The sequence below is a fragment of the Elephantulus edwardii genome, unplaced genomic scaffold (assembly GCF_000299155.1).
Source record: "Elephantulus edwardii isolate Elephantulus edwardi_28Jun2011 unplaced genomic scaffold, EleEdw1.0 scaffold00195, whole genome shotgun sequence".
NCBI lineage: Eukaryota > Metazoa > Chordata > Mammalia > Macroscelidea > Macroscelididae > Elephantulus > Elephantulus edwardii.
The window spans coordinates 3,098,348-3,169,246 of record NW_006399945.1 but is presented as its reverse complement, the minus strand read 5'-3'; the positions used below and the strand labels follow the sequence as shown (position 1 = coordinate 3,169,246).

At 45.6% G+C, this 70,899-nt stretch overlaps 4 protein-coding genes across 4 annotated transcripts in view; 1 reads left to right on the top strand and 3 right to left on the bottom strand.

Annotated features, from left to right (window-relative positions):
- Positions 1-11,794, top strand: part of AGPAT6 (1-acylglycerol-3-phosphate O-acyltransferase 6) — a 64,560-nt gene extending 52,766 nt beyond the window's left edge. The window contains exons 11-13 of the mRNA XM_006896996.1: positions 3,939-4,067; positions 4,154-4,233; positions 11,686-11,794. Of these exons, the coding sequence (XP_006897058.1) occupies positions 3,939-4,067; positions 4,154-4,233; positions 11,686-11,794 (318 nt within the window). The remainder of the gene's footprint in view (positions 1-3,938; positions 4,068-4,153; positions 4,234-11,685) is intronic.
- Positions 11,795-42,346: 30,552 nt separating this feature from the next.
- On the bottom strand, positions 42,347-48,306 carry NKX6-3 (NK6 homeobox 3). The gene is made up of 3 exons (XM_006896995.1): positions 47,925-48,306; positions 45,405-45,574; positions 42,347-42,580 (listed from the first exon to the last, which is right to left on the bottom strand). The coding sequence occupies exons 1-3, from the start codon at positions 48,304-48,306 to the stop codon at positions 42,347-42,349; spliced, it is 786 nt and encodes a 261-aa protein (XP_006897057.1).
- Positions 48,307-54,513: 6,207 nt separating this feature from the next.
- On the bottom strand, positions 54,514-64,347 carry LOC102869801. The gene is made up of 3 exons (XM_006896994.1): positions 64,106-64,347; positions 63,393-63,476; positions 54,514-54,540 (listed from the first exon to the last, which is right to left on the bottom strand). Exons 1-3 carry the CDS (start codon positions 64,322-64,324, stop codon positions 54,514-54,516), a joined length of 330 nt encoding a protein of 109 aa, XP_006897056.1. The 5' UTR covers positions 64,325-64,347.
- Positions 64,348-70,737: 6,390 nt separating this feature from the next.
- The window catches only part of ANK1 (ankyrin 1, erythrocytic), a 131,392-nt gene continuing 131,230 nt past the window's right edge, over positions 70,738-70,899 (bottom strand). Inside the window, exon 39 of the mRNA XM_006897006.1 lies at positions 70,738-70,899. This exon is cut by the window's right edge and continues 148 nt beyond it. Coding sequence (XP_006897068.1) covers positions 70,738-70,899 — 162 coding nt within the window.

The window sequence follows — 70,899 nt, the reverse complement described above, 5'->3', positions numbered from 1 at the left end:
GTAGCACTAACACTGCACATGTCCTATCCTGCATTTGTGTTATTGGGAGTTGATGCTTTACTGTTTATGTTTATTAAAAACAAACAACTGTGTAGAATCCTATATTACTCTGTTGCAGCAGCATATAAAAGCTAGCCAGCATCTGTGTCACTTATAGGATTTACTAAAACAGATTATTTGGCTTCAGGTCTAAAGTTTCTGGTTCAGTAAATCTAAGAAGGGACCCAGGATTTGTGTCTCTAACATATCTCTGGGTAAATGTGTTCCTACTTAATGTATTCCCAGGTGGTGCTGATGCTGCTGTTGAAACCCATTGCTTTCACATTGTTTCTTGACCATCTTTGGAGCATGAACCTTAGGGAGAGTTTTGACTCCCTCTAAGAGAAATGCTTGTGAATCTTAGGTATAATATTATTTGACTCGGATTTTTTAAAGCTGATGTACAAACAGTGCTCAGGCCTTTCGTTCATAGGGTTGCTATGAGTCGTCTATGAATCGACGGCACCTAACCACCACCACCACAACAATTTACATTTATGCAGATGATACAACCTTACTTACTGAAACTGAGGACTTGAAATGCTTGCTGCAGAAAAGTACAGCTTTCAATATAGATTTCATTTCAACATCAAGAAGACAAAAATCTGCACCTCCGAACTGATAAGCAACATCATGATAGAGAAAGGAAGAAATTGTTAACTATTTCAACTTACTTGGATCCACAGTCAACACACTTAGTACTGACAGGAAACATATTGCACTGGGCAAGTCCTCTCTCAATGCCCTCTTCAAATTACTGAGGAATAGTGATGTTAGTTTGATGACTCTTGATTCAGTCCATGGTCTTTTCAGTCACTTGCTATGCATCTGAGAGCTGGACTAAGGATGACAGAAGAAGAATTGATGTCTTTGAGCTGTGGTGTTGCAGAAATGTGCTGAATATCTCACGGACTGCCAAAAGAATAAACAAATACATCTTGGAAAAAATTCAACCCGAGTGTTCCTTGGAAGCAAGGATGACAAAGTTCCATCTCATATTCTTTGGACGTGTTGCTAGGAGAGGCTATTCCTTGGAAAGGGACATCAGACTTGAATAGGTGGAGGATCAGCGAACGGGGAAGACTCAACAAGGTGGATTGACACAGTGACCACAGTAATGGGCTCAAGTGTGTCAGATGGTGAGGAGGACACAAGATGGTACGGGGTTCAGATCTCTTGTTAATAGCTTTGCTGTGAGTTGTACTCAGTGGCACCTAACAACAACAACATTAGTGATTAAGGAAATCCTACTATTGCAGTAGTTAAGGACTCATCTGCTAATCAAACAGTTAACAGTTTGAACCCAGCAGCTACTCCATGGGAGAAAGAGAGGCCATCTGCTTCCATGGAAATGACAGCACATAGGACACTTCTACTCTGCACTGTAGAATTGCTAGGAGTCTAGACTCAACAATAGGACTAGAATTCAACATGAAAGCTTGGTTTATCTGTGGTTAAACAGATAAGTATCTACTTAGCAGATAAGTATCTGCTACACAGGTACTTTTCTAAGTTTTGGAAGACCTTCATTTGTAACTAGACATGGAAAACCTTAGCAGTTCCTAAGTTCTTACATTTCCATGAAAATCAAGTCATGATCTACCATTTAGCAGGCCAGAGATTGAGGGGATGGTGCAGGATAGGGCACGGTTTCAATCTGTTCCTGTTGTGAGTCACTGTGAGTCGTGGTCCACTCGACAGCACCTCACAGCAACAGCGTCAGTTCTTCCCTCTTCACATCTCCCTGCCGTGGAACAGAATTTAAACAAAAGCCTTTCTTATTGCCACTGAAAATATAAAAATTTGTTCCTTCTTGTGATGTATGAAATACAGCTTTCTAATCATAATGCAGAAATGGAATGGGTAAAGTGACAGCAGCATCTGACCTCTGTTGACTTCACAAGGGGGAGAATCTCCATTCATGTCACCAGCACAAAGCTGAGTTCATTGAGGTCGGACATGCATCTGTGTTCCATGCTCCAGATGCTTTCTTCTATCAATTCCAGCACCAACCATTCTTCCCACAGCACTCAATTCTCTACTCCCTTGATAATCCTTTGCCAATGGCCACATAGAACTCACAGAAATCCTCATATAGGGGCTTGTTTAGGTTCAAGATTACTCTGGACACAGCTCTCCAGTCAGAGCAGTCTCTCTTCTCGAGCCTCCTTACAGTATCTCTTCTCTGGCCCTTGGCCTATCTCTTGCTCAGTCAGATGTACAAAGCTTACCCCCCCAACTCTTCCATTAAGCCTAGGCCCATAGGCACCTTCCTGTGGCTCTGTGAGTCAGCACATTAGCTACCTGATAAATGCCTGAAGACACCTGCTCTCCTTACAAAGACTGTACTTTCTTGCTCTGTGGACCAGGAACCTGAAGCTTTGTCTCATAGTAGATTCCTGTTTCTGCCACCTCTGTTGCAGTGGTCACTACCTCAGGCCCATCACTGCCTTACAGTTCTAGACCCTCTCCCCATTGGATCCAGGGGGTGCTGCCCTCAGGCTCTTTTTTTCTTGATGGTAGCAGAAAATTCCCATTTTCCCCTCTGCTATGGCTTCATTTAAACCTGACACTGTAACTAAACTGATCAAATCTTCACATTACCTTAGTGGCATTGTTCTACTCCAAATGTGCTATTCACTTTGCTTGCATTATTAGCAAGCTGTTCAATCCCCTTAATGGCAAAAAACAACTGAGATCTTTCTCCTGTTGTGCAGCTAGTGGATTTGAACCAAGTGATGGTAACAGATTTCCCACCCACCTCAGGCTCAAGTTGCTATTATCCCTACTGGGTTTTCTTTTTAATCTGTTCGAGTGACAGACCATTCATAATTTCTAGTGGCATCTTGGTGTCGGGAGATTAACTCTTAAAACTGTCTGCTTTTAATTTTCTGCTCTGTGGTCCCAAGTCTTCCCATTATAATTATATAGTCTGTCTAGGGTCTTGTCTGTTGTGCCCCTTCAGCATTCCATAGCAATTTCAAGACACTTGGTTCAGGAATCCTTCTGAAGGACTTATTTAGTTTTATAGCTTCTTACACAACTTCCCTTCTGCCTCATGTCTCTTACCCTTGCTTGGGTGTGACGTAAATGACTTTAATTGGTGTAAGGGAGACTAATTAGTGTGGTGGTACAACCACATAGCTCACGAAACACTTAACTTTTTGCCTCTGTGAACGTCATTGGGAAGTGAAAGTGATAAAGCTTAAATAGCAGAACACATGTAACTGAGACCTCTTGACACTCTGAGGTGCATGGCCATTAATTAATGATTTCTTGTTATGTACTGTCAAGTTGGAACCAACTCACAGGTGATCCTCCAGTGAGTTTTCAGAGGCAGTAAATCACATGGGAGGAGACTGTCCTTCCACCATGGATCAGCTGGTGGATTCAAACAAGTGCTTTACAGCTTCTTACCACTAAGTTACTAGAGTCATGGCCACTAAAAGGAGAGTCTTCTTGTAAAACTGACTTTGTAAAAGTTTAACTACAGAGGTCTATCTCGGACTTGGTTTAGGGCAACAGAAGGAATACTAAAAGTTGATAGTTAAGTAAATAAATGTGCTTATTGGGGTTATATACATGTTAAAATATTTATCAGAGAAATGCTGTGATGCAGGAGATGGCTTTTACAAGAGGGGTGGCTGCTTAAGATTTTCTTGAGAAAGGCTATTAGGAGAGTCCTCCTTCATGACCTACGGCACAAGTTTGATACTGTCAGGGGGAGGTTGCTGTAGGTCAGAACTTCCTGGAAGTAGTGTTTGCTTCAGGAGTGTTCCTGAGGGGTCTGACAGTGGCATTATCTAGCACTGCGACTGCTCCAGTTGACCCACTCTGAAACTTGACACCACACATTGTGAGAACTATCAACTTACCATTCGCTTTCCATTCTTCTCCAGTATGATCCTCAGTTTGGTGATGCCTTTTGGAACAGCAGCAAATATGGGATGGTGACTTACCTGCTGAGAATGATGACCAGCTGGGCCATTGTCTGCAGCGTTTGGTACCTGCCACCCATGACCAGAGAGGTAGGTGATCTAGTCGTACAGAGGTCTCCTTGTATTCTCCTATTACTTCGAGCCTGCATTGAGTGGTTTCATTCATTTTCATACAGACAGATGAAGATGCTGTCCAATTTGCAAATAGGGTGAAATCTGCCATTGCCAGGCAAGGAGGACTTGTGGACCTACTGTGGTAAGTTTAGAGCCACACTTCATCCACTAAGTTTAGGAGAACATAGGTTTCTGAAGCAAATGTTGGTTTATTGACTCCATTTGCCAGTAGTCTTCCTTCCCCTGGTGTGAAGAGTTAGACTTACCACTTCTAGATAGTAAGCAGTTTGATGCCTTTCTCCTACTTCTGTCTTAGTTGTCTCTGCTGCTTTGACCTGTTTCTCAGAGAAAATGGATTTGCACCACAGAGTTAATTCTGTGTGCCTCTAGGCAAGGCTATTCCTTGGAAAAGGACATCATACTTGAAAAGAAGAAAGGTCAGTGAAAGAGAAAAAGACCCTTCCATGAGATGGGTTGACCCAGTGACTGCAGCAGTGGGCTCAAATGTGTCAGAGATAGGGCAGGGTTCAGATCTGTTGTTCATAGGGTCATCATGTGTTGTACTCAATGTGACAACACCTAACAATAGTAACACCTCTTTACTCTTGTTCTTAGATGCCATCAGCAATTCCTATACCAACCTGTGTTGGCCACACTGTTCAGTCCTGTGCCATCCTCACAGTTGTTACTATATTTGAGCCCATTATTGCAACCACTGTATTAGTCTCTCATTAAAGGTCGTCCTCATTTTTCTTGACCCTTTCCTTTATCCAGGTAACTGTCCTGATAAGTCCAGTGTATGTGAGATGAAGTCTTGCTATCCTTGCTTCTGAGGAGCATTCATGGCTGTACTGCTCCCAAGACATTTGTTTATTCTTTTAGTTCTCCATGGCATATCAGCATTTTTCACCACCACCATAATTGAAAGCCGTCACTGCTTTAAATTGCTTTCACTGCTAAAGAAGCATCTGACAGTACTGTGGCTTGGATGACGAGGTACACCAGCGTCTGTTCTCATGGTGACAGCGCTGATTTTAACACTGTATCGTTGTTCATGACCAAACATTTTGCTAAGTGCGGTACATTGTTTGATAACCTCACTGTTGCTTTTATAGATGTTTATTGAAAAACCCAGTAAATTAAATTTTGGACAATTTCATTATTTATCATGATGTTGCTTATCGGTCCACTTAGGAGAATTTTACTTGATATTGGAGAGCAATCTATACTGAAGATTTGATCTTCACCAGTAAATACTTCAAGTCCTCTTCACTTTTCAGCAAGGGAGGTTTTATAGTTTGTATATTACAAATTGTTAAAGAACCTTCCTTCAGTCCTGATACCACATTCTTCATATAGTACAGCTTCATTTTTATTTGCTCAGCATACAGGTTAAATATCATGAAAGGATATAACCTTGATACATATTTTTCTTTATCTTAATCCACACTACAGAACAGTGTCATTGATTTCACATGCAAGCAAGATTCTGCTGAAGATCATCCAAAAACGATTAGAACAGCACATCAGCAGAGAACTGCCGGAAGTCCAGGCTGGGTTTAGAAGGGGTCGTGGTACTAGGGATATCGTTGCTGATGTTAGATGGATCTTGGCTGAAAGCAGGGAATACCAGAAGAATGTCTATCTGTGTTTCATTGATTATGCAAAGGCATTTGACTATGTGGATCATAACAAACTGTGGCTGACTCTGAGAAGAATGGGAATCCCAGAACATTTAATTGTGCTAATACGAAACCTATACTTGGACCAAGAGGGAATAGTCAGAACAGAGCAGGGTAACACTGCATGGTTCAAAATTGGGAAGGGTGTACGCCAGGGATGCATCCTGTCTCCATACCTTTTCAACATGTATGCAGAGCAGATTATCCGAGAGGCTGGGCTCTATGAGGAGAATTGTGGCATCAGGATTGGTGGAAGATCTATCAACAATCTCCGTTATGCAGATGACACAACCTTGCTTGCTGAAACTGAGGAGGACCTCATGCACTTCCTGCGAAGGGTCAAGGACTGCAGCTTTCAGTATGGACTAAGGCTCAACATCAAGAAGACAAAGATTCTCGCCACTAGACCAATTGGCAGCGTCAGGATGGATGATGAAGAGATTGAGAGTGTTCACAGCTTCACTTTGCTCGGCTCCACAGTTAACACTCTTGGTACCAGCAGTCAGGAAATCAAAAAGCGTATCGCGATGGGAAAGTCTGCTGTTAGGGACCTCTCAAACGTACTCAGGAGCAACAGTGTCTCTCTGGAGACTAAGGTGCGCCTGATACAGGTCATGGTATTTGCAGTCGCTTGTTATACATCAGAGAGTTGGACAATGACTAGGGAGGACAGAAGGAGAGTGGATGCTTTTGAGCTGTGGTGCTGGAGAAGGGTACTGAAGGTACCCTGGACTGCCAGGAAAACAAACAGATCCATCTTGGAGAGGATTAAACCAAGCTGCTCCTTGGAGGCAAGGATTCTGGGGCTTCGTCTGACATACTTTGGACATGTTGCCAGGAGGGAGGGGTCCTTGGAGAGGGACATCATGCTTGGGAGGGTGGAGGGACAGCGCAGGAGGGGAAGACCCTCTATGAGATGGATTGATTCGGTGACTGGGGTAATCGGGATGGGTGTGTCAGAGGCGGTGCGGTTGGCGCAGGATAGAGCAGGGTTTAGAGCTGTTGTGCATAGGGTCGCTATGAGTCGGAAACGACTCGATGGCACATAACAACAACAACAATCCACACTGTATCACTTTGTTCTGTTTAAGACACTTGAATAGTATACACTTTATGTAAGTACAAGTAAGTATTCTTGGATTCACATTATTTCACAGTATTACTTATGCTTTGTCAGGATTGACATAATCAAATGCTTTTCCATGGTCAAGACTACTGACATAATCAAATGCTTACTTGTAGTAAATATCTTTCTCATATAGTCTCTACTTTCAAACAGGATTCATTTGACATAAAGCAATGATAATGCTTATTCCATGTTCTCTTCTGAACCTGGCTTGAATTTCTGCCAGTTCCTTGTCAGTATGCTGCTGTAGGCACTTTTTAATTATCTTCAGCAAAATTTCACTTGCTTGTGAGATTAATATTGTTTCATAATTTCCACATTCAATTGTGTCACCTTTCTTCAGTCTAGGGACAAATATGACCACTAAAAAGTTGGTCATCCAGGCCACTGCCAAACTTCTTCACATAGACCAGGGAGCACATCCAGCATTGCGTCTGTTTGTTGAAGCAGAGGTCCTCTTAGGGTCACGAACATCTAACTTCATGCACAACCTCTGTTTGCCCTTGAATGTAGAACTTCAAACTGGTTTTGTATGACCAAGAAAGTGAAACAAGAACAGACCAGAATTTCTAGTTTGGTTGATTTGTCACAGTAACTAGAATGGGGAAAATGTTGTGTCAGAGCCCTGGGGGTTCGGAGGCAGGTGTGGTGTAGTGAGCCTTCCGGGTGACCTGGTGCAGGGGGTTGGATTGTTGCAGGACTGTGGGATGGTGCAGCACACATTCACAGTGGTGTCACCAGCCACCGAGTTTGAGCATGGCAGCTTGTTTTGGAAGCTCTGCTATTATTATGTAAATATGTACTTGCTTTGAAACCACTACTAACCCCTGCTTTAAAAGGGGTTTTTCATCACAAGCAGCTTCACTTGCTTGCATGCATCCTGTAAGTCTTTGAAAATGGTGTGGGCTTTTTTTTTTTAACTAAAGTAAGGTAAAGTAAGAGCCCTATGCACTTGTTGCAGCTAACCTACATATTCTCAAAGACACAATTAGGAATGCGTCTCTGTAATAAGTTAGGAACTGTCTATATCTTGATTGTTACTCCATCAATTTCTGAAATTTTGTTTTTCTCAAAAAAAATTTTTTTTAATTTATTTTTTTCCTAAAAAAATGTCTACTTTCAGTGCAGCTTAGACTTCTTCCTTCAAAACCATCAGTTTGTGATCAAATGTGCTGCCTCCTGCAGTGGGTGAACATTGACCAATTCTTTTGTACATTAACACTGTGTTCCTTCCATCCATCGTTTTCTGATGCTTTCTCCATTGTTCAGTATTTTGCCCATAGAATCCTTCAGTATTGCATCTTAAAAGTTTGAGGTTTCCCCTCCATTTTTTTTAGTTGGAAAAATGCTTAGCATATTCTTACCTTTGGAGGAGCTAACTTCAGGTCTCTGTACAGTACATTTAACACGTTTTGTCTTCTCAAGTTGTACTTTGAATCTCTGTTCAGCTCCTTTACATCACCATTTCTTCTCTTTGCGTAGGTTCTCTACATTGTAGAGCAGGTTTCAGAGTGTCTTCTGACACCCACCCATTTTGGTCTTTCCTTTTCCCACTACTTTCTCCTTTTATCATGTATGATATTGCTCACAACTTGCCTGGCCTTTGGCCATTCATGTTCACTACCATCCATTTGTTGCCTCTGGATTCAGGAGAGATGTACTCCGCACAGTCCTTTGGCTTTCATGAACTATTTTCTTCAGCTTCACTTTGAAGTTCCATATTAGCACTTAATGATGATCTGTTCCACAGTCTGTCCTTGGCCTCATTCTTATTGATGATATTGAGGTTCTTTGGTGTCCACAGATACAGACTTCTGTGTATTCCATCTGCTGAAGTTCAAATATATAGTTAGTTGTCTTTTGTTGTGAAAAAAGTTGTTCCAGTGCACAGTTCTGTCATGATGTCTTCCAGCATCATTTCTGTCATCAAGGTCATATTTTCTAGCTACCGCCCAATCCTCCGGGGAGCTCTGATGTCCATAGGGGATCGTGCTGCTAACCCAAAGGCAGCCCCTTTCTGGCATCCACCGGCAGCTTCACAGGAGAAAGATGGGCAGTCTCCTCCCGTGCAACTTACAGGCCCCTCAACCAACGCAGGTATTAGTCAGCTCTGTGGCAGCTCAGTGATGAAAACACATAGTTCCTAACGAAAAGGTTCATGATTCAAACCCAACAGTTGCTCCCTGGGAGAAAAATGGTAGTTCGCTTTCAGAAAGATTTACCACCTTATAAGTCCTACTAGACAACTCTGCTCTCTGTGAAGTGACTGAGTTGAAATGAAATTGGTGACAATGGTTGAGCTTAGAGGGTGCTTAGAGTAGGCAGGCAGCACTATCCTGTTTGGGGTTTGTTTGTTTTGTTTTTTTTTGTTTTTTGGGGGTGTGTGTGTTATTAAAATAATCCCATTTTATCTTCACCAGATAAGAAAATTGTAGAAAGGTAATTTTGAGTGCCTCCAAAGGTAGTAAGAATCAGGGGCTTTCATATACTTAGAAGCAGGAATAGCATCCACTTCCTCAACAACTTGCCTCTGGAAACTATTTGTTTTGATAAATGATGATAGTTATAGAAAGGCTTCACGCCTTTTGATCATAGGGTCGCTATGAGTTGTGCCCTACTTGACGGCAGTCAATGTGTATATATATATTTTTTTTTTATTTTGTTTGATTTTATACTGGTTTACATACAAAATTTAAAGTTCATGTACGTTGTTTTTCATACTGGACCTTTTCCTTTCCTTTACCAGTCCCTCTCTCCACCCATCAACTTGTGCAACCCTATGTTTAAGCGCCCTTGCTCCCCTCCTTGAATCCTCATGCACACTCTACAATAATGGTCCTGTATAGTATTTGTCTTTATGACATTGAGTTTGTTCACTTAGCATGGTGCTCTCCTGGTTATATTTTCAGTTCTTTTCCAGCACTGTGGATAAGATTGTGTTCTGCTGCTATTTAGAAAGTTTTCAGTGACCTTTTTTCCTCCCCAGAAATAATCAGGTCCTTCTTCCTAGTCTGTCTTACTATTGCAGTGTTGCTGAAACATGTCCACCATGGCTGACCTTACTGATTGATACTTGAAATCCACTGATTGATACTGGAAATCTTGGTGGCACTGGTTCTAGGCTCACAGTTACACGCAAGTTAATACAATATGACAACCTGACAGATTATTTCCACCAACGCAGCCAATTCTGTGTACCCTTTTGTAGTTTCTGCCAGCCTATTTGGGCACCCATGCAATCCCAGTCTCCTTGGATAAGGATGACTTCATGGTGATCTGGAAACCTCTTGTGTGCTGTCAAGTCAGTAGTGACCCATAGCTGACCCTCTGGTGGGTTTTCAGAGAATGTAAATTGCACAGAGGAGATTACCAACCTCCTGTAGAACAACTGGTGAATTTGAACTATGTTCCTTTGGAATTGCAGCATGACTTCTTTGCACTAGGCCACCAGAGCACCCTGAAAACCTTATAGATGTACTAGATTTTCTTTGACCAGTGTATTTGTTAAAACCAAACCATCTTTAGGAAGGAACCTAAAATTCTCAGAGGTTAAGTAACTTTTACGAAGTCATAAAATAAGCCCTAGAGCTAGATTTTTAACCAGATTTGTCAGCTTCTAGAGCTTGAATGGTTCATGTTCTCCGTCACTAATAGTGAACAGGGAGAAGTATGGTGAGTTTTAAAAGATGTAGCAAAAAGGCTAAAGGTAAGAATGAATTTTCTTTAGTCATTGAAAGTCTTGATAAATCTGGAGGTTAGCAGGCAAGGATTTGGTGAGCAAAGTGGGTAAGAATGGGGCTATGAAGAAATAGATCTAACCATACAGGATTTTTATAGGAATTTGGGAGGTGCTGAGGTTAGATGGAGCCATCCAGGTGTTTTCAGTGTTGGTTCCATCAGATACTGTAACATCTGGCTCTGAGTGAAACACAGTTAGATGATCTAATGTTAGATAAAAGGTTAGCAGTTCTAACTGCCTAGATATGCCTCAGGAAACTCTGCTTTGCCTATGGGGCCTAGTTCTTAGGCTTGAAATACTTGGGAGTTTGTTGACTCAGTGGCACACACTTGGTTGGTACATAAGTATGGAAGAAAGAAGAACTTGGGTTTGTCTGTGTTTCTTATTTGCATGGATTTGGAGGTTTTTCACTGGGTTATACTCCACTGAATTTTCTCATTACTCCTTTAAAGCCAGTGTGGAGGGGTGAAAATAAATCCAATGAATCTCAGTATATTTTAGAGCCTGATTCACCCTCCTGATGCCAGAATACTTTTTTTCCTTTGTGAGGTAAAGATAAATGTGACAGTAAAAAGAATTTTAAAATTCTTGGTAGGCTAAATCAATTCTAAAATATTTTTAAGTATGAATAGTGAATTCTCCTTTTCCCCTTAATCTTGCTTGGTTTTTCCTTTTCTTTTTAATGTTTTATTTACAAGTATCAAACTGACCTCAGGACAAAAGTGGAAGTCTTGAGGTAGAAAGGGTTGGCTCCCAGAATGCAGGGCCCATCCCAGGTCATCCTGAAGGAGCCTTGGAGTACTTTTGTTTTTGACAAGTTTGTCTTGTTTTGTGAGTAGCTGCCAATACAATGGTATGCGATTCAAATTCACCTGCTATTCCATGGGAGAAAGATGGATGGTCTCCTCCCATGTGATTTACTGCTCTGAAAGCCCAGTGGAGGGTCGGTTCTGGGTCAGCTCCATCTCTGTGGCCTATAACAACAACAACATGATAGGGCCGGGGTAGGGATTCTTTTTGCTCTGACATCCAGCCTTTCTGTTACAGGGATGGTGGTCTGAAGAGGGAGAAGGTGAAGGATACATTCAAAGAGGAGCAGCAGAAGTTGTATAGCAAGATGATTGTTGGTAATCACGAGGACAGGAGTCGTTCCTGAGTCTTCGCCTTGTGCTGGCTAGAGCCACCACGCTCAAATCATGACCTGTGAGCCAGCTGGAGTTGCTGCTGCCACCACCACCACCACTGCCCCCATGCTGCGTCCTTTCCAGACTTCAGGGCTCCTCGAAGAGCGCCAGGATCCCTGGACACCAGGGCAGCGCAGCCTGCCCTCCAGCTGTGTGAAGTGAGTGCTGCTGGATGTGACAGCCAGGGAAGAAATGCCTTTTTATTTCTTTTACAATTAAGTCCATTGAAGGAATGCCATTAAAGTCAACTCTCCACCCGAGCATGTTGTGAAGGACTGAGTGTTTAGGAAGAATCAGCAACATTCGGTGAGGGACGTTTGAATGTCAGTCTGTCACAGTGGCCCACGTCCCAGGCCGCTTTGCTGGGGAAGAACCTGCTCACTCTTGAGGAGCGGCTGTACTGAGGTACCGTGACTTGCTTCAGCCTTAACATTGCCCCACACTGTGGAGTTCCCCAGGTTTGGTAGAGAGGAACCTAGTCTTCAGGGGCTTTTGGCAAAATGAAGTTTTCTGCTCTTGTGTTACTACCCATGGGAAGTCACCAAAGGGGGTGGGAAGAAGCTAGCTGTCCTCTACTGGCTGTGGTAAGACCCAGGACTCATATTCTCATCAAAATCCAGTGCTGACTCTGAACTCCCTGTGTGACTCACTCTTTGTTAATGTGTGCCTCGGTTTCCCCATCTGTAACATAGATCAGAAGGGGAGGGATGGTGATACCTACCTCACAGGGTTGTTGTGGGGATTAAAGTGCTACTATAAGTGAAGGACAAGTAATGCTCAGTGTTCTAAGTACAGGTCGGTGATATGTGGGCAGGACGAGGTTTGCTCAGAGCTGCTGCACAGGCCTTTGGATTTGTTTTTGTGAGTAAATAAAATTTTCTTGAATGGTGAATGAATTGAGGGATTTTTCCCTTCTCTTTTTCTTCCCTAGACATAGCCTTATGTAACATGCTTCTTAACACATTTGCAATTGATATACTTGAAGATAATGCTGGGACTAGCTTTTGGAAACCTGGACAGTGACTAAGGGTGGTAGAAGGAGAATCAATGCCTCTGTGGTGCTAGAGAAGAGTATTGAATATACCAGGACTACCAACCAGGAGAACAAACAGGTTCATCCTGGAGAGGGTGAGACCAGGCTGCTCCTTGGAGGGAAGGATTCTGAAGCTTTGTCTGACACACTTTGGACATGTTGCAAGGTGGGACCAGTCCTTGGAGAGGGGCATAATTCTTGGAAGGGTGGAGGGACAGTGCAGGAGAGGAAGACCCTCAATGAGATGTCAGAGATAAAGAGATTGGCACAGGATAGAGCAGAGTTTAGGGCTGTTGTGCATAGGGTCACTGTGAGGTGCAAGTGACTCAACGGCAACATAAGATGCATGTGCAGCTCTCATTCCCAAATGCTTGGAGTCAGGTTAGAATTCCCATTGTCGATCGAGGAGTGGATTCCTCCACAGTGGGAGCTGGGGCCTAAAGTGTATAATCGGGTGGTTTTGGGGGAAGTGCTGTTTAATTTAGTTGGAAATAATGAGAGATGGCAGGATCTTTCTAGATGACAGGAGATGGTGAGAGAAATAGGTAACTACAAAGAGGGCAAGGGTGAAGTGAAGCTAATGAATTGTCCAACTTGATTAGTTAAAGCAACATCCAGGGCATCTGTAGTCCCCTTTTAACTGCCTCCCATTTCCTCTTACCAATGCTAACCAGTGAAAAAGTCCACCATCTAACTTTCTCAACATTATTATTACTTTGGTAACAGCCTCTTCTGAACTGTTTTATAAATGTTCAAGAAAAAGTTATTTTCAACCTTTATAGGAGATTGTTTAAAAGCTATCAAATGATTTTTTTAAAATGGGCCTTAAATTTGAAGTTAGCTTTAAAAAAAACCCCAAATTTCAACTTCTATTAATTAGTACTTTTATTTCATACCTTAGAAGTTACACACCCCTTCACTTTTTCACGATCTTTTACTAAAAAGACCAAGCACTAATTGTCGCACTTTTTTTTAATAAAAAAGGAATGTGAATTACACTAACAAAAATACATTCTCAGGTTTTTATTTAGTGTTGTGGATAAGCATTTACAAAGCATCATACTGCACCCTCCTTTCTAGTGGAAGATCCTGCAGGCCCCAAAATATCCCTAAGTAAGGACGTTTGGTTTGGCTAGGGCTAACGAAGTTGGTCTCTGGTGGTAAGAACTCATGGTACTATGGAATAACTATGAAACAAAATGGTCCAGAGTGCAAAATACATGCAAGCTGGGACTCCCGAGGGGTGAGGAGGATCTTGCAATAAAACCGAGTGATGTTAATTGGTGGTGTGATTGCTAGTCAGCCTCTCATCATCCTGCCAGTCTTGCCTGTTTGCTCTTACTTTTCTGTGTCTGTTTCCTGATCTGTAATCTTACCTTTGAAACTTGTGGTTTTTAAACTCAATTCAATTTTGATTTCTTTTCAAATACGCTTTATTTTTAAATGCATGCTTTGGTGAAAGGCTGAAGTTCAATTGGTGTTAGCCCAATTTTGATTTCTTAAAGTCACCTGGGCCCAGAAGCATGAGAAGGCCATTTTCCGTCCATTTGTTTGCTCCACAGCATTGCAGCTAATGAGCCTAAGCCCATGAGAGGGTAGCCCAAGAAAGGAGAGCCCTGGAGGATTTTAGATAACTGGAGATTCAGATTCACCCTTCTCTTCAGCTAGATGCCTTTGGTTGTGAACTTAGGCAAACACTTTTCCTGTCTAGCAAACAGGAGATTTTCCAGCTAGTTTAGAGCAGGAGCTTCCCGATAGAACTAGTAAAATTCCCGACTCGGGAAGCTCAATAGTAGGCTGTCGACCAGGCTCTTGCTTGATGGAGCACTTTGAGATGACATCTTTGTGACATAATAGAACCAACTTTGGAGCTTAATTCTTTACTGTCTCAGATCCCATTTCTTCACTGTTACTCTTCAGCAGTGATTAGGTCTGGGGTGTGGGGGATGGTGGGTGTGGTCCACAGAGCCCAAGTGACTATTCCAAGAGGGTGAGGCGCTCCTCAGACACCATCTTGTCACACACTTTCACAGCAGCGCCCTATTGATGGTGGGCACTCCCTGACCTTTGGGAATCTGGATCTACAAAGCCTGTTATTTCCTCCCTGCACTGACCACTCAATTTTCTATAGGACAGGGCTTCCTGTTGTCCCCTGATGCATGAAATACACCACTGTATCTCAGGTCCCATCCCTCTGCTCTGTGTCCCGGTGGTCCCATGCTGTGTGGCCTGGGCTGGAGGTGCTGGAAGGGCAGCTGCACGCACACTGACTCTTGGACAGGTTAAGAGACGACCATCCAACCATCTATCTTGCACTGCACTAACACCCCTTCTCCCCCCTAGTCAATATGTCTCTCTCCGATGGGAAAGTTAATAAATTTTGCTCTAGATTAAAAGTATTGATCATTTCATTTGTAAACGATAAATAAAAAGGGGGAACTTTTCATTGCACCAGGACTAGCGTCTGGTGTATTTTGCTGGTGAAATTGCGCTAGCTGTTGCGGGGGGTGGGCTTCTCATATGCATTCCGGGCGGCCAGCTGCATTGATTTCCTATTAGTCTCCCAGCACCACCCAGTAACACATCATTTCAGTACCTGCTATTAATGGTCTTTTGATAAATAATCACTTGTAAGTCAATAAATTTTTATTAAACAGTGTGGCTCTTTGATTTATTAAAATCCGACCGTGTTTGTCTGGGAGAAAAGGGATGCTGAATTGAAGTGGAGGTTTTCATACATCTTCCTGACGCTGAGCAGTCACCGCACACTCCAGAGAAAAACAATTGCATTTTAACAGAAACAAAACAGCCGAGTTTGGAACTTGGGCTCAGGGAAACTTTATCTCCGTCAGTCTGAATCTCACTCCACGGGGAGCAGCTTCCAAACCTGAGCGCGCCGTGTCAACAACTTTGTTTGCTTCAGAAAGTGGTGAGATACCTGGACTGCCCATCCCCACATTTGCCTTCTTAAATAGCACGCATGCTCTGCTGGTGCCACAGGCAGGGCCACTGGCCAGCCCCCACCCAAACTAAAATGTGTCCCCGGAGCAGGAACCCTTTACTAACATAGGAACAGACTTCAAGAGTCAAGGAGAATAGTTTGACTATAGGACCATAAGATGTTCTTCCTGTTTCAATCTCCACCAAATCTATACCTTGTAGCATCTGTATTAGATGTTGGCTTTGGTTTATATTTTGTAATGTAGAGATTTGACTGGATTATATTTCAAAGAGCACTGGTAGCTTAATGGTAAGGAATTGCACTGCCTACCCTAAGGAACATGGTTCGAGTCCATCAGATGCTCCACAAGAGAAAGGTGAGCAATCTCCCATGCAGTTTACTGCCTCTGAAAACCTGCTAGGAAATTAGCTATGAGTCAGACCTGACTCATGGTACACAACAACATATTTAAAAGTCAGTAACTCAGGATCAGAAATCTGTGTGTGTGGATTTCATTGGCATCAAATGTTCTGGAGATGGTTTGACATCCTTTGTTGAGACTACTTCGATCCCAGGCCATTATTTATAGAGTAGCCCACCTGCTGAATTGACCCAGTATCCTTAGTCCAGTGAAAAGTGGGGAAGAAATCTAACGGGTAAAATGGTTTTTTTCTTGTAACTCCTTAGTCCAGCCCTTCCTAGGCTACCACTACCAATTGATTTCTTTTTCCATTCACTATTTAGTGAGATGGCTGCTAACATGGAAGGGTTTTTGGAAGAAAGGTTGTTGATGTTTGTTGTTATACGCTGTCCAGTCGACTCTGACTCACAGTGACTCTGTGCACAATAGCTGTTATCCCTGGCCTGGCCTGAGCCAGTCTCACTGATTCCAACCCACTTAATCCCATCGCCCCAGTTACTGTGTCAATCCATCTCATCTGGGGTCTTCCTCTTTTCCAAGCATTAAGTCCTTCTTCAAGGACTGGCAACACGCCCAACATATGTGAGACAGAGTTTCAAAATCCTTTCCTCCAAGGAGCAACTTAGATTCATCCTCTCCAGGACAGACCTGTTTGTTCTTCTGAGGTTGTTAAAAAGAAAAAAGTTCAGCTGAGCATGTTCATGTTTTTCAACTTGGCTGCCAGGTTTTCTGTTATTTGCTTGATTTTTGTTTAGGATTTTTCAGTGGTGAAATTGCTGCATTCCAGGCCCTTTGAAGTGAATTGGGAACCTTGAAAGGTCCAAAGGGGCTTTAGTAGAGAACAGACAGGTGCTGCTGATCCACAGAGCAGGTGCGTTATCAGCGGGATAGAGTGCAGGAGCGCGCCCCCTCCTGTCCTTTGTGCAGGAAGTCGGGAAAGAGAACCCAGCTTCTGGTCAAAGGACCCTCGGGTCTGTGCGGGAGACTTGACCTCCTCCCCACCCTGGCTTCAGTGGGGATGTGCCTGGGTCAAAGAGCATGGGTACAGCCACCCGGAACATGAGCTGCCTTTAAATACATTTGGCATCTTACAAGTGCAAAATGCAAGTCCACTTTCAAGGTAAAACCAGTGCATTTCCCAGACTGTCTCCCATGGGGACTTCCCACCAGGCTCTGGCTGGTTCTTGCCCAGGCCCTGCTCTTTCTGCTGTTATGAAGAGAGAGGGTTTTGGTGAGGAAGCTCCAAGTTGATTTCTCATCTTTCATGAGTTTTACTTCTAGGCCAGTTCTGTGATGGCGTCTATAAGGAGTTAAACTGCCAGCCAAGGAGATACTTCTCACCCCCACCCAAAGTGCTTTACAACTTCAGAAAACCCACTGGAGGGTCAGTGAAGGCTCGATTCTGACCCAATGGCTGGGAGTGAATGGGGAAGGGGAGTTTCTTTGCAGCGTCTATAGTACTTGCTGGTGGGAGTGAGTAGGATTAGGTTGGCAGCAGAGAGCGTTAAGGCACCAAGGAGTCACTGGGAATCGTTCCCCCATCACCCAGCAGGTGCCTGCACAACCTGTTGCTATGGAGGAAGCAGGGGTGTGGTGGAGCCTGGGAGGCTCTGTTTCCCCTTGGCAGTAAAGGAGGAGATCTGCCTGGAGGATATGATCATCCTAGAGGTAGCTGCGACAGCAGCATGTTCCCTTCCTAGCAACCTCAGGGGCCCCGAGTGCATTTTGAGTAGCGTATATACCTGTTTCTCTCTCTCATTGGCGTCCGTCCAAACCAACTCATTGCAGGCCCTCCAGTGGGTTTTCGGAGGCTATAAATTACATGGAGGAGATCGTCCATCTTTCTTCCTCAGAGTGGCTAGTGGATTCAAACCATCGGAGGCTCCACCTTTGGGATGGCAGCCCAGCTCCCTGCCCACTCGCCCACCAGAGCTCCCATGTGTATCTAGCCCGGTTCTTAACAGCAGGAAATGGATCAAGAGGAGGTTAGCTGGTCCCCGCTCATCTGATTGCACTGAGCATTTTAGATGAAGAGGGGTTTTGAGCCCCTTTTGCTCCCTGTCTGCTTCCTGGCTTTGGACAAAGCCCTTCCTCCCTGGGAACTTGAGGTGTGGGGCCTGGGTTCAGCCTCTTCAGGGGAGGCTGGGGGAGCCACCAGCACCTTGTTGGGCCCCCGCTCTCCTCCTGCGGCTGCAGTGGGGCTGGGCAGGGGCCGCTTCCGCGCGGATTGATCGGCCAGCTGTGATTTGTCATCTCTCCAAGGCAGGCGCTGTTTTCTCTGGCTTCAGGAGGCCCCTTCGACACCTGCTTTATTTTTCTTCCTGCGCTGACATGACGGGAGACAGGTGTTAAACTACTTAATCACTTTAAAATTGTTTTAATTTTCTGTTTTTTATTGATCTCTCCAGCACCAATTAATCAGCTCACTGGACCAGGCAGTTAGTACATTAAAAATTGTCAAGGAAGCCGTGCATCTTGCAAAATGTCTAAAAAATATTCGGCTAGCAAATTTCGTTTTTATTTGGCATGCAACAGTCCTTGGCCCACAGAACTCCCACCAAAAAGGACTCCTGGCTTGGGGGTGGGGGTGGGGATCTGTGTGTTGGGGAGTATCTGGGATAAATGGGACCTCTGAATAGAGGACTTTTCTGTGAGGGAAATGGAAACAGGTCCCCCTTTAAATCACCACCTTTGGTTCTCTGAGTCATTCTCAGCCTTCATCTCCTTTTTTCCAACAGTGTTGGGAATTTTTGCCCTGGTTCCTGGTGTCCTGACTCTCTTCAAGCAGGATCTACCAAATCTGTAACTGCCTTGTGTGGCTGGGCCCTGAGCCCACAGCCAGACTTCCTGTCTCAGGGAGGTCTGAACTTGGATGTGTCTTTCTGACAATGCCAAGGCCATCCTGTCCTTCTGACAATGCCAAGGCCATCGCTTCTAGGGTGGGTGCCCCTACTAGACTTTAGAAAGCCTCTGTCTGTGGGCAGGTGACCAGGTGTCACACTGCCTCATCCCTGGCACTCCTGTGATGAGTCTCAAGCCCTCCCATGGAATGTTCCAGGCACTCACTGTCCACAGTCACCTGGGGCCGGGCTGCAAACCCTTGCCATCTGCCTTTCATTTCCCCTCTTGGAAATAACTTATTAACTGCTTAGCTGTGCTTTCTAAGTGAAATTAAATACAGAAGAACCAGAGGTTTCTGTATCATTCCTTGGAGGTAGAAATTTGCTTTTCTGTTTTTGTATTTCTGTCTGATATTTCTGTCAATTTCCAAAAGTAAGCCTCTGATTTTTGCTGCAGCTAAAATAGTTAATAATAATTTAATAATAACTATCTAGCAGCCTGTCTGCATGGTTTGGGTGTCTTCTTCCCTAGTGGGTGTCTTGCTTTCAGAAACACCTCTCACTCATTTTATTTTCCTTTCTTCCCTCTGCCCCCAACTACCAGTACGTCTTTCTTCATCATAAGAACCTTAGTGACTCAGTGGTCAAGCGTTGGGCAGCCAACAGAAAGATTAGTAATTTGAACCCTCCAGCCCCATCCAGCAGGATGATGAGGCAGTCAGCTTCTCTAAAGTCTATAAAGATGACCATGATCAAGGGTCCTCCGAAAGCTTAGTTGGTAGAATGGAGGGCCATAGGGGTGGCATTGAGATATCCTTAGGTTGCTGGTTCAAATCTAGCTTGAAGGACAATTTTGGAAATTGGTGGTTGCAGATACCTTCCTCTTAAAAAGGCAATTCTAATTAATCTAAGTAGTTCAAATATGGAGGTTGCTTCCAGCAAGTAAGAAATTATCTTTCATAGTTCAACTCTATCTTACAAGGTCAGAATGTATTCGATGGCATTGGGTTTTGGATTTCCCTATCCTGAGCCAGCGTTCACACAGTTACTCCTCTCCAAGACCTTTAGAATCAAGGGCTCTGGTCCCAAGGGGAGCTTTCCACAAAGAAAAGTTGGAGAGGAGTAAAATCCTCTGAAATCACCTTGGAAGCATGCTGGCGGGACAGGCTGAAGGGACCTGCATTCTGGCCAGTGGCCGCAGGGACTTATCTTCCGCCCCCAACCCAGTCCCACCCGCCCTGTATTAATTGGTATATGATTGGGTTAGGACATATAATCTGGTATTGATTTTCTCTCTGGACGCCACAGCTTTATTTGCTCACAGCTGCCTTGTGTGTAATTGGTGCTTTGCTCTGGAAACAACAGATCTTATCGGCCTGTTTGGCTTCTTTTCCTGGGTCACGCAGGCACGCACACACCCTCACAGGCCGAGGTAGACGGCCCAGACGTGCCCCTCCTGGCCCCTCCCCAGGAGGCATTCCTGGGGTGGGTAAGGGGAATGACCACAGGGCTTTCTCAGAGTTCCTGTCTTTGCACTTGACCTGGGTGTGTGTGTGTGGAGGTGGGGTAAAGGGGTGATGATTGTCAAAAACACTGGCTTTGGAGCCAGATTGAGGTTCAAATCCTACTTCTTCCGTGTATAAGACCTATTTCATTTTTATGCACCTCAGTATCTCTTTTCTGAGAAAAATGCACAATACTTACTTGGCTTAGTGAATAAAGAGTTGGCACTTGCCAACCCCAAAGCTCCTTGAGAGAAAGATGGACAATCTCATCCTATGTTATTTATTGCCTCTGAAAACCCACTGGAGGATGAGCTGTGAGTTCTGATTCAGTGGCACCTAACAACTGCCTGTTTTGTTTGTTGTTACAAATAAACAACATAGTTGTTAGGTGCCATTGAGCAGAATACAATTCTTTCTGCCCCCCCTTCTTTTATTTATTCACATATATTGTTGCACATAAAATATTGCACATTTTCTTCCCCATTCTGTTCCCCTCCCTCAGCCTAACCCACAATGTATCTCTTGTTTCAGATTGTTCTTACACATATAATGCCTGATCATATAGTCCTTTTGGACAGTTCTTCTCATCTGTTCTAATACATCATTCATTGTCTATCTACTCTTTTCCCACTCTGTTCCCAGCTTCCCCATGTCTGTCCTATTTTATAATAGTGATGGTATGCAATATTTGTCCTTTTGTGACTGAGATATTTCACACAGCATCATGTCCTCATGTTGTAAAAGGTTTTATTATTTCATTGTTTTTCAGTGCTGCATGGTATGGCATTGTAAGAATGTGCCATAATTTTTCTATTCATTCATTTGTTGATGGGCACTTGGGTTTTTTTTCTATCTCTTTGCTATTGTGAATAACACAACAATGAGCGTGGGTATGCGTATATGTGTTTGGGTGGCAGCTCTTGAGGGTATATCCCCAGTAGTGAATTGTTGGGTCAAATGGTATGACTATTTCCAACTTTTTGAGAAAGTGCCAGACCACCTTTCATAGTTTTGTGCCATTTTACTTCCACCAGCAGTGAATAAGGGTTCCAATCTCCACAACCTCACCAGCATTTGTTTGTTTGCTACCTTGTTGAACTTTGCTATTGTTGCTGGAACAAGTGCAATTCTTAGAAACACACACACACACACACACACACACACACACACACACACACAAACCCAATTCCAAAACTTCGAACTCACTGTTGGAGAGTGAATTGTGGCGCTCTGGTGAATGATTTGGCCTGTGCAGCTACAGACCGTGGATATGAGAGGCTCACAGACATGCCCCTGGGAAAGGAAGAGGGGCCTTCTACCAGCTGCTTGGTCCATGTGAAGACAGGAAGGATGCATGTCTTTTAAAAGGCCCAGAGTTTACTGGGAATGTTTGCCCTGCAGGCATTGCTGTCACCAGTCACTTTTTTCTGAGGCTGGGGACTTATTTCTCTGTTCCCTCCCCTGGGGAGCCACCTGAGAGGCCACACCCCCCCCCCAGGTCTTTCCAGGACCCTCACCTTGCCCTTATGACCCCTGCATGGATTTTTTTTCCCCTTCTGTGGTTGTGGTCCTGTGTTTGGGCTGGTCTGCCCAGGACGACAGAAAGGCCAGAGGTAAACACTAATTTCCTATTGACACAGCATTAATTCTCTTGCTTGGACAGGTGAATGTGCTTTCACTCACTTTAGCAAGATAAATTATGTTTGTTTGCTTGCTAAGAGAGGTTTAATGAGGGGGCTTTTCAACAAATGCTGGGGAGACTGACAAACTGCAGTCTGGGGGGAAATTGGCCTCTGCCCACCTCTCCCAATGTCATTGCTCCTGTCCAGGCTCTGGTGCCTCCCCCTTTTTTTAAAAATTGAAATTTTAATAAAAGTTTATAGAGACTTTGGATTTCCATTCATTCATTGTTGCACATTTTCCTCTCTGTCCACTTCTACCCCCAGTTGGTTTTTCTCTTTGAAAAGAAAAAAAAATTATTATTATACAATCCCCTCCCCGTTTTGAATATACCAGGTGAAAGAGTTAGTAGTTAAAGAATGTGAGCTACGCCCCAGGGAAGATGGACCTCCTGGAGAGCAGCCAGCCTCCCTGCCTGTCCTGTCAGCGCCCTTGCTGCCTTTGCACTCCGCCCCCCACACCCTGCTCCATTTGCACCCAAGGTTGTCCATGTAGAATCAGTCTTTGGTGCAAAATATCAGAGGCGACCAGGCCGGACTTCTGAGGTGGGGCTGACGGCAGAGGAGCTGGACACTGAGCACGGAGACAACCAAGACTGCCATGATCTTAGATTAGGAGGTGTGGGCCTGTAAACAGCAGGCTAACAGGAATGGATTAGAGCAGCTCTGGTCTGATTCTGTAGGACCCAGACAGTATAAATAGGGCAGGAAAGAGCCACAGTACTTGAGTCAGGAGAGCAGAATCATTGGCCCTGACTGTGTCTACTAACGCTATTTCAAACCTGGATTTGGTACCTTCAGGGTCTCACAAGAATTTTCTTCCACCGTGTAGGCCTTCCATGCTAATGGGGCCTCAGTCAGCAGATCCTCCTAAAATCAGAGTATGCTGAACTGAGCCCGGCATGCCCTCAGCCGGGTTTGGAGCAAGGTTCAGAATCAATGCACATTTCTCTAGGGCAGGCCATCGAGTTAGAGCTGACTCAGAGCTGGCGCCCCGGCAGCTTTTTGGAGACTGTAAATCACACAGGAGGAAATTGTCCAACGTTCTCCCATGATGCCACTGGTGGATTCGAACTACCAGATAGGCATGTGTTTTGAGTTAGCAGTGCAACTCCCTATGGACAACCCCAAGCTGTAATTCATAAACAACCCACAGTACGTTACAGAACATACGTAGTTTTATTGTGCTTTTATCTTACTGCACTTTCCAGGTACCAACTGTTTTGTTTCGGTTTTTCAAATTAAAAGTTTATGTCAATCCTACATCAAGTACGACTGTCAGTGTTATTTTTCCGACAGCTTGTATTCACTTTGTGTCTCTGTTACATGTTGGTAATTTGTGAAGTAGTTAAAACTTTTTCATAATGCTCTGTCTCATACTGCTTTGGGCATGTTTTCCAGGAGGGACCAGTCCTTGGAGGAGGACATCATGCGTGGAAGGGTGGAGGCTTAGTGCAGGAGAGGGAGACCCTGGATGAGAAGGATTGACACAGTGACTGGGGTAATGGTCATGGGTGTGTCAGAGACAGTGAGACTGACTCAGGGTAGACAGAGTTCAGAGTTATTGTGCATAGGGTTGCTGTGAGTCACAGTTGACTGGACGACACAGAACAACAACAACAACGTACACTGACCACAGTGTAAACATCACTTTAACAGGCTCTGGGAAAGCAAGATTCATGTGACCTGCTTTATTGTAACATTTACTTTATCGTGGTGGCCTGGAGCAGAACCTGAAATATCTCCAAGGTGTGCTTCTGAGAGTCCCCTGTGAGTGGGCCATAGACCCTCTGCTTGGCTGTTCATACCTTGGCATGTGGCTGAAAGCAGAGCTGTCCTAGGTAAAGCTGAATTATAAGTCCATATTTCTGTCTCTTCTAGAACACGGAACCAGTGACCTAGCAATTCCAGTAGAGCAGGACCTGTCAAATAAAATTTTAAATCCCAAGAGTCTAATGAGGTTTCATTATATCAGATCCTCCCACAAGGATCCCTGCTGATGTAGGAGACAGTAGGAAACCAGAAGGGCCCTGTCATCTTTCTCAGGAAAACAGCCCGAGTCCCTGAGGTTTTGCTTCCACACCCGTCACCTTCCTTGACTATTCAGATCTGTGCACTGGGGGAAGGAGTGAGCCACTCAGAATTCAATTTAGGTCATTGTGAGCAAATCCAGACTGGGCAGGGATCACAACACTTACAGGTTTAAATGAATTGGGCTTTTAAAATGTGCCTAATTCCAAAGCCCTGGAGTTATTTGGGATAGTTCACAGGGAGTTGTTTTGTTAACCCAAATACCGTGTCTCTCTGGCAGTTTGAATTCTCCAATAACTCACCGAAGCAAGACAGACAGTCTCTTTCCATGCAATTCACGGCCTCAAAACCTAATGGAAAAAAAACAAAAACCAAACAACCCAATGGAAGGTGAGCTATGAATTGGTTCTTAGTCAATGGCAATGAAGAAAGGGGGGAAAAGAAAAATATTTTCAATAGTACCCGTTTAAAATTTTTTATTTATTTTGTTGTCAAGAAAATATACAACAAAATAAACACCAACAGTTTTTATCTGTAAAATTAGTGACATTGACCATGCTATTTAAGTGCAATTCTCACTTTTTCTTTTTCTGAGTTTTCCTCTTCCATGAAAATAAAAATCGCTGCCCCCTAAATATCCTATCTGATCTTTGACGTTGATGCCACCAGTTTGATCTCATATACCCACCAATCCCCACTGCTCCTGAGCTGATTCCGATTCACAGTGACCCTGTAGGACAAAGTGCATAGAATTTCCAAGGCAGCACGTCTTTACAGAGGCACACTCTCATGTGTTTCTTCTGAAACGCTGGGGAGTTTGATTGGATCACTGATCTTTTGATTAGGAGCTGAATTCTTTAACTACTCTGTCACCAGGGCTCCTAAGTCCACGTGTTGTGGCTTTAAAGTGCTGTCCAGTTGACTACAGCAACCCTATGAACAATGGATCTGAACCTTGCTGTATTCTTGTGCCATCCTCGTCATCCCTGACATACTCCCACTGCTACGGTAACTGTGTCAGTTCATCCTGTTGATGAGCTTCCTCTCTTTCACTGACTCTACCTTTCCAGGAATGGCATCTTTCTCCAAGGACTGCCTCCTTCTAACAACATGTTCACAGTATGTGAGATGAAATTCCACTGTCTTTGCCTCTAATGAGCATTCTGGTTGAACTTTCTGCAAAACATACTTGTTTGTTCTTTGGCAATCCACAGGATACTCTTCTCCAACACCACAACGCAAAGGCACCTATTTGTCTTCTGTCATCCTTATTCATTGTTTAACTTCTAGATGCATAGGAAGTAATTTTGTATACTGCATTGAAACAGAAGAGGGAGTGAACAGTTTAAAAGCAATGTATGATTGGATATTATGGTTGTGATAAGAGTCCAGAATGAAGATTGCATAGTGGAGTGTACTCGGGATGGGTGTGTGTGTGGATTGTATACCAATGAAGGAACTTTTCTTTTACTTTTCAAAGAGAAGCACAAAGTGGTGGTGGGGGGGGGGCAGGGAGAAAAATGCAACAATTAATGAATGGAAATCCAAAATCTCTGTAAACGTTCATAAAATTAAATTTATAAAAAGAAAAAAAAAAGACTATGGTTTGAGCTCTAGTGAGTAAAGAATTGCACTTCCAACTTAAAGCTATGTAGTTTGAATTAAAGAGCTGGTCTAGGGGGGAAGGGCAATCTCCTCCTGTGACATTTACTCCAGAAGGGCAGTCTTACTCCTGTGAAATTTACTGCCTCTGAAAACCCACTGGAGAGTCAGCTATGCGTCGGTTTTGACTTGACAGCACACAAACCCAACATGGCTTGAATCAGATGCACCTTAGTCTTCAAACTAACATCATTATTCCGTAGCACCTTGGAAAGTCATTGACAGTACAATGCAATATTTCTTTTTATTTTTTTTTCTAAAGTTGTTACCAAGAGTGCCATGGTCTTTGCAATTACTTGCTATGTGTCAGAAAGGTGGACAATGACTAAGGATGACAGAAGAAGAATTGATGCCTTTGTGTTATGGTGCTAGAGAAGAGTATTGAGCATAGTGTGAACCTCTAGGAGAACAAATAGGTCTGTTTTAGAGATAGTGAAACCAAGTTTCTCCTTGGAGGCAAGGATTTTGTCCTTTTTCTTTTTCTTGTTGTGTACCATCGAGTCGGATCCGACTGGCACAGGAGGAGATTGCCCCTCCCTCTCCAGTGGAGCATCTGGTGGATTTGAACCATGTTCCTTCAGGATTGCAGTACAGCTCCTTGCCAATACATAACCAGAGCTCCCTTGGAGGCAAGGATTGTAAAGCTCTGTCTCACATAATTTGAGCATGTGGCCAGGAGGGACCAATCCTTGGAGAAGGACATCATGCTTGGAGGAGTGGAGGGACAGAGCAGGAGAGGAAGACCCCTGATGAGATGGATTGACATGGTAACTGGGGCAATGTGATTAGGTGTATTGGCGTCAGTGAGACTGTCTCAGGGTAGGGCAGGGTTCAGAGCTGTTGTACATAGACTTAGGTGACTCTACAGCAGGGTAGGGCAGGGTTCAGAGCTGTTGTACATAGACTTAGGTGACTCTACAGCACATACAACAACAACAACAATGACAACAACAACAACAACCAAGAGTGTTGATTGTGGATCCAAGAAAGATGAAAATGTTTACAGCTTCAATCTCTTCTCCATCTGTCATGTTGCCTAGCCTAGTGGTAAGCATTTTTGTTCTCTTGATGTTGATAAAGATGGAATCCATATTAATGGCTTTGACCTTCTGCAGCTTCTCAAATTACTTGTTCAACACACGGATTGGATATGTGGAGGTAGTGAGAGGAGTATGGAGAATGGATATGGCTCTGATGCACACCTTCCTTGATTTTAAACCATGCAGTGTTCTCTTGTACTGTTCTTGTTATTGTTGTTATGTGCTGTCAAGTTGACTATGACTCATAAGGACCCTATGGACAATAGCTCTGAACCCTGCTCTATCCTGAGCTAGTCGCACTGTCTCTGACACATCTACCCTCATTATCCCAGTTATCATGTCAATCCATCTCATCTGGAGTCTTCCTCTCCTGTGCTGTCCCTTGACCCTTCCAAACATGATATCCTCCTCCAAAAACTGTTCCAGTCTGACTACATGCCCAAAGTATGTAAGACGGAGTCTCAAAATCCTTGCTTCAAAGGTGCAGCTTGGTTTCACCTTCTCCAGGACAGACCTGTTAGTTCTCTTGGCATTCTGTATGGTATGTTCAATACTTTTCTCCAGCACCACATCAAAGGCATTGATTGTCCAGCTCTCTGATGCACATCAAATAATTGCGAAGACCATGGGCTAGATCAGGCACACATGATTTTCTAGATTCATATCCTTCCTTACTCTTTAGTACTCTAGAGAGGTCCCTGACAGCAGATTTTCCTAAAGCAATTCATTTTTTAATTTTCTGACTGCTGGTGCCAAGAGTGTTGATTACTGAACCAAGCAAGCTGAAATTGTTGACAATCTCAATCTCTTCTCCATTTATCATGATGCTGCCAATTGGCTCTGTGGTGAGAATCTTTGTTTTCTTGATATTGGGTTTCAATCCATATGGAAAACTATAGTTCTTATCAGGATTTTGCTTGCATATGATATTAGTGATATTGTTCAATAATTTCCACAGTCTCTTGGATCACATTTTTTTAGAATGGGAATAAATATGGATTTCTTCCAGTCAGTTGGCCAGGTGGTTGTCCTTCAGATTTCTTGGTATAGCTTTGTTGAAATAACTCAATTGGTATTCCATCAATTCCTAGGGCTAATTGCTCTAGCTATAGATTTCACATGAACACAATTAAGTGTTCAGGGATTCCTATTCTTCTCAATATTAGCCACAATTTCTTATGAGCCACATAGCCAAATGCATTTGTATAGTCAATAAAACAAATAAACATCCTTCTGGTATTCTCTGCTTTCAGCAAAGATCCATCTGACACCAACATGATATTCCTGGTGCAATGGCCTCTTCTAAAACCAATTTGGATTCTGGAAAGTCTCTGTTGATTTACAGCCAGTTTTTTTATAATATTCAGTGAGATTTTATTTGCCTGTGATATTGATATTATTCAATAATTTCCACATTATTTGCTGGATTACATTTTTTGGGGGGAAGGGGAACAAATATGGGTTTCTTCCAATCCTCTGACCTGTTTTCCAAAGTTTTTGAAAAAATTATGAGCATGTCCAGGGCAATAGCTGTTTGTTGAAAGATGTAAATTGATACCACCATTAATTCCTGGGGCCTTATTTTTTTGCCAGTGCCTTCAGAGCAGCTTCCTTCATTACCATTATTCTTGATCATATGATACTTCTTAAAATGGTTCTGTGTCAATCAATTAATTGTAATACAGTGACTTTCTGTATTCACTGTATATTCTTTTGATGGTTCCTGGATCATTAAAGATTTTGCCCATAGAAAATTTGTTGTTGTTATGTGCCATCGAGTCGTTTGCGACTCATAGCGACCCTATGTACAAGAGCCCTAAACGCCATTCTATCCTGTGCCAACCTCACGGTCTTATACACATTCATTCCCACCACTCCACTCACAGAATTGATCCATCTCATTGAGGGTCTTCCTTTCCTGTGCCGCCCCTCCACTCTCCCAAACATGATGCCCCTCTCGAAGGACCAGTCCCTCCTTGCAACATGCCCAAAGTATGTCAGATGAAGCCCCAGAATCCTTGACTCCAGGGAACATTCTGGCTTCACCCTCTCGAGGACAAACCTATTTGTTCTCCTAGCAGTTCATGGTATATTCAACGCTCTTCTCCACAACAATAGAAATTAAACTTTTGTGACATTGCACTAAAGCATACTCATTTGGCATACATTTGATTGGATGACTTCGGCTGACCCTCTTGCATCTGCTGTGGGATTGTAAAATGGTACAACCACTCTGGAAGGCAGTTTGGCATTTCCTCAAAAAGCTGAACATAGAAATTCCATATGACCCAGCTATTCCACTCCTTGGAATATACCCCAAGAAAATGAGAACTGAGGCTCAAACAGAAACCTATACACCAATGTTCGTAGCAGCATTAAACACCATCGCAAGAACATGGAAACAGTCCAGATGTTCTCCACAAATGAATGGATTGAGAAGTTGTGGTACATTCATACAATGGAATACTACTCAGCACGCAGGAGCAATGATTTTGTAATTACTACCTAACTTGGGAGGAACTGGAGAACCTTATGCTGAGTGAACTAACTCAGTCCCATAAGGACAAATACTGTATTAAGACCATTATTGTATAACGTCTATGAGGATCCAAGGTGGGGAGGGGAGCAGAGGGGGGGGAAGAGGAGGGTTGGGCTTAATCATGGGGTCACATGATTTGATGGGTGGAGGGAGGGCTGGTTAAAGGAAAGGGGAAAGATTAAGTATGAAAAACAACGTATACAAACTTTGTAGGTAAACCAATATAGATAAAAATTTTATTTTTTTAAAAAAAGAAATAAGGAAAGCACCTGGAACAGAGTATAGCATGTAATGAATTCTTAAGAAACAGCAGGGAGTAAAGTAGCAGCAGGCACAGTGGTAATGTGGCCATTTCTTCAGCCATGTGGTGAGAAGAGAATGTACGGGCCTGGAGTAGAGTAGAAATGATGCTGAGCATACACACATCATGATTATGTGTCAGTTTCTCAGCTCCTGGGAAATGAGGCCACTAAGTGATAAGTTTTCTCGAGATTAACAATGAGGGTGAGTAGAGCATGGAAAAGTGCATATCTCACTGAGAAGGTGCTGTGAGTCTTCCCTGCACCCTGGGATTCCCATCTAAGAGGGAAGGTTTACAAAGCAAATGATACCTGGACACTGTGCCCTGCAGACACAGTGACAGAGCATCCGCCTGCCTCACTCCCCTGACCTCTGTGTCTCTGATAAGGGAAGATCCTTTCAGCCACACACTTATACTTGATCATCCCATGCCCAAGTTCAGAAAACACATTGAAATGACAGGAACGAACAATGATTACCCAAAAGCAGAATTTGGATGTATCTGGTTGTTCATCTGAGCATCATCGGAGAGAGAATTGTTCTAAGCAAAGTAATTTCCCCAAAGAAATACTGCTGAGACATTATATTGTTTAGGCTGCTTTAAGCAGAAGATAAAGAACATGGTTTAATCTTTCTGATTGCTCTGGGCCGTTGTTAGGAATAGGAACCATAGTAATATCCTCAAGGTGTCTGAAATAAATTGGGTTTTGAATCCTTTTATCAAATGCTCGCAGGGACTATACCTTCTCTTCTTGCTTATTGCTGCCAGAAGCTGCTGCCTCTGCTCACGGGCTCCTCCTAGTCCCGTCTTGCACTTGAGTTGGTTGGCTCCAAGCCTCAGCTGGGAGACAGATGTGGGCCCTAGGGCAATCCTTTCTTCACCTCAGAAGTTGGTTTTGTTTTGCTAGAAACCAGGTTCCAACTCTGTGTTTTATGATCATGGGCATAAGAAATCAAATCTAACCCACCACCATGGAGGTCTCAATTTCTGGCAATCCCAAAAGGCTCAGAGTAGAAATGGCTCCTTAGGACATTTTTAAAATTTTTTTAAATTCGCTTCCTCAACCACTTGCCTCTAGAAACTCTATGAACTTTGAGAAATGATGATAGTTAAGAAAGGCTTCAGGTCTTTTTTTCATACACTCTAAGTCGTGCTTGACTCGACGGCAATCAACAACAACAACAATCTTAATACAAGAATATTGCTGCACTTCTGTTACTCAGGGCAACTAGGTGGTTCAAACCATGAACCTTTAGGTTAATGTTGTTGTAACTGGTTGCCATCTAGCTGGTTACTACTCAAGCAACACGATGAACAACAGATCTGAGCTCTGTCCTATCCTGCCACATCCTCAGCATCTCTAATGGACTCAAGCTCGTCATAAAAGTATCAGTCCATCTCCTTGAGGGCCTTCCTTTATTTCTCGGAATCTTCTCCTTTCTCAGTAGGATGTCTTTTCCCAAGGTCTGCACCCTCCTGAGAATATACCAAGAGTGTATAAGACAACTTTGACCATCCTTGCCTCTAAGGAACACTCTGGTTGCACTTCCTGCAAAACAGACTTGTTTGTTCTTTTAGCAGTCCATAGGATATTCAGTACTCTTCTCCAACACCACAACTTAAAGGTATCAGTTACTCAATCATCCTTAATCATTGACCAGCTTTCACATGCATAGGCAGTAATTTGCTCGGATCAGGCACATCTTCCTCTTTAAATTGACACCTTCATTCTTCAGCATTTTGAAGAGGTCCTTAACAGTAGATTTCCCCAATGCAATACATATTTTGATTTCTTCTTTTTCTTTGTGTTTTTTTTTAACATCAGTCAATTGGTATATTTCTTTAGTTAATATCTTTTGATTTCTTGACTGCTATTACTATGGGTGTTGATTATGGATCCAGGTAAGATGAAATCCTTGAAAACTTCAGTCTTTCTCTGTTTGTCACAATGTTGCTTATAGGCCCAGTAATGAGGAGTTTTGTCTTCTTGATGTTGACATGTAATTCATATTGATGGTTGCAGCCCTTGATTTTCTGCAGCAACCATTTCAAGTGACAAGTATTTCATCACACTGGGAAATGTGGATAGTAAAACAATAGAGGAAGACCCTCAACAAGAATTGACATAGTGACTATAACAATGGGCTCACCTACAACCAGGAGAGGATAAAATAGATGAATGGGACCTGCTAAGAATAAAATCTCTACACACATCAAAAAACTTCTCCAACAGGATAAAAAGCAAAGCCACAGACTGGGGAAAATATTTTGGAGCTCTGGTGGCCTAGTGATAAGAAATTGTACTGCAGTCACGAAGGCAGGCAGTTTGAATCCACCAGCTGCTCCAAGGGAGAAGGATGGACAATCTCCTCCTGTGAGATTAACTGCCTCTGAAAACCTGCCAGAGGGTTGGTTCTGACTTGATGATACCCAACAACAACAGTGACATGTCTGATAAGGGACTTATATCTACAACTTATAGATTATTCTAGCACCTCAACAAGATAAAGGTAAACAGTCCAATTGAAAAATGGTCACAGGATACTTTACGAAAGAACACTTTACGAAAGAAGGCATTCAAACAACAAACAAAAACATGAAGAGATGTTCAAAATCCCTAGCTCAAAGAGAAATGCAAATCAAAACAACTGTGAGATATCATCTCATGCCAGTAACAATAGCAAAGTTCAACAGAGCAACAAACAACAAATGCTGGCAAGGTTGTGGAGAGACTGGAACCCTTATTAACTGTTGGTGGTAGTGTAAAACAGTGCAACCACTGTTGAAGGCAGTATGACACTTTCTCAAAAAGTTGGAAATAGAAATTCCTTTTGACCTAGCAATTCCACTACTGGGAATATACTCTAAAGAAACCAGAACTGCCACCCAAACAGATGTATGCACACTTATGTTTATTGCTGCATTGTTCACAACAGCAAAGAGACGGAAGCAATCCAAATACTCATCAACAAATGAATAGGGAACTCTGGTGGCCCAGTGGCAAGAAGCTGCACTGCAATCCCGAAGGCATATGGTTCGAATCCACCAGATTTTCCTCTGGATAAGGAGGGGCAATCTCCCTTGGGACAGTCAGATCTAATTTGATGGTACACAATAAGAAAAAAAGAAAAAACAAAACAAATAAAAACAAATGAATGGATGGAGAAGTTGTAGTATATTCACACAATGGAATATTATACAGCACTGAAAAACAAGGAACTCATAAAATATCATACAAAATGGGTGACACTGGAAGACATTATAGCTGAGTGAAATATCTCAGTCACAAAAAGACTAATATTGCATAATAACACTGATATAAAAGAGGAATGACATGGTGGTTGGGGGAAAACTAAGAGAAGAGGGGATAAATAACGTACATGACATTGGAACAGATGAGGGAAAGAACTGAGGGAAAGGAATATATGATTAGGCATTATTTACATGACAAAAGTCCAAAACAAGAGGTGCATAGCAAAGTGGACTAGAGGGGGAAGGAATTTGGGCAACAATGAATGTTTTTTCCTTAATGACATATTTCTTTTCTTTTTTTTATTTTACAGTAGCTTATTTACAAAATTCTAATACATTCTTTTCGGAACAGATTCTTTCATTTTCCCTCACCCCCTCATCCATCAAATTGTACAACCTCATGATTAATCCTCCCCTCCCTCTGCACATCTTCATCCTCTGCCTCCAACCTCTCCCACCCCTCCTGGATCCTCATACTCATTCTACAATAATGTTTTTATACAATATTTATCCTTGTGGGATTGAGTTAGTTCACTCAGCATAATGCTCTCCAGTGCCTCTCAAGTTAGGTGATAATTTACAAAATCATTGTTTCTGAGTGCTGTATAGTATTCCATTGTGTGAATGTACCATAATTCCTCAATCCAATGAATTATGTTTTTAAAGAGAAAAGCAAACTGAGGGGGGATAGGGAGGAAAATGTGCAACAATGAATGAATAGAAATCCAAATTTTCATTAAAATGACAATTTTTTTGGTTTTTAAAAAATTATTAATTTCTATGAAAATTTACAGAGACTTTGGATTTCCATTCATTCATTGTTGCACTTTTCTCCCCTCCCAACCCTCTCCCTCAGTACACTCCCCTCTTGGAAAAGTAAGAGAAAAATTCTTTCATTGTTTTACAAACCCTCCCCCAGGTCCACTCCACTATGCAGCCTTCACTCTGGACTCCTGTCATGACAAAAATACCTAATCACATATCCCTTTTAAACAGTTTTCTCCCTCATCTGTTTCAATGCAGTATACATTATTGAACCCATCTTTCTCAGTCTTCCCCCAACCCCAAGGTCAGTCCTGTTTTACAAAAGTGGCACCATGCAGTATTTGTCCTTTTGTAACTGAGATATTTCACTCAGCATAATGTCCTTCAGGTCACCCATTTTGAATAATATTGCATGAGTTCCTTGTTTTCCAATGCAGCATAGTATTCCATTGTGTGAGTATATCACAGCTTCTCTATCCATTCGTTTGTTGATGGGCACTTAGGTTGTTTCCAACTCCTTGCTATTGTGAACAAAACCCGCAATAAACATGGGTGTGCGTATATCTGCTTGGGTGTCAGTTATGATCTCTTTGGGGTATATTCCCAGTAATGGAATTTCTGGGTCAAATGGTGTTTCTATTTGCAACTTTTTGAGAAAACACCATACTGCCTTCCACAGTGGTTATACCATTTTACACTCCCACTAACAGTGAATAAGGGTTCCAGTTTTTCCACAACCTCGCCAGCATTTGTTGCTTGCTGTTCTGTTAAATTTTGCTATTCTGACTGGGGTGAGAGGATATCTCATCGTTGTTTTGATTTGCATCTCCCTTACAGCTAGGGATTTTAAACATTTCTTCATGTGTTTGTTAGTCATCTGAATGTCTTCTCCTGTGAAGTGTCTGTTCATATCCTGTGCCCATTTTTCAATTGGATTATTTACCTTTATCTTGTTGTGGTGACAATAAAAATTTAAAAACAAAACAAAACAATGGGCTCAAGTGTATCAGAGATTGTGAGTTTGGCATAGGATAGAGCAAAATTCAGATCTATTGTTCATAGAATCACTATGAGTTGTAATTGATTCAATGGCACCTAACAGCAACTACAACATACACATTTGCACAGCGTACTCCTGACTTTCTCCTGTTATTCAGTGCATACCAAACAGCTGGGAGCTTGCCAACATGCACACTCTTGGTGGAGCAGATTTGAGAGAGGCCCGAATTTCTGCATTTCTAATACATTCGCAGGGAAGGCCACTGCTTCTGGTTCTCACGATTGCTTGACTAACGAGACTTTGAGAGTGGGATATACAAACCCTGGGGCCCTGGGTGGTGCAAAGCATAAATGTGCTTAACTGCTACCTGAAAGTTTGGAGGCTGGAGTTTACCCAGAGTTGGCTTATAAGAAAGGCCTGGTGATTTACCTGGAAAGCCATTCATTGGAAACCCAGTGGAGCTCAGCTCTGCTCTGACCCACGTGGGGTCACCCTGAGTTGGAATCAGGTCTATGGCAACTGGATATGTGAATGTTTTCATGGCTGGCAAGTGATGTAGCTCAGGTGTGGGATTTAGAATGCTATAACAATGACACCCTGGATCACGCTGTCTGAAGACAAACTAACATTTCTCGGAGAGCCCTATTTATATGCTCGGTCCTACTCCAGAATCTGTGGGGAATAAACTAATTTGCTCACATGAGGAGTCTAACCACAATCTCCCTTGGACGTGAACTTGTAGAAGAGTTGTTGTATCCCATTGGAACTGACTCCTGGTTAAATCTCCAGCTGGTTTTCTGAGAAGGTAAATTTCATGGGAGGAGATTGCCTTTCTTCCTTCCAAGAAGCAGCTGGTGGATTTGAGTCATGTGCCTTTGGGATGGCAGTGCAGCTCCTTTCCATTAGGCCACCAGAACTCCCCTCCCACACTCTCCCCTGGGTGTGAACATTTAGAAGAATAGGTGGATGCAGTTTTGGAGCTGCTTGTCTCATTTTAGAATGCCTGAACTTTTGGCCTGGCTCTGCCATTTATTCACTCACTCATTCACTCATTCACTCACTCACTCACTCACTCACTCACTCACTCACTCACTCACTCTCTATCTCATTGCCATCCAGTTGGAACCTGCTCACAGCTGCCCCTCCAGCAGATTTTCAGAGGCCATAAACCACAGTGGAGGAGGTTGCCCATCTCTCTCCCATGGAGCTGCTGGTGGATTTGAACTAGCCATCTTTAGGTTAGCAGTGCAACTCCCTACTGACTACACCATCAGAGCTCCCAGAGAAATTTTCTAGCCACATGCATTTGAGGAAGAATGAAAAAATGTGAGTGTACTAATATTTATAATAATACTACTGCTATTCTAAGCATTTACTATTATTTCATCTAATTTCACATTCTCATAGTACTATTGATTAGCCTTGTTTTATAGATTAAGAGACTAGACTTTTAGAGACTAAATAACTTGACTTTAATAACCAGCTATGTTTTGGTGGGGTGAGGATCAAGATTTAGGACTATTGTTCTCTAAAGCTTTCTATGAACAACATAACTGATGTTTAGTGTTTTTGTGCCAGGAACACACTTCAGTTCTTAATCTTTTCAGAGACCCTCCAAGGTATATGTAAATATTCCCATTTTATAGATGACTAAACCAAGGCTCAGAGGTTAAAACAGTATCTAGAAAGGAACTGCCAGAAGTTTAAGCAGAATTTAAAAGAGACCGTGGCACCAGCGATATCATTGCTGATGTTAGATGGATCCTGGTTGAAAGTAAAGAATACTGGAAGAATGTCTGTTTGTGCTCAATTGACTATACAAAGGCATTTGACTGTGTGGACCATAACAAGTTGTGATGACATTGAGAAGAATGGGAGTCCCAGAGCACTTGATTGTGCTCATGCATAACCTATACCTGGACCAGGAAACTGTTGTGTGAACAGAGCAGAGGAACACTTTGTGGTTTAAAATTCAGAAGTGAGTACATCACGGTTGTATTCTCTTTCTATACCTATTCAATCTTTATGTTGAGCAAATTATCTGAGAAGTTGGATGCTGTGAAGAGGAGTACGGCATCAGGATTGGAGGGAGACTCATCAATAACCTGCATTATGCAGATGACACAACCTTGCTTGCTGAAAGTGAAGAGGACTTGAAGCACTTGTGTAGAAGATCAAGGAATGCAGATTTCAGTATGGATTGTGTCTCAATATCAAGAAACCAAGATTCTTACCATTGGACATATAGACAGCATCATGATGGACAGGAGATTGATACTGTCAACAGCTTTGTCTTGCTTGGATTCACAATTAATATCCTTGGACCAGCAGTCAGGAAATAAGGAAATTTATTGTACTGGGGAAGTCTGCAGTTAGGGACCTCTTCAAATTATTGAGCAGTAGTGAGTCTTGAACATATCATGGACTGCCAAGAAAACAAATGTCTTGGAGAGGGTGAAACCCAGTCTCTCCTTGGAGGCTAGGATTTTGAAGCTCTGCCTCACTTACTGTGGGCTCGTAAGGATGCTTTGAAGGATGGATGGACAGCAGAGGAGTGGAAGACCCCAGATGGTATGGATTGATACAGTAACTGGGGCGATGGGGGTTGGTGTGTCAGAATTAGTGAGACTGGCTCAGGACAGGCAGGGTTCAGATCTACTGTAGATAGGGTAGCTATATACCTCAGGTGACTCAATGGCACATAACAACAATAACATACTGTGACAGGTTTGGAAGCAGGAGTGACATCCACTTCCTAAACAACATGCCTCTGGAAACTCTACAAACTTTAATAAATGTCGATTGTTGTTAGATGTATATTAGTTATATAGTTGTAGAGGGACTTCAGGCCTTTTGTTCTTAGGGTTGCTATGAGTCGTGCTCAACTCGAAGGCAATCAGCAACAATTCAACAACAAGCAAGCCAATTTAAAATATTTTTTAAAAAGGTCCATCAAAAAGAAATACACCATGGGGTAAGGGGAGAACAAAGAAAAGTAGAGAAAGGGAAAAACCCAATCTGCCTGTTTGCTAGAACTACTGGGCTTCCTGTTAGAGCAGTGACCACTGGACTTAATGACTATCCCCGAACTCTGAAAGATTCCTGATGTGGTGGAAGAAGAGTTTCAAGGAGTTAAGTATTGCCAAACATTTTTGTTTGTTTTAGTTAGCCAAAAGTTTTGCTAAAACTTTTAGTTAGCAAAAAGTTTTGTTTGTTTTAGTTAGTTAGGGACACATGTCCCTTTTATGTACTGTCTTAGTTGTCTAGTGCTGCTGTAACAGAGGCTACAGGGGGCTGGTGTTAAAGATCGGAAATGTATTTTCTCACTGTTTAAGAGACCAGGCGTCAGAACCCAGGGCAGCAGGCGAGGAAGGCTCTCTCAGTGGACTCTGGGAGGTGGGTCCCTGGCTCAGAGTCTGCAGTCCTGCTGTACCTCAGTTCCGCAGAGGTTCTGCTCCTCGCGTGTGCTTTTGCCTTTTTCTATTTGTCCTCACTTGTCTCTGTGTCTATGTTGCTCCTTAAATCACTCAGAAGTGGTTATATTTAGGATACATGCTGCACTAAGGTGGCATCATTAACAAAGAAAACCCTATTCCCAAATGTGATTGCATCCACAGGTGTAGCAGTTCCATCTCATTGCTGCCAAGTCAGAATTGACTCATTGACCCTCCATTTGGTTTCCAAGGCTGTAAATCCCATGAGAGGAGACTGCCCATCTTTCTCTCAAGGAGCCACTGGTGAGGCAGGTTGGATTAGCAGCACAACTCCCTATGGACTATGTCAGCATGTTCCAAGGGAACACTACTCAATCCATAGCAAAGCAGGCATAGGAATGGGAACCCGTGGTTTAGGAGGTGCCTAGGTGGTGTAGAGGCTAAAGTGCTCACTGCTAACCGAAAGATTAGTCATTCAAATCCACCAGCTGCTCTGCAAAACCAGGAAGGGCAGTCTACTTCCTTAAAGCTTGATTACCTTGGCGATCCTGTGGGGCCTGTTGGATTGCGATCAGAATCAACTGGACAGTAGTAGATTTGGGTTTGGGTTTTATGCGTCAGGAGTTCTTTATAATGGATCCTGAAACAAGGTAGACTTGTGTTCTTCCCAGTGACACATACACATACACCCGACACAAGGCTAGTTTTATTCTGATTACCCTCAGGGGCTGGGCCATTCACTTTCAACTTGTCTTCTCTGTCAACTCTGGCCTCTGAACAGGCTTGCACAATAATTGGTGAGACAGGAGGCCCGTGCCTCTACCTCACTTGGCCCAAGTGCTCAGGCCACACAGAGGAGGCAGCAGTGGAGTTAAAGAACCATTGGGAAACCTAAGTCTTGGCCAGAGGTACCAGTGGCCACTGTCCCAGAACTTGGGAATTGGAGGAAACTTTGTTTAGCTCAGCAAATGTCTCCTGGGAGAAACTTTCTCCAGCCTTGATTTAATACTGATCCAAATGGTGTGAATAGGATATACAAGAATTATAGCCATAATAGAGTGGTTAAGATTATAATATACTTAAGGGAGAAATAAGTGAGCACATTTTTGGTTTTGGACTGGCTTTTCCCTCCTCACCCCCTTCATTGCTTTCCACCTAGATTATATTTGCAACTGCCTTGCTGTAGGCTCCAGGCTGCCTTCCAAGGCTTGGGAAATACTGGGCATCGCTCTGAGCCCCCTGATCTCCGTGGCCTGTGCTGAGTCCTCAGCTCTTCCCAGATTGTGTCCTGCCTCCAGCAACACTGCACCAGTGGCAGGCCTCTCGATATGATCTGTGACTGACCCACACCCAGTGTGGCCAGGAGTGTTTGCAGGTTGTACTCTTAGAAGCTGCTTTTCCATTTTCTTGGCGTTTCAAATTCACCGCCGGTTGCTCCTGGAGAAGAAGATAGGCAATCTCCTCCTACGCAATTCACAGCTTCTGAAAATCCAGTGGAAGGTCAGAGAAGAGTTGGTTCCAACTTGAAAGCAATGAGCTGATGTTTTTTGTGACAGGAAAGACTCAGGCCCTGAGTATAGACATGGTCACATATTGAGGCTCACTGTTGAAAGAATTTTACATTTCCTTGTCATACAACCCTCTGTCCTCTGTATGTTGAGGACCATTACGAAAGGCTGAAGCTTCAGTTTCTAAGAGTCTTCCTCCCACCCTTGTTTCCCCTCTGGACTGGGACCACTGGTCCAACTCTGCCCTATAGGCCCAAGGGATGAGCTGAAGAACTTGTTGGGTCAGGCAAAGGGTCAGGCTGATGTTGACAGCTCCTCGAGGCCTTGTGTTTGCTAAAGTTGGAAGGCTTCCCTAAAGCACTAGATATTCAAGCCTTATTTTTGTGAAAGATTTTTCAAGATGTCTTGTGGGCCAGAAAAGCAGAAGTAAGGACCTTGGAATCGGCTTTGGGTTTGCCTTTTTCCATTTCCTGTGGTTTGGCTTAGGGGCTTCTGTATCTCAGTTTTCTCATCTATTAATTGAGAATATTGCCTACTTCCTAGGGTTACTGGGGAGAGCTCTGGAAGCTTCATCCATAGGGAATTGTACTGAAAACCCAGAGCCAGTGCCTCTCTTGACAGTTTGACTCCACTAACATCTTCTTGGAAGAGGAAGATACCATGTCCTCTCAGGTACCATCTCATTCCATTTGCAGGCTTGGAAATCCAATGGAGAGTCAGCTAGGAACAAGTTCCAACTCGATAGTATTGAGTAAGTTGAGAGTATGAATTCTGGGAGGTCGTGGACTCATTAAAACTTTCTTAGGTTTTCCAGCAGCTTCCACAATACCTGGCATATTCCAGGAGAGATTCCAAATGGATAGTATCGTGCAGACAATTTCAATAGAGAAATTGTTGTTATATACAATCAATTCGGAACTGACCCATAGCTGACCCTTCAGAAGGTTTTCTGAGACATTAAATCCACAGAAGATTTCCCATTTTCCTCCCAAGAATAGGGAAAGAGAAAGCTTTAAAATATAAAAGGAACTATTTCAATGTCTTCTCAAGGGTCCAGTTCTCCAAATCTTCTTCTGAGATTGGCTGAGTCTCCACTGTGACCCTCAGACAAGGATTCATCCACTACCCTTGCCACTGATGCCATTTCCTGGACTTCCTGGCGACCAGATGCTCTTCAGCCTGTCCCGCTGGCTATGGAGAAAGCAGGGCAGACAGACCTGGGGCAGCTCAGGGCCTGCAGCACACGAAGGCCAGTGTGGACGCCAGCAAGTGACTAGATTCTCAGAGCACCACCCCTTTACCTCGCCCCCTGAGCCTTCGACCCTTTGGGGCAAAACTCTCACAGTTGAACCGCAATCCTCATTTCCAGGTCCCCACAACCATTTTCCTAGGACTCATTCCTTTCACAGAAACACATAAGCCATGGGAAGATTTCTGGGACTTTTATTTTTGCTCTATATTTGCTTAAAGCCAGTGAAGATGGGGAAATGCTTGGTCCCTTTTGGGCTGTGTTTCTTCATGGCCAGCCCCCCACCCACCTCCCTTAACCGTGGCCCCACCCACCTGCCAATAGCTCAGAGATACTAGTTTCAGAGAAAAAAACACTACCGTTTTTGGGCGATGCCCTCCTGCAGCCCCAGACCAGGGAGCGCCAGGCTACGGAGTGATCTAAGGAAAGAAGGCCCTTGGCTCTGTCATTCTTGCACCCTCTGCCCTGCCCCTGAGTTCTTTCCAGCCCTGTCTCTCTCCACTCCTGGACACCCTGCTTTCCTAGATGGTTCTGTGCTTGTACTGGTGCTGAGGGTGTCTGTCAGGCGCCCACACAAGCCTCTAGGATGTTGTTCTCCTCTTTCCTAGCCTGTGGGAACTTATTCCAGGCGATCCTTTTAGGTGAAAGTGGAGAAAAGAGACCACGAGCCCATCCAGATAAATTCTCAAGTTTGGTATCTGGAGTGTTTCTCAATTGGAACCCATTTGTCCTCCCTAAAGGAGCTCCGTTGGCGTAGTGGGTTACCTCCTGGGCTGATAACCTTCCTGCAGGAGAAACATTTCTAGCTGATGGAGGGCCACGTGAACAGGAATTGAGTTGACAGCCGTGGATCTGGCTGATTTCTCCCTGTTCCCTAAGTTTCCTATCTGGGCTATACTGTTGGGCTCTGGAATCTCAAGCAGGATTTCACCTGGGCATAGGTCTGAGGAGCGTATCTGGACATGCCACCCCGATCTTTTCTCCTTCACCAGAACCTGGCCATTTTAGGTTGTATTTAAGAACCCTGCAGAATTGGCACGCAAGGCCTCTGCCCACAGGAGGAGGATAGTAAAGAAAGTTCCTGTGCCCACAAGTCTCAAGAGGTGCTCTATGCTGCCCGCTCCCCTCAGCCAGTCCAGCCTGTTCCCCTTTGTTATTTTCCCCCCCACCTCCTCCAGTTGGTCAGAAGCCGCTGCACTCGGCATCTTCTCCCCCAGCAGCGCTGAGAAGCGAGGGAGCGAGGCCTCCATGGCGACGGGCCGCGGCTGGGAAGGGGATGGCGAGGACGGGGCGCAGGGGCGGCGCTGGGAGCGCGCGGCCCGGCTCAGACGCTGTGCGCGCCCAGGCTGAGCACCGAGAAGGCGGCCCGGTGCTTCCGGAGCAGCAGCCGGATCTTCTCGTCGTCCGAGTCGGGGTCCAGCGGCTTGTTGTACTCGTCGTCCTCGTTCTCCGAGGCCACGCGGTCCGCGCCCACGCCACCCGGAGCCCTAGGCGTGGAGGACGAAGGCTCCAGGGCGCTCTTCTTCCGCCACTTGGTCCTCCGGTTCTGGAACCACACCTGGGGCGACAGAGTGTCATGTGGGCCCCCTGCACCTGGTAGGTGGACTCAGAGCACCCGCAGCACCCGTCCCCATTCCCCCCAGGAGGACGACTCCACGTGGTGGCAACTAGAGTTACTGCGGTTGTAAAATAAATGGCTAAATGGTGGAATACACTGCAGTAGTCACATCACTGGGGAGGGGGAGGGCAGGGCCACAAAAAGAAATGTGATTACAGCAGCCATTTCAGCTGGAGTGTCTCCTCACGGTGGGGCATCGACCTTCCTCTTTGCTATCTGGAGCTCTGAGGTGGAAGATGCTGGAATGCCCAGAATGGAAAGGTTTAGTCCAGGTTAGAGCACATCAGGAAATTCTGGAATTCATCTGGTTTAGAGACTGGGACTTGGTTATTTCCCCCCACCCCAAACCCGAAGGCATGCGGTTCGAATCCACCAGCTGCTCCACCGGAGAAAGATGGGCCATTTCTTCCCATACAATTTACTGCCTCTGAAAACCTGCTGGAAGGTCAGCTATGGGCCGTTTCATAACAGCAACAATTGTAAAATTAACAAATGCCTATTTGTTGAGATAGTTGAAAAGTAGACAAAAGCACTTAAAGAAATAAAGCATGTTACAGTATCCCCTTTTGCCATTTAATCAGTTTTCACTGCAGCTGAATTACCATCAGAGGACTTGCTGGAGATGTGAAGGCTTGAAATGGATCCCAGACCTGGGATCAAAAACCCTTTTCTGGTACTTCTCACACCCTTAAAATTGTCCCTGTTTCATAGAATGAGGCAGAACTGGCTTAGGTGAAAACTGTCTTCTTTGGTGTTCCACTCCAAATTTCCCCAGAGACTTCTAGCTTCAGAGTTGGGAAAAGTTACCCCAGGAAGTCTTGGGAGGTGAAAGCCAGTTTACTAAAGCCTATTTATATTTATCAAGTCTCGGTCTTTTCAATGGCTTCCTGTGCTTCTGAAAGTTGGATAACGGATAAGAATGACAGAAGAGTTATTAATGCCTTTGAATAGTGTGGTTAGTGAAAAGTACTGAATACACCATGAACTGCTAAAAGAATGAACAAGTCTGTCTTGGAGCGAGTGCAAACCGCGTTCTCCTTAGAGGCAAGGATGGTGGAGCTTCATTGCATACACTTTGGGCATGATGCCCAGAAGATTCAGTCCTTGGATAACGGCATCGTGCCGGGAAAGGTGGGGGGGGGTCAGTGAAAGAGAGGAAGACCCTCAGCAAGATAGATTGACACAGAGACCATAAGAATGGGTCCGGGCACATCCAAGTTTGTGAGGATGGAGCAAGACAGAACAAGTTTCAGACAGTAAGGAGATATGCTGCCAGTCTAAAGGCACGCCATTCAAATCCACCAACTGCTTCGTGGGAGAAAGATGGGCAGTGTCTTTCTGCGTGGTTTGCTGCCTCTAAAAACTGGCTGGAGGGTCAGTCAGTTCTGAGTTGGTTTGGACTCAACAGCACACAATAGCAATAGCCTTTCCTTCAAGCTCTACAGCGTCACACCTCTCATCTCACACCTTCAACTGGATCTCACATCTTCAACTGGATGATCAGGAACTGGAGATTTCTTCATTTTAAAGATAAGCTCTTGTACATAGGGTTGCTATGAGTTGCAAGCGACACGATGGCACATAACAACAACAACAACAACATGCTGATGACAAGCGGACACTGGTCATTCAGTGGTAGAACTATCACATCCCTTTGGAGACCCCATTTCTGTTCCTAGTCAACGCACTTCAAGCAAAACACCTGTCTTTCTGTCATTGGAAGCTTTCATGTTGCTGTGATGTTGATCAGATTCCAGCAGCCTTTTTTAGCTGAAAGGTCTATCTACTTCTGAAAATCAACCAGTGACAATCTTAGGGATCACAAGGGTCCAATTTAATTTTGTTGGGGTTGCCAGGAGTCAGAAGGCAACTTGAAGGCAGCTGACAATGACAATAACAAACCAAAGGATAACTCCTTCTGTTAACTAATGGGACAGGTTTGAGCACAAGTCCCAGACTCCTAATGCAGCCAGGGGCTATCGTCAGCTCTTGAAATCTCTGACAGAGACAATCAGAGGGAAATCATAAAGTTTAGGATCCTGCATGTCTGAGACTGAGACCCACCTCTCTTAAGTATGATCTGTGTGGCCTTGGGCACAAGGCTTAACTGAGATTGTTTCTTCACCTGTTAAATAATAATGCCAACTTCAAGGCTGCTGTGAGGATTAAATGTAAGGTACTATATATTGGACTTTCATAACGGGCTCAATCAATTAATGTTGTTGTGTACCATTGGATTGGAATTGACTCATAGCTGCCCCTCCGGCGGGTTTTCAGAAGCAGTTACACTACAGAAGGAGTTACTGTTAATTGTTACCACCTTTGGGCCAGTTAGGAAGAAGCTCTAGTATTACATTAGATAAGTACTCAGGTACTAACTGAAAGGATAGCTATTCAAACCCATCAGTGGCCCTGTCGAAGACCTGTACTGCACAGGCAATCTGTATGGTAAAGATCATAGCCTAGAAACCCTTTAAGTTAGGTCTTCTCTGTCACATGGACCGTGGGCACAAAATTGTTTCTATGATACCTAACAACAACAGGTTTCTTGTTGTTGTTGTTGTTAGATGTCGTTGAGTCGAGTACAATTCATAGCAACCCTAAGAACAACAGACCTGAACCTTATCCTGTCCTGTCCCATCCTAATCATCTTGGATACAGTTGGAAAGACCCAGACGTTTTTACTCCAAAGAGCTGGGAGGAGCTGGGAAAGTATAACTGCTTGGCTTCTGTGCAGTGACATCCCCGTCCCACTCAGACTCACCTTCACCTGGGACTCGGTCATCCCCAGCGAGTATGCCAGCCGGGCCCTCTCAGGGCCAGCCAAGTACTTGGTCTGCTCAAAGGTTTTCTCCAGGGCAAAAATCTGGTGTCCCGTGAAGGTGGGTCGGGTGTGCTTTTTCTTGTGGATGCTGTCACTCAGGGGGTCCGGTGCTGGCAGGAGGAAGGAAGTACAGGTGAGCAGTGTGAGCAGGGACCAGGACTGCCGCTACTACCTGTGGAGTGCAGCCCTGTCCTGCCTCTCCCGTGGGGTTCACAGCCGCCTTGAGAGGCCCCTCAGGTGGCAGCAACTGTGACCACTGCCATGTCTGAGTGGTAGGCATCCTAAGGGGTCTTGCTGCCCCTGGTTTTAACTATTTGGGGACAAGAGGCCTTGAACCCAGCACTTGTGCCTCTCTAGCTCATGCTCTCGTACTTGATGATACGGCTTCCTCTTCCACAGTTTTCTTCCTGCCTCAGATACTTCTCAGGTCACTGACATTGACTCTTCCACCCACATGACACCCCAGGGCTTAGGACTCTCTTTTCACTTCCTTCCTTTTGGCTCCCAGTTTCCTAGGACTCCCGGAACAGCAGGGAGGGTGGCCATCAAGTCCCAAGAAGCTGCTCTGCCATGTCACCATGTTACCATGTGGCTCTGCCCAAACTGGAGAGGTTGGTCTGGTGGCTGGAGCCTCTGTCCTCACTGCCCATTGTGGGGGGTTGAGCTGGAAGGCAGTGAGGGCCCAGGGAAAGCAGAACCCCCTGGGTCAGGCCTTGTTTAGAGCAGCCTAACAGCCCATGCCTTGTCCTGTTAGAGCTGAAGAAACTGGGTCATAGAAAAGGAAGAGGCCTCAAGAAAGGCTGTCATCTTCAGCCTCTCTCCCTGTGCTTTAACCCAGCCACTGACTTGCTTAGATATTTTCCTGTATGTGTGTATGTGTGTGCACGCGTGTATGTGTGCACGGGCAAATGGAATGGAGGGTAGGGGTGGAGAAAGCCCATGTGTATGTATGTGAGGGGAAATGGAGGCGAGAGAGAGTAATGGCCTGAGGCAGATCTCAATACCTCAAAACGGGTATAGAATACCTTCTAGGAGATCATAAAATGGGTTCACCCTTCCTATTTAACTCTCCATCCCACTACCATCATGCCAGTTCCAACCCAGCAACCCTATAGGACAGAGTAGAACTGCCCCATAGGGTTTCCAAGGCTGAAGATCTTTATGGAAACAGGTGGCCTCATGTTTCTCCAGTGGTGGGTTCAAATCACCAGCCTTTAAGTTAGCAGGCAAGTGTTTTAACTGCTGTGCCACCACAGCACCTTTTCTTTCAACGTTGTTATTGTTGTTGACATCTAATAGTGTCATCAAGTCAGAACCAACTTATAGCCGACCTTCCAGTGGGTTTTCAGAGGCAGTAAATCACACAGGAGGAGACTGCCAATCCTCCTGTGGAGCAACTGGTGGACTTGAACTGTGTGCCTATGGGTTGGCAGTATAAGTCCTCACTGGTCGGCCACCTATGAGTAGCATTGGTTTCAGGGACAGGACCCCTTTACTGGGAGGGCTAGCTCCTACCCCTTTGACATGTACTGGCTGGGGGTCTAACCAAGTGTCCTGGTGGGTTTTCCCCACATTTTTCCTAACTCATGAGGGGTGAACTAGTAGATGGCATGAATGCCTGGAGCACTATAAACCGGGTGGGAGACAGGTGTGCTTTCGGGGGTCTCCCTGCCACCTCAAGCCCTTACTGCAGTGGACATCTGGATCAGGACAGCCAGCTCCCTCTGCCCTGAAGGGTGTTTGGGTTCGGGATGGCTCAACAACCACAGACACCATCATGCTGTTTGCCTTTCTGATAGGTAAGCCCCATCTGTATATCCTGCCACTTTCTCCAGTCCCCAACGGCCATCAAGCAACTGGTCCCTGGATCAGCTTTCTGTGGCCTAAGGCAACCAGGACAGTGTGCCCCCACCCAGCTGATGTCAGCTCCTAGGAGCCGGTGGGTGATGTTGCCACTGTTGACATAAATAAACCTTGAGGAGGAAGGTGAGAAATGGCCAGGAAAGGGTCAGGGTGCAATCTTTGTCCCTGAATGATGGCGGGCAAAGTGACGCAGTGGTGAGTCCTGAGGACTGGATCGTAGTTGGGGTGCAGAAATGGTGCCATGGGCTCTGGCGGTGAAGTAAGGAGAGATGCCAGTTGGGAGCCTACGAAGAGTATGGGTTGTGTGGACTACCCCAGACCCGGAGACTCTAGGTGCCCTAAGAAGGGAGCTGGTAAGGGGTGGGGCTGGGCCCAGAAAACCCATGGGCAGGCAGCATGGGAATGGCAGTGGGCAGGAATTCGGTCTTGCTCTGAGCTGAGGAAAGGGACCTAGTGGCTGACCTGGATGGTCTAATGGCAACCGAGGTGGGCGGCCAGTGCAGACTGCCCTGGGAGGGCCTCCTCCTCACCACTTTCTCCTTCTTCCACAGATCTGGGGTATTGGTCGGGTGGGTGTGGGGGTCTCCTTGTACTCACTGTTGCTGCACTGGCGCCCGCCTCGCCAGTCCTGGCCCGTGTCTGCCCAGCAGTTCCGGGTCCGGGTTGGGTACTCGTTCCCAGCCTTGGAAAAATTCCCCACCTGGGGGCCATAGTAGACCCCCTGGGAGCCAAGTCCACCAAAGCCTGCCACATGGGGGTAGCTGGAGAGGAGACCGCTGTTTGGCGTAGCCACAGGCCTGCTCAGGATGTCCGTGATCCCGTGGGGTGTTCCGGCCGCCAGCTGGGGGCCCAGCCCCGGAGGGCTGAGCTTGTAGAAGGAGTTCTGCACTGAATACTGGCACATGGGGGCCTTCATCTCCGAGAACTGGGCCAGCGATGTGTTGTTGAGCAGGAAGGTTCCCTGCAGATTGGACTCCATGCTCCCCAGGACAGGGACAGGCAGGTGGCCGGGCCTCGGCTGCCCGGATCCAGGCCGCTAATACCCAAGACTCCAAGCTCCGGCCCAGAATCCCATGGCAAGTTTGAAGGGTCAAAACTGGTCCCACAGCCCTTGACCGCCCTCCCACCGAAAGCGTCTGACCCAATCTTTGCCCAGGGACTGGCCACCCACGTCAGCCGCTCGGAGGGGAGGTGCCTCAGGACAGGTGAGCAGTCTTCCCAGCCCCACTTCTCTCTCCCTGGCCCTTCCTGCCTGGGGAAAGGCTGACACCCATTCCTCAGCTCAGACCCCTACTCTGCTTCTGAGTCTGGAGACCCTCCATGAGAAGTTTTAAGTTCACAGAACCAACATTTCCCTGATAAAGATAAGGCCCATTAGAATACAGACCTAAGACTGGCTGAGCTGCTGGAGCCGTGCAGCCATTGGTCAGAACCCACACGGGCCTCACATTGGCTTTTCCTAGACAAATTGCACTTTGAAAGATTGACTGTAAAATCAGCCAGAGTGTGTGTGCATGTGCGTGTGCGTGTGCGCGTCTCTCTCTCTCTCTCTCTCTCTGTGTGTGTGTGTGTGTGTGTGTGTGTGTGTGTGTGTGTGTTAGAGACAGAGAGAGATTAGCTTTGGAAGCCCTGTTCATCATGTGAGGGTCCACCTGCTCCTGGTTCTCTCAAGCCTGGTGTGCAGATAAAGGAGGGTGTCTGGGACACCTGGAGGCTCTGCTACCTGGAAGTTACAGTTCCTGCAGCTGCTCCCCTGAGGAAGAGAAAGCCAATCTCTGAGGTATCTGTCCCAAGATTTTCAGATCCCTTTATGTGCAGGGAGTATAATGACAAGTTGGAGCCTGCAAGTTTCCTTTCTTTCCTGCGCTGGGACGGGGTAAGTAGGGAGGTTGCACAGTGCCTCCTTTCTAGGGGATGCATATCCTTGTGTCTGACTTGAAAGCCTGGGGTGGGAGACTGCTGCAGCAGAGGGGGAAGATTAGGTAGGGGTCGGGGAGAAACTCTGCTTGGTAGGTGTGTACCTTCCTGCCTTCTAAGGCTGAGACTGAAATGAGTGGGCAGAGGCTCTGTGTGTGTGTGTGTGTCTCTGTGTGTGTGTGTGTGTGTGTGTGGTGTTCCTGCACCTCTGGGAGACCTCTGAACCCTCTGTCAGATGTGGTGTAGTCGGTGGTGTGCTGCGCTGCTAATAAGGCCTCATATTGCTGGTGGTTGGAACCCACAAGCAGCTCCTGGAGAGAGGGGACGTCTTCTTTCCTTGAGATTTACAAGCCTAGGAACCCAATGGAGGAGACGCATCCTAACTTGAGGACACAACTGGCTTGAGGGTGGTGAGTCTGAATTTTTCATTTCTTGGCACCTCGGAGGAATCTAGTCCCTCTGCTGGAGCAAGTAGCCCATTCTGTCTGACTTAGCATCTGGGTTTGAAATTGTTGATGCTGGGTGGCATGTGATCAATCTGGGATTCCCAGTGTGGGGCACTTAATGGGTTCCAAGAAAATACTTGATGGATTTGAATAGATTAATCAGAGAGCACCCATAGGCTTTTTTCTCCTAATGACTTTTTACACAAGTAAGTGCTCTACAAGACAGTATTCTTATTTTACAAACAGGTGTAGAGGTATCAGAGCCAACTTTCCAGGTACTTGGATGTTTTCTATATTCATGAAGCAGCACTTTTTCTTTCTTTCTTAGATTTTGTTACCAAAAGTGGAAACACTCTGACACTGGTCAGGCTTTTCTGTTGTATAAATGATTTAGGTTGAGTCTAGCAAGGAAGTCCTCCTCACAAAGGCCATGAAAATTGTTTCAGGAGAGGCTTAGACTAAAAACAACAGTTTCTTATACATCTGAGTTGGATGTGCTACCAGGACGCCCATTACAGTCCTTTGGGAAATTGAATCCCCATTCCTCAACACACCAGCATTCCGAACAGTTCTGTGAATCTTTGCTTTTTAAAAAGATCCCCTAGGTGATGCTGTTATACAGTCATGATTGGCCCATAGACTTGGGTGGCCTTTCTGAGAGGAACATGCTGAGGAGTGGGCATTATAAATGCTCCTGGGACTCTCTAATTATGAGGGACTCTCTAATTGTGATTTGTTCACCTCCTAGGATAGGCACCTATGAGGAGCCGGGGGAAAGCTACTGCAAATGAGCTGATTGTTATGTCATTCCAAGCCAGGTAAAGGCATTCATGTTTGTGGACCCTGGTACAACTAAACTAAGAGTGTTTTAAGCAATCACTTATTCTGTTTCCTCACTTAACACATGAGGCATTTGTGACTCACTCTCCCTCACTGCCATCAATAACTCATAGCTGACTCTCCATGGGGCTTCCTAAGCTGTAGGAAAGATTGCTCATCTTTCTCCTAAGGAGCTGCTGGTGAATTTGAATCACCAGAGAGGCTCGATCTTTGGGTTAGCAGTGCAAATCCCTGCAGACTCCGCTCCCAGGGCTCTATCTAGCCTTGCAGAAAATGACCCCTTGTATGAATATAATGAGACCTTCTGCTTTCCACACTGTCGTTAGTGGCTGGTGAGTTAATTCTGGCCCATGGTGATCCCATGTGTACATGTGTTCTATCAAGTTTTCAATGCTGTGACTTTCACCAGCAGACAGTCTTCTGAGGTACCTCTGGGTGAGCTTGAACTGTTAACCTTTCATCCTGCAGTTGAACATTTAGCCATTTGTAGCACCCAGGGCCATTTTCTCTGCATTATTACTAGGTGTCATTGAGTCACTTCTAATACACTCACAGTGACCCTTTTTACAGCAGAATGAAACACTGTCGGGTCCGTGTCATTGAGTCATTGAGCCACTTCTAATACACTCACAGTGACCCTGTTTACAGCAGAATGAAACACTGTCGGGTCCTGTGCCAGCCATCCTGGGCTGTCACAGCTGTTGCTCTTTGCAACTGTTATTGCAGCCTACTTCAGTCTGTCTTATCCTCTTTTTCTCGTTCTCCTTTTCTTGCACTTGTGGCATTGTGATCAAGGGCCAAATACCTTTTTCAGGAAGCACTTGTGGGGTCCTTTTCTGACTGCGGGCCAGACCAGGTATCCTGGGGATTTGTGGTGTCCCCCCCTCCTCACTTAAGAGGCAGGACAGAAATATATCCTAGTGGCTCTTGATACCACTGAGTGTGGGGAGTGTTAATTGAGGAGGGACTGCTACCCAGGCCTCGTAGTGGTACAGGTCTCTTGGTAAGCTGATCCCTCAGATCCCTCTGTAACCCAACTTAGGCTTCACTCCTACCCCAACACGTCACATCCTCCCTCCCCAAAAAGATGAGCCGGAAGAAGAGATGGAGCCCTGTGCCATGAGTCCATTTCTTTATTAATTTTGACATTTGTTCAGCTGGTGTAGGGAGGATGGTCTATACATCAGAGTAGGGGGTGGGGAGTCCTCTCCCAATAACAGAGCATGTGGGAAAGACCCCAGAAAAGATTCATTTTCATAACAATTAAAAAAATCAAGGTAATTTCAAAACTTCTAAAAAGCGTCTAATGTGCAGACTGCAGCATTCTCTAGGCATCAAGTGGAGACCCCAAACTCCTCCCCTAACAGCTCCTACTAGCAACTGGGGCGTGCAGCCATGCCACCGAGGGCCTGGGGCCGGCGGGCCAAGCAGCCATGCCAGACAGAGCAGAAGGTGCCAAAGCGGAGCCTGAGCCGCGGGACCCACACGGGTCTCTAAGAGGCGCTACTGGGTTCGGCTGCAGCGGCGACCCGGGAGAGGGAGGTACAGAACCGAGGCGGGAGAGGCGAACCCCGCGCCTGGCTTCCTTGAGCCTTCACCCAGCTCGCCCCCACAGTGCGGCCTGGGCATGGGAGCCGGCCGGGCGGCGAGGTTGCAGCAGGGCCCGACCGACTCCCGATCCCAATGCACTGTGGCCGGCGGCGTCCCCCAGGCGAGCTGGCACAGCTTTGGTGCGCTCTGGGGACACGCCTCTCCTCCGTTGGGCCGCGGCAGCCCAGCGGACCCGGCCTGATCCCGGCCCCTCTGCCGGCGGCCGCGCCCTCTCTGACCTTGTGCAGCCTCAGAGGAGGCACCCAGGAGCCTGGGTTTCCTCTGACCCGAACCTTCAAGGAGAATGCGGGCCACACGTTGGAACGTCATATCTCCTCCCCACTCTAAGAAAGCAAAAGCAAAACCCGCCGGGCACACACGAGAACTCGGGGGTCAGGGGCGCCGGATCCTGGAGGACTCAGGGTGCAGACCGCGCTGTATCTGGGCGATGGGCTCCAGGTCGGGTCGAGCAGGCTGGCTGGTGGCTCCACGGCCCCTGGTGCCTGAGGAGGGCACCCAGGGGGCCAGGCCGGCGGGCGGGGACCCTGCGGCGGGAGGCCAGGCTGTCCCTGCTCCGCGGGGAGATCTTTGAGACCCAGGTCACAGGCACCAGGGCCTTGGGACCTCTGACATTGAGGGAGCTCTGTGCTACTTGGAAGGTTGAAATGTGTCCTGAGGACACCCCGGACGCGCGACGGGGAGGAAGGTGACAGGACATCCATAAACAGTGGCTCTTTGAGAGCGAGAAGAGCCTGGCCGAGTCACTCTCCTGGCCCTAGAGGGCGCCTGCCGCGGAGGGCCGGGCGTATTGTGCTGATTCGGGCCTCCCTCGCCGGAGGCGCTAGTGGAACTTTAAGGCTCTTCCCTGATGGCACCGAGGCGAGCTTTCCTTTCTGCCCCGACCCGGAGCCTGGCCTAGGAGGGTCTCCTTCCTAGCCTCAGGCAGCTCGGTCGTCCTCTGCTCTGTTTTCCTCCGGTTCTCCTTTCGCTGGGCGTGTGGTCAGGAGTGGTCCCCTCGCTCTGTGTTTCCAGGTGGGGCCAGGGTGGCTTTGTCAGCCAGAGTGGGGAAACTGAGGCTGTCCAGCCGAGAGCCTAGTGCCTGCACTCAGGGCGACCCCCTATCCTGCTGGCTTCCTGGAGTTAGAGCACCAAGTTCGCTCTGGGAGACCTTGGGATTGTCACAGACTTCTAAGAACTGGCAGATACATTCACTAGCCCTACTCCCTTCCTTCCTCTTTCACTGAAAGGACAGGCTGTAGCTCCTTCTCCCGCAGCCTGGAGAAGTCCTCAGGAGCTGAGCTGTTAGTGCTTTGTACATACTGCTAAAGTGTTTCTATTGGTTTGCATAGTATTTATTATTTTTCATATACACAAGGCTGATTACTGTACAGTTTACACTTTGAACACAGACTATGATATAAGTGCTTTAAGATATAGAAAACCTCTTCTCTATGGAACATGCTGGTGCAATCCTGGGACAGCCACCGGCCCTCCCCCAGCTGAGAGAGAAGACCCTTTCAGATGGGGTGCTGGCTCCCTTTGAGCCCTACAGCTAAGCCTGGGGGTCCTCGCCTCTGATTCTTAAGTCCCTAACACAAGGAACCCCGAATGCACTCTAAATGTAATGATTTTCCATTGGAAGATGATTAATACTGAAACTGGCAGAGAGAGAGAGAGAGAGAGACAACATAAAAAAAATTCCAGTTTATCCACAGGAGAGTCTATACAGCTTCAGACATCACAGTAAAATCTGTGTGTATACTGAATGGCATGGAGGAGCGAGGTGAGAGTGTGTGTGTGTGTGTGTGTGTGTGTGTGTGTGTGTGTGTGTGTCCTAAATGTCATGTTTCGCATTCTGGGAGGAGCAGTCCCACTGGGGAGTGAAAGAGGACAGTCACAAATGGAATGGAGATGTGTGCGTGGATGGGGAAGGCTGGCAGATAAGGACATGGAATTAAGGTGCTGAGCTAATTTCATGCCTAGTTTCCTTTTTTTCTTTACAGGAAGCCCAGATGGATTTCTTACAGATGAGGTTGGGGAAAAAACTACCCTGTACGAGGTCGAAATTAAAATGAGTTAAAAAGAAATACCATCCCCAGCCACAAAGAGCCCTTGTTCACATTTGTGGTCTCACTCTCTATTGCACTTGTTTCTGTTCCTTTGTTCCCCCCCTCCCCTTCTTGCTGCTTTTGTCCTGATTCCGACAGAGATCCGTCACTAGAGGCAGGATTGAGGACTGTAGGTCATGCGTCTACAGCCGGACGTTCATGCGATAGGAGACTAAAGGAAGTCTCTTACAGAGGTCATGCCGTGAGCCTAGAGGAACATGTGCGCCACTTCCATCGCCCACCAGTCCAGCTCTCCTCCTGTGTGCATGGCAGAGTGTGTGGAGTTCAGGGGTTGGGTGTTGAGGTGTGATCCTGAGGGACAGAAAGAGAGAAGGGATCATTTAGCATTTGAAGAGGCAAATCACCAGTAGGGGTGGTCGTGGTGGTGGTGGTGGTGGTAGTAATCCACCCTAAACTCCAATCCAGAGTTTTGTATCTAGTTGCTTAGACGGAATCTGATTCAGTCTCTGGCTGGTACAAATGATTGATATACTAACAGAAAAGCTGGACGTCTCAGTGCACCCAAAGAGTCCTCGGAAGGCCTTGGGATTTATTTATAAAACACCAGCATTGAAAAACTCAGGGGTCACAACTAAACCCCAACACACACAGGCTTGCCAGGCGCTGGAATTGACTCATTGGTGACTGGTACTGGTAACTAGCAAGGTGATGGGTGAAAGGCATTGAATTCCTGGATTGTGGCTTTAGTGAACTACCATCCACTACTTCCCACCCTCCTCTCCAGAGAGGTCACTTCTAAGAGCCAGCTGCCCAGGTTCCCTGCTCAGCAGATGAGCTTCCAGAGCACCCTCCTTTGTGGGTTGAGGGCTGTGTGCACTGTGCCTGTAGAAAGGAGGCAGACAGCTCCCAGCCCTGGAGACCTGGAAACAAAGCAGGTGCGGTCTCTGGTTGGGAGCTCACAGTCTCAAGGATGACAGTTCCTAGTCTACTCTGGCCCACAAGCTTTTATCAAGTGACATTGACTCCTGTGTCTCATAGATGAACAATATTGTTGCAAAGAGATCCTTAAGCATTGTGTATCTAGCCTTGGACTGCAGCTTCACCCACAGCCTGGGTAAACCCAGGTGAGCATAGCAAGGCACCCATCCTACAATGTCAGGGTATCTCATTTTACAACCTGGTGTGAAACTCTGTTTTCAAGATCAGCATTTGAGGATTCTGTCCTTAAGGACCTTGACAATCCATGGGAGAATGATCGACAAAGGGACCACTGAATATGAATGAAAAAGTGACACAGAAGGGCAGCAGCTTGTTCTGAGGCAGGGTTGTTTTCATAGAAAGCAATCTTACATTCTCTAGAATGGGGAAAAGGAATGAATGCTGAAGGTGGCCAGACCGACTCAACTCTGTGGTTCTTCAGAGATGGCAGGGATGGTTATTTTCCAGATGCTGCTGTAAAACTTAAAAAGCAGGCCCTTCTACTCATTCCCACTCAAATGAATCATTATCTTCAAGGACAGAGCTCTTTCTTCTGGTGATGTAGAAACCTGGTTTCCCCTGAGCTGGTAGGCCTTCCTATCAGCTGGACATTTGGAACCACAGTGCTCCTTGCCTCTCTGTTTCTGACAAATGCCATCTGCCCCCTTCTGGGTAAGTTGTTGCTGTTGTTGGTACGTGCCAGTGAGTGAGAATGTACAGACGACCCTCCAGTGGGTTCTCAGAGGCAGTAAATTGCACAAGAGGAGACTGCCCACCTTTATCCTGCATAACAGGTGGTGGCTTTGAACTGGATGGCTCTGGGTTGGAAGCACAGCTCCACCCCAAAACCACTAGGCCACCAGAGCTCTTTAGTCATTAATGCTGATTACTCATGTTATGCACAATAAATAACTAATTATTTTTATCAAATGTCATTTTTAAAGGACTAGCATATTAAGGGTTACCATACCTTTCTCCAACATTGTTTAAAACAAAAACAGTTATGAGCATAAAAAAAAATAGGTACAGGGCCATGTTTCTATCTTACCATGTGAGAGAAGAAGAAAGCATAACTTCAGGGCAGCTTAACTATTGGCCAGGATGGCCTCAGGTCCTACTGTCTGTCATTTCTAGGCCCACAGAAGCTATGGAATTTCTTCTCGTTTTATCAGTTTTCTTAGCTGACATTCTAGCTAGTGCTCTTAAGACAAAAGTCAAGTCCTTTCTTCTACGGAGCCTTCTGGATTACTCCAGCTCTTTCATATTTCTCTCTTCTACATGCTGGGAGTTCTTTCTGTCACAGCCTTTCATTTAAAGAGACAGTACACTGGTTACGAAGAAGGTCTCTGGAGCCAGCTTGCATTCAGATCCTGGCTCTGCTAGTTACTGCCTCATGACTGGTCAAATCACTACTCTCTGTGACTCATTTTCCTTAGCTGGGAAATGAAGATAATAACAGCAGTTATATTGCTAGTTTATTGTGATAATTAAAATAATAAAATACATAAAGAGCTTACAAATAGTGAACATTATGAATGCAAATGATTATGTGGACTTCTGGAAATAGTTCTGGTTTTGTCTTAATCTTCTATTTTTAACGTCTCCATTGGCCTAGTGGGTAAGGGGTGTGATGCCAACTGTAATGTATGCACAGTTCCAATCCACCAGCTACTCTGAAGGAGAAAGGTAAGCAGTCACCTCCCATGTGGTTTACAGTCTCTGAAAACCGGTTTGATGGTCAGCTATGAGTTGGTTCCAACTTGACTACATGTAACAACATTTTTTCCCCTGGGTGGATTATAAACAACTCTTTGGGAAACTGCTGGAATTACTAGATAGTACCCACATGACTGCTAACCAAAAGGCAACCCTGGAAGAAAAGCCCAGTGACTGACCCACTTCCAACAAGCCAGCCATCAAAATCCCTATAGAGAAGAGGACTACTCTGGCACATGGGGTCACCACGGGTCAAGATCAATGTGAAGGAAATTGGTGGAGGGAAATCACAAGTTCTTACCAGCAGTGTTTCTCATTGTGTTGTCATTGCTCAGCACTCCTCAAATGATACATCATGATAAAATCCAGCAATATGATATACCACGGTAAAAGCTTGAGTATCTGAATAAACAATATTTCTCCCCCATGTTTCTGCCTAGTCCTGAGCGGAAGAAGTTCAAGCCTCAGAGATCATTCTAACATAACCCCTCATTTCATCACTGGATAAACTGAGACTCAGTTGTGACAGATCTGAGCCAGAGCATGTGGACAGCAGCTGGGGTAAGTTAGAATACAAGTTCCTGGCTCATTACGCCCCTGTCCTGTACATCTTTTCCTGGTTCCACTCAGAGAAAAATCTTGTCTTTTAAAATGCTAATAACTCCTTCCCACACTTGCGATGCACTGTTCAGTTTCTCTCCCTCATTTGGTCTCTCAGTGCTCTATCGCTTGGTCTCTGCAACACACCACCCAATACTTGCAGCTTTCTCCCCTCTTCTCCAATCTAGAGTCTAATAAACTTGCAATGGCTGGGAACTGAGGGTGGACTGCGACTTAAAATAGCAAATCAAAATACTTTACTGTCTTACCCCATCCCCATTGAGATTGCCAATTACCTTTTTATTTTTTTAAAAAACCCCACCCCAACCAAAACTCAAAACTTACTAAATATTCTGTTGTCAGAGCTAATGCAAGTGTTACAGTCATGGTAGCTGAGTTGGAAGGATAGCTATAAAGATAAAAAGGCACCCTGCATCTGCAGATGTAGACAGCTGCTGAGAATGAGGCCCCTGGCCTGGCTTTTAGAAATCCAGATCACCGCCGGGTGCCTTGCTATGGGCCCTTCCTGACTGCCCAGTTTCACTCTGCCCCGTTAGCAAGACAGATATGGTCATCTAAACATCCAGCTGCTGTCAAGCTGATTCTGATTCATGGTGACCGTCAGAGCAGAACTGTGCTCCACAGGGTGTGCGCTGGCTGGGATTTTTTTCTGAAGTAGATTGCCAGGCTTTTTGTCTGAGTAAACTCAAACTTCCAACCTTTTAGTTAGCGGCTGAACAACCTTAACTATTTGTACCAGCCAAGCTTTGAGACCCTAATACTTGGACCTAAAATTCTCAGATGCAAAGCAAAACCCATTATCTGCTATGTGTTGTGTGCCTCTTGCGTTCATCTTTTGACTATCTAACAATTTTCTGGTTTCTTAAACTGTTACCAAAACCCATTTTCCTGTCCTGAACCAGCACTGAGCAGTTTCAATGCTCACCCCAACCCATGGTGAGATGTTTCATTTTATGAAGATGTTTCTTGTCTTTAGACAAACTATAACCATCATTGATTGTAGCCTGTCTTTTAGACACAAAGTCCACCATTGTGCCACATTACTTCTAGGAAGTTTGGACAGCAGAACTCAAATCAGTCTTCAACTAGCCTCCAGTTTGCATGATAATCACTTCAGGAGTTTAATGCAGGATCCCAGGTCCCAATCTGTCATTCACAGGGTCTGTCTCAGGGATCAGGAATTTTCATTTTAGTAAGACTCAGATGATTCTGATGCTGGAGGTTTATGGATGCCACTAAGAAGCAGGGAACTAGAAATACATCTTTTAGAAAGCCCTTTCTCAAACATAAACTCACTGATCACATCCTATGAGAGAAGCAACAGTGGCTTTATTGCTCTTTGTATGAATAAGCAGCGGGAGGTTTAGGAGTCAATCCACTTAACCTGAGCCACATTACAATCAGATCTGCAACTGAGTCAGTTCCAACTCAACAGCACAAAACAGCAACAGCATATTAATAGTATTAATGAGTAACACACATTCATAAGGGACTCTTATCATCTGCACTCAAGAAGACTAGGAGTCAAGTGATTTGTTTAAGGCACCACAGCCTTTTTTATAAAGCTGATAACTGAAATGCTGGTAGTTCAAGTCTACCAGAGGGGCCTCAGGAAAAGGGTCTGTCACTCTACTCCAAAATCAGCTGCTGCAAACCCTACAGAGTGCAGTTCTGCTCTGACACACACTGGGTCACCATTAGTCAGCCAACTCTTGGGGGATTTTTTTTCCCAAAACCTGGAAATAGGAACAGACTTGAATCTAGATTCCAAAGCTCTAGCTTTCACTCTTTCTAAATGCATGCTTGTGAGTGGGAGGTGGCAGTGGCTACCAAGGACCAGGGAGCTTCTCTGTCCTTTCCTAACTCCTTCCTAGTCTTTGTTCTTGTTGGGAGGTGAGAAGACTCTTAGTAACCTATGTGGGAGCCCTCCTCCACACTGACTCCCTCACCATGGGCCCTCCACAGCCCCCTGTTGGCAGAGGCCCTGAACCATCCCGAGCTGGGCTCCTTGTGTTCCTGTGAGGCACCCTTGTGTGGTCTGGTCCCTGCATCGCCTGTGCGTGTGTGCATGTGTATGGGTGTCTGACCACACTAGTAAATTTTAAAGAATAATAAAAATCCCAGATAATTATAATAATCCCCTCTTCCCTCCAGCCTGGCTACTAGGCTCTCTCTCTCTCTCTTTTGCTTTCTCTCTCATTTAAGAATATCAGCAGAATCTGAGCCAAACAGAAGCTGAACTGTAGAGCCCCGGCTGCTGCTACCATAAGAAAAATGAAGCAGAAGAGTGTTCTCTTCCTTTCACGCTCTGCCTTTTCAGATTATCTGCACCTCTGCATCATCTCCAGGACCAGACTACAGCTCATCACAACTTTCTGTACCAACAGACTGGCAGTTCCAGGGTTAACATGGTGACCTCCTTAAGCTGCTGAGGAGTCAGGTCTAATTTTATCCTATAACTGGATCCGCCAGTCCTCTTTTTTTATCCAAGGGCTGAGATACGATGGGAAGCATAGAGTCAGCACTTCTGGTGGCTCAGGCCTTAGCAGGCTTGCTTTTTGCTGAGTGCTGAAAGGCAAAGCCTTCGTGGGCTTGGCCCCAGAGTTGGGCCCTGCGGGTCTAACAGGTAACAGCCTGGGCAGAGCTGTGCAGGGGGTCTCAGTGCTTCCTTGCTTCCTGCTGACTCCCACCACGATGCATCCTGTACTGAGTTGCCCCGAGCTGGGCACAATGAAGGGCCTCGGGGCAGCTCAGTACAGGATCCATCAGGGAGGGTGGAGACCAGAGTTGGCTGCTGATGTCCCCAGCACTGCACAAGGCTGTGGAGGCCCATCCACCAGTGCAGTCTTCATAGTGACCCCTCACAGCCCAGCCTGGCCCAACACACCCTTCTTCCGCCAGCAAGCCCTCATGCACACACGCTGTGCAGTCCAACCGCCAGCCAATCTCCAGTCATTCTCACTAGTAGAATGGTGGAGAGGCCCCCTTGGGCCTGCTCAACTGATTGCTTTCCTAGAAAGCAAAGGAGAAACTATGTCTGAAGGATCATCCTGGAGAATTTAAGCCTTGGTTTCATCAAGACTTCAGTAAGTTTTTGATTCAAGAGACATTTGGAAAAATGTCTGCTCACTGAATGTTTATTAACAATGCTGAAGCTCTTCTGGGGACCCATGCTGCTGCAGGCCACACGGGTCCCACTACGTCTTTGTCCTCTCCACTGCCTGGTTTCCAAGATAATACCACACGGTTTAGCTATACAGTGTGCCTTCCCCATTCATCCAAACATTGCCTTTTCCAAACTCTATTTTCCCCAAGCATTTCCTGAGAGGTTGTTGTTGTTATTGTTAGGTGCCATCAAGTCAAGTATGACCCATAGTGACCCCATGAATGACAGATCTGAACCCCGACCTGTCCTGTGCCATCCTCACACTTGCTGACCCTCCAGAGCCCACTGAGGCAGTCACCGAGCCAGTCCACCTGGTCGAGGGTTTTCCTCTCTGCTGACCTTCTACATTTCTGAGCATCATGTCCCTCTCCAAGGAACAGCCTCTCTCTCTCTTAGCAAAATGCTCGAAGTATGCAAGGCGAAAGGCTGATTGACTAGATATGGTGACTGTTTACTTGGTATGCGGTTAGTAGGCTGGCAAACTAGAATCTATGCCTTAAGCGTGCCTCCCTCCCCTGCCCCAGCTGTTAGGGGCCCTGTCATGCCACATCATGCTTTCAGGAGGAGTTCTGAGGTGGATGAGGGGCCTGAGGAGTGAGATTCCTGGGAGAAGAAGGTGGAGGGGAGGAAGCATGCAGACTTCCAGGAGCAGCCTCCTGGTCTCAGGCCATGCAGGGAAGATGAACAAGGGTGTTACCTCCAAAGAGGCTACTTCCGGGAGAAAGGCTTGGAGATCACTGCTTTCCCCTTTTCAGGCTGGCCCGCTTCACTATCTGAGCCCCCTTCCTGCCCTCGAGCAGGTCCGGCTGTAGGCTACTCCCTCTCAACTCCACCTGGAGATGGCAGCAGAGACAGAAAGCAGGACGGATCACACAGAGAGACAGGCAAAAGAAGGAAAGAGGGATCATCCGGATGCAGTGGAGACAGCAGGCTCGAGAAGGAGCCAGCACAAGGTGAGGGGAGAGTGTCCAGTGCAGACAGAAACCCAGAGTGAGCTGGAGCAGAGGTGAGGGGCGCTCGGGAGAGCAAGAGGCTCCCGAGGGCTGGCGCCTGCGCAGTACCTTGGCGAGTTCCCTTAAAAAATCCACATCGGCTTCCAGCTCACTAACATCCTCTGGGGACCCCGCAACAATCACCTCCTCGTGCACCTGGGTGTCATCGGCACCAGACGAGTCTATCTGCCGAACAACTTTGCGAACAATCTGGAAAAGAAAGAAGGGAAAAGCCCGTTCAAGCAATCAAGTCAGAGCTTTCGAAGAGTAAGTCCCCGGAGATGAGAGTCAAGGGGGAGGCAGCCTTTGTCCTAAGGGGCCCCTCCCTTGCTTGGCTGAGATAAGGATACTTCTCATTTCCCATCATTTTATGGGCTAATTCACAGTTGACAACCTCAGAGGCTAGAATTTGAAGAGAGATCTTAGCAGGCATAAGGACCAAGGTTTGAACATATGTAACTTCTATCTCTAGGTAAAAGCACTTATTCATTCTGTGCTGTGGCATGAATATGTGTATATGTGTGTCTTCCTCAAAGGTCTGTAAGCGCCTGAAAAAGGAGAGTGTATTTTTGCTGTTGTACAGTAATGCGACTGCATCTACACATTGCCTCATTCATTCATCCCAATATTCAAACTGTCATTAACTCTGTACCTATCTACTTTGTCTGGGGAGAGGAAGATGTAAGCATAAATAAGGCATGAACCCTGCTTGCAAAAATCGTCCTGTGCCAGGGGAGAAGATGGCCACATGGGGTCTGGCTACAGTGCAGTATGAGCAGTATCTCCACGGACACATAATCAAGGTTTGTCTGTAAAGAGCTGTGCTGCTAACTCAATAGTCATACCTCTCTAGTGGTTTGAATCTCTTTGGGAGAAAGATGGGCAATCTCCTCCCATGTGACTTAGAGCTTCTGAAAACCTGCTAGAGGGTCAGCTGAAGTGACACAATGAGTTTTCTCTTTTTCACTCATACCTAACATAGGTCCTGGCACTTGCAAAGCAAAATTATGTCTGCTGAGTTAAAATCGCTACTAGCTCTATGAATTTACACATTCCTTTTATTTTAGGAGGCCCATGGTAGGCCAGGGACAATCATATTGCTCTCCTGAAGTGCTGGCTTCTAGGCTACGTGTCATGGGACTAGATTTGGTCTGTTCCACGAGAGGACTGTTCCCTCAGAAACAGAGCTACAGGAACTATTCAGTCTGACGCAGGCAAAAGGCTGCGAGGAGAACTGTGTGTGGATCAAAGAATACCACCAGAAGCTTCTAGTAGCTGAAACCATGCTTACTGAGTAGTCAAGAGGGCAGCACAGTCACGCTCTCATCCTTCCATGGAGGCAAAAGCAAGAAGCTTCAGGAGAGAAAGAGCCAGGATGAGATGGATTGACTCAGTGACTGGAGAAATGGGACTAGGTCTGTTGGAGGTGAGATTGGCTCAGGATAAGGCAAGATCCAAGTCTATTGTACACAGGGTTGCTATGTGTTGTAGGTGATTGATTGCACATAACAACAACAACAACAACAACTTCTAGCCTACCTACATCTCCCCGCTCTAGGGACTCTCTGTACCCACTTTCTATTTTTTAAAATTAGTATTTTTATCATTCACATATATTGTGTTTCAAGCATGTACACACTGTGTTTTATACAATCTTTAGTTTATATTTTGTTCATATCTATTGGGATTTTCTTTTTCTCCCCTTACAATCATCTTAATAATGTACTCACCTTCTTGGTGATGATGTTGCCCTGTTCATCCGTAAATTGTTCCTCGGTCACTTGCTCCCCTGGAATATTCTGAAGCTCATTCCCCTGGAATTAGAGACAAGGTAAAAACTTGAGGTTGCTAAGTGACCATTTGGGACTAAGAGGGAGAAGCAGTAAAACAGCAAGAGCAGCAGCAATACACCCGTCCAGTAACACTCTTCACGCGAAACTCCCACTCAGCAAGTTGTGGCAGCCAAACCAATGGCTTACTGAGTGGTGGAGACGCCCCAGTGGGGCCTGAAGATGGGGTGCGGCCTACTGCTGGCTAGAGCTTTGTGTTTGCCATTCTCACAACCACCCTGGGGGAGCAGGCAAAACAGGGATGACCACAAACGGGGGAAGACTTGAGGGAGAAGGTGGACACCTCACTTTTGTATTACTGTATACCAATTAGAAAATATCTCAGCACACTCAGCTGCCCTGCGTGTAACTGTCCACCATCCTGAAGCTATAGGCTGAAGAGCAGGTCTCCTAACAGCCTGGAACCGCCACAGGCTATTGTGAGGTCTGAAGAGGCATTGTCTACCTGGCTCTCTGTGTAGCACCTCTCTCAGGCCTTTCTGCTCCTTCTCTTCCAGCATACGTCTTGACTGAATCCTAGCACTTTCCCCCACTCTTCCCTCACCACAGCCCCAAATCCACCCCTGGCCCAGTCCTGCCTGCCTGGCATTTACCTTCAAGAAGACACGACGCCGGACCACCCTGGTGGAGATGGTCTCCTCGTCGTCACTCAGGCCCTCGCTTTCCCCCAGCTCCTTGTCCAGCTCCTGGTGGACGTGCTTGAGCACAAAGCACAGGGAGCCCTTGACAATGTGCATCACATTCTGGCAGCTGACCAGGAAGAAGCCCAGGAGCACCAGACTGACCAGGAGCTGGATGATGAACGTCCACATCCTCACCTCCTCTTCACCAGCCCGGCCCTCCGGCAGCCCGTGCAGCCAGGGGCCCGGCCACCACAGGAGTCCGCCCTCTCATTCTCCTCGGGGACTCCTGATTGCCCCAGCAGCCTCGTCCACTCACTGTTGCTTCCTCTGGTTTTTGCTCTCAGCCTCTCTTTCTCCCAAGACAGGAGATCCAGAGGCCCTATGACTAGAACTGTCCGAGCTGAGCGCCCCTCCTGCTGAACAGCCCCAAACTTGGCCCCTATGCCCAGGTGACGTCAGGCTCTTCTATAATTTTAGCTCCGAAGCCCAGCTGCTGGAGCTGTCCAATGAGGCGAGAAGGAAGCCGGCAGGTGCATTTGTCCTCTGAACCAGAGCGCATGTCAAAGTCACTGTGTGAGTGACACCCCCACTGCTCCAGAACCCCATCAGAAAAGTGTCTCACCCTCCTGTTTTTCCTGCTTGCCTGGGGAGGGGGCAGTCCTTATGGGGAACTAGAGGGAGGAGGGAGGAAAACATTCTCATCCAGGGATCAAATTAAACAAGCACTGCCTTCGAGTTAGAACTGACTCAGAGTTGATTCTCCATTGGGCTCTGGAGGCTGTACATTATAGGAGAAGGGGGGAATCACCCATCTTTCTTCCAAGGAGCTGCTGGTCGATTTGAACTACCAGTGAGGCACCTCCTTTGTGTCAGTAACCCAACTCTCTATGGACTATGTCACCAGAGCACCTTTCACCCAGGGATAAGAGGGGGGACGTCCCATGAATGTGGTTACTCAAGTGTTCCTAGGGACTTCCCTTTGTGTCAGAAAGATGCATACCCCATGCCTAGAAATGGAACCAGAAGAGTTAAGGCAATATATTTTTTAAAGTCCCAGACATGATGATGTACTCAGACTCAGACAAATAAACACAGCAGGGGTGCAGCACAGGTAGGGGAACCACAGGGAAGCCACTCGTAAATCCTGGAGGCCTAGCTTCCCAGCGGCCCTGCAGGCATTCGGTTTCTTCCTTTACTGGGCACGGAAACCCGGACCTAAGACGTGTAACTGGTATGTCCATGTAAGGCCTGTCCTTCAAGGCTCTTCCGATGCTTGGCATCAACAGCCACTGAGCAGGCACCACACATATTAACTTGCTTTCACGGAGCTAATTAATAAATACCGCAGCAGCAACAGCTGTGCCTGCAAGGAATGCCACTTTCTGGATTCGTTTATCCCTCTTAGACTAGAAGCCCAGCCTGGTGAATGGACAAAGACCTGAGACATAGCACTCTGACCTGCCACTAACTTACTCCCAGGTCTCAGGAAATCTGGGGACCTTATCTGTACCTCGGTTTCCTCATCCATAAATCAGAGGCTACCATGCTCTCCCTAGAACTCATCAAGACTGCTATGAGGACCACTGCATTTATGAGTGCTACTACTGTGAATAATAGTAGGTCCTCGGAGATAACACTGGTTAAAGCACCCTGCCACTAACCAAAAGGTCAGTGGTTCAAACCCACCAGCTGTTCCATCAGAAAGGGATGTAGCAGTCTGCTCCCGTAAAGGCTACAGCCCTGGAGACTCTACAGGGACAAGTCTACCGTTTCCTACAGAATCACCACGAGTCAGAATCGACTCCATGGCAGTGGGTGGGTGACACAACGGTTAAGTACTCTGCTGCTGTCTGAGAGCTAGTGATCTACTCCATAAAGGGCCCGACCATGAACACCTTACAGGTCATGCTACTTTGCATGTGTGGGGTTGCCCAGAACTGGATTTGACTTGACAGTAACTGCTTCGTGGGGTTTTGCCTTTTCGTGTCAATAATACCAGCGAACACTCATGGGGCGTACTGCTCAGCAGGCATTGGTTTGTGGGCTTTTCACAAGAGAATTCATTAAAGCCTTATATTAACCCTACCATGTGGGTCCTGTAATTTTCCTGTTCTACACAAAAGAAACTGAGGCACAGAGAGGTAACCCGGTTAGGTGAAGGAGTAAATGAAAGCGTCAGATTTCCAGGTTTCATCGCTACAAATTGCCTCAGGTCAACAAGACAGCATGCAGAGGAACAAATGCCCGTGACACGCACACAAGAGCTGGTCACTGGGGTATTGGGTGTTGTCCAGTCCAAGCAGAGAGAAGCGTCAGAGGTTTCCACCTGATACTAAGAGAATTCAGCTGGGCCTAGTCATTCCAGGCCTGCCTTCTGAGAAACAAGATTTTAATTCCCACAGAAGCCAGATCTCTGAGAAGCATGGAGTTGGGTGGCTCACCCAGAACACTGCCCTGATCATCTCTCTGAGCCTTGAGCAGACTGGTCTCCCAAAAGTCACCTTAAGCCAAACCATAGCCTAGTAAGACGCTTACTCTTCTGTCTCATTCCACTCACTGCCATTGGGTCCATTTTTGACCCAGAGCCATCTTGTAGGACATTGCAGATGACCCCACAGAGTTGCTAAGCCTGTAAATCTTCACAAAATTTGACTGTCTCATCATTCTTCTGGGGAGTTGCTGGTGAGTTTGAACTGCCAATCTTTCAGTTAGCACTTGAGCATTTAACTACTATGCTACCAGAGGTTCCTTCTGCCTTATCACGGGTCTCTTCTAAAGAATGATCTCTGTGAAGCTTCAGGAAACAGAAACTTCCCAGGATGGGACTTGAAGGTGTGTTCATGGGTAAAGTGTTGTTAATGTAAACACTGCTACCCAGCCTTTTCCCGTGGCAATATCAGTAGGACAGGTTATAAGAATCTTTGAAAATGCTTTTCTCCTTGGGCACTCTAGATTTTCTAGTCAGAAGTGTTGCCTGATTTGCAAGTAATATATTAAACAGAAAGGCATGTGGTTCAAATTCACCAGCTGCTCCATGGGAGAAGAATGGGCAAACTCCTCCGGTGCAATTAAATGCCTCTGAAAATCTGCTGGAAGGTCAGCTGTGGGTCGATTCTGACTCGAAAGTACAAAACAACAACAATAGCAACAATATATTAAACAAATTTTCCATTTATTTTATTGGGCTAATAGGATTTTTGTTTTAATATGCCCGGGTTATAAATGACATGGCCTCTGTCCCAACTTCACGTCTTGAGTGACTCAGTGGAAATGCTGTGCTGGTTGATGGAAACTTTGCACACCATCCCTTAAGCACACTTCACTATCACCGGTCCACATACCACAGTCAAAGAGCTGCTGTCAACAGCAGTGTCCAGGCCATCCAATCCAGCAGGGAGGCATTCTCTATTCGAAGGCTGGGCGTGGTGGGCCTATTCACTCATTTAAGAATGTTGGATGAGGTACCGAAAGATCTGAGCTTTCCTGGCATTGACATAGGCTTATTGTTCGACCTTGGGGAAAGCCCTCGGCCTCTCTAGGCCTCAGTTTCCTCATGTATAGATGAGGGGGCTGGGCAACGTAACTTAGAACATTTCTCTCCATAATTTCTTCAAATTGTTCTGCTTTCTGTCTCTGCTCCCTCCCTACCCCCAAGTCTTCTCCTCCCAAATGAGTGGCAGTAGGAAGAATCCCTCTAGCTGGTTTCTCTTGCCTCAGCGACCCAGGAAAAGAGCTCAGAATGATCACCTGTGCTTTGAGAAGACCTCGACTGCCTATAATTGAGGGCAACAGGGCAAGACCTGCCAGATGGAAAAGAGGCCGAGGAATGGGCTCAGGTTAAATATGGACATGCTGCTTGTCCTGATGAAAGCACATACTTGGCGGGGAGGCATTCTAAATAAAACTTGATTTAATTCCTGGCAGTTCTGCAGAGCCAGGAGGCCAGGGACATTTTAGAGCAAACCCAGTCCTGAGTACCCAGAGGTGCTCAATTAGAATGAAGATTCATGTAGGAAAGAAGGAAAGAAGGGAGAAAAGAAAGAAAGAAAGAGAAGAGAAGAAAAAAGAAAAGAAAAGAAAGAAAGAAAAAAAAACCAAACAAGAGTAAATTAGAAGCTCTGGGCCCTGATGGGCTGGAAGCACAGTACACAGTGCTGAGAGAAAGAAAATGGATAGGACATATAATGCCACTTATTAAAAACACACACATAAAGTGACAAAGCAAATGTTATAAAAAACCAAAACAACTCCCTTCCATAAATAAAAAATATACTAATTAAAGTCTAGAATTTTCTGCTGTATAATATGGTGAGGGAGGGGGAAACTGAGGCAGTACAGATGCAACAAATGACACCATGAGTAGTACTCATGGGAAATTTATATACTATTCTCTTTTTTTTTGAAAGAAAAAAAAAGGTGTAAGGAAAAGGGACTACAGGGGCAGAGGGGGAGGGAAACTGCTACCATAAGCCTCCAACTTATAGAGAAAGTGTTAGGTGGTTTGTTTTTGTTTTTGTTTTTAACGGAACTGTAATAATTTTTCTACCTTCTCTCTCACGTCTGTTGACCTTCCAAAATTGATTCTATCTGTGTATAAGCCTTTCCTTAGCTTTTTTCTCTATGATTATATTTTATTAATTTTCATAAACATTTACAGAGATTTTGGGGTTCCATTCATTCATTGTTGCACTATAGCTTTTTATATTAGTGGTTAAAACCATGATTTTTTTTTGTGTGACTGATTTATGCCACTCAGGATAGTCTGTTCTAGTTTCATTCAGTCAGGGACCTCTCCAGAGTATTGAAGAGTAACGATATCAGGATGGAGACTAAAGTGCACCTGACCCAGACTATAGTCTTCACAATTGCATGCTATGCATCAGAAAGCTGGACAGTGACTAGGGATGACAGAGAATTGATGCCTTTGAGCTGTGGTGCTGGAGAAGAGTGTTGAATATACCATGGACTGCTAGGAGAACAAACAGATTTGTCCTGGAGAGGGTGAAGCCGGGTTGCTTCTTGGAGGCAAGGATTCTGAAGCTTTGTCTGACATACTTTGGACATGTTACAAGGAGGGACCAGTCCTTGGAGAGGGATGTCATGCTTGGGAGGGTGGAGGGACAGCACAGGAGAGGAAGACCGTCGATGAGATGGATTGATTCAGTGACTGGGGTAATGGGAGTAGGTGTGTCAGAAAGTGAGGATGGCAAAGGATAGAGCAGGGTTGCAAACGAGTTGATGGCACATAACAACAACAACAACAACAACAGTTTTATCCATGTTGTGCCGCATTTTACAAATTCTTGATCATAATTCTCTGTTTTTTAGTGATGCTTAATATTCTGTTGTGTGCATGTACCACAGTTTTGAAAATTGATTCATCCACTAATGGGCACTTAGGCTGTTTCCAACTCTTTGCTACTATAAATGTTGTTGTTATGTACCTTCAAGTTGGAACCAACTCATATCTGACTCTCCAGTTGGTTTTCAGAGGCAGTAAATGTCCCAGGAGGAAACTGCCTTTGAGTTCGCAGTGTAACTTCTGACCACTAAGCCTCCCACCTGAGCTCACTATTATAAACAGTGCTGCAATAAACACGATGTGAGCATGGCAGTGTGTGTTGCAGCTATTATTTCTTTGGGATCTGTACCTAGTAGTGGAATTGCTGGATCAAATGGTATTTCTAATTTTAACTTTCTAAGGAAGCGCCAAACTGCCTTCCATAGTGGTTCCATCATTTGACATTCTCACCAGGGAATGTCTCAACAAGAGTTACCGTCTTTTCATGCACTTGCCAGACAGCCTATTCTAATTTTATATTTATTTGCAATTGTCCATTACAACAAGCTAAAAACCAACAAGTAAAACTTATACAAACTTACATCTAATACATTATTAATTAGGCTGGATGACTAGGGGGATAGGGAGGGGCCAAGGGAATGAGAAAGGACAGTAAAGATAAAAGAAAACAGATAAAATAAGGTAAAGGAAAGACAGGGAAGGAGAGGGAAAGAATGAGAGGGAGGATTGAGAGAGGAAATCCAGAAATGGGAAGAAGGGAAGAGAGAGCCTGGGTGGGGGAAATTCTGTCTATCCAACTATCCTTGGTGACTCCAGCCCAAAGGTCACCCACAGAATCAGAGAATTTCAGAGCCAGATTAACGTGGGTAATCATCCAAGCACCCGCTCACATTACCAGTGAGGAGACTGAGGTGCTGGGAGCCGTCAGTCATACACTCGGGAGGACTAGGGTTAACCTGATACCCGAGTCTCTACTTTCAAAGCCCTCTCTGAAACATGACGGAAAAAGCAAACAGGTAAAAACCACGGCTCTGAGGTCTGCTGGACCTAATTCCAGCCCACTTCTGAAACCACAACCTTGAAAAAGTCACAACCACCCTGAACTCACGTTTATCTGCTGTAACCCGGGAAGAGCAGTGCTCTAGAGATGGCAGCCCACTCTTCCCAATAGTAGGGATCAAGGGGACAAAACGGTAGTCAGTGACCTTGTTTTTGTATTTCTAGAGAAAGAATAATCCCCATATTTTTTTGTTTGTTTCTTTTGTTTTGAAGTGTGCTTGGCTCGGGGCCCTAGGGCCTCTCAGGCCCCTCGACACTGACCAGGCAGAAGCAGGCAGATATCTGGTGCTCTCACCTTTACCACCCAGTGGCCTTGCTGTCTCGGTTCTTGGTCGGCCAGGAGGCTCTCCGGCTGCTGTATCCGCGTGTGCTCGGTTGCAGACACCAGGACCTTCTCATATTC

What these genes read in the sequence shown, in the direction of transcription:
- NKX6-3 (XM_006896995.1), bottom strand. Translation starts at nt 48,306, where the DNA reads ATGGAGTCCAATCTGCAGGGAACCTTCCTGCTCAACAACACATCGCTG. An exon ending in CGGGCGCCAGTGCAGCAACA is followed by an intron (nt 45,575 to 47,924) that starts GTGAGTACAAGG and finishes TCCTCCTGCCAG; the next exon opens with CACCGGACCCCCTGAGTGAC. An exon ending in TGACCGAGTCCCAGGTGAAG is followed by an intron (nt 42,581 to 45,404) that starts GTGAGTCTGAGT and finishes CTGTCGCCCCAG; the next exon opens with GTGTGGTTCCAGAACCGGAG.
- LOC102869801 (XM_006896994.1), bottom strand. Translation starts at nt 64,324, where the DNA reads ATGTGGACGTTCATCATCCAGCTCCTGGTCAGTCTGGTGCTCCTGGGC. An exon ending in GGCGTCGTGTCTTCTTGAAG is followed by an intron (nt 63,477 to 64,105) that starts GTAAATGCCAGG and finishes CTCTAATTCCAG; the next exon opens with GGGAATGAGCTTCAGAATAT. An exon ending in GCAACATCATCACCAAGAAG is followed by an intron (nt 54,541 to 63,392) that starts GTGAGTACATTA and finishes TCTGTCCCTCAG; the next exon opens with GATCACACCTCAACACCCAA.